The sequence below is a fragment of the Bubalus kerabau genome, chromosome 15 (assembly GCF_029407905.1).
Source record: "Bubalus kerabau isolate K-KA32 ecotype Philippines breed swamp buffalo chromosome 15, PCC_UOA_SB_1v2, whole genome shotgun sequence".
Classification (NCBI taxonomy): Eukaryota; Metazoa; Chordata; class Mammalia; order Artiodactyla; family Bovidae; genus Bubalus; species Bubalus kerabau.
In genome coordinates this window covers 85,031,425-85,102,265 of record NC_073638.1, presented here as the reverse complement: position 1 = coordinate 85,102,265, position 70,841 = coordinate 85,031,425, and the positions used below count along the sequence as shown (strand labels likewise).

Here is a 70,841-nt window from a genome sequence, read left to right as displayed (position 1 = left end):
AGGGAGGGAGGAAGCTAACTGCAGGAGGAGGCCTTCTAGACAGGTGCCGGTTGCAAAACGCCGTGCTAATCATACATTTCCAATGGGCGGATTCAACGGTGTATAAATTGTTCTTCAATAAAACTGCTTTTAAAGGAACGAGAGGAAAACAACAACAAGGGAGGCGCTGCCCTCAGCACAGCTCCCTGCTTCCAAGGAGGCCGGAGATGCAGAAACCAGTGAGCAAAGGGGCTAAAACCGAGGGGACGCCCCTGGCGGGCCAGTGGTCAACGCCTGGCTTCCTGACGCAGGGGGTGTGGGTGGGATCCCTGGCCAGGGAACTAGGGACCACATGTCTCTTGGCCAAAAAACAGAAACAGAAAACAGAAGCAATACTGTGACAAATTCAATAAAGACTTTAGAAATGGTCCACTTCAAAACATCTTAAAAAAAAAAAAGAAAAGACTGTGGAGGAGGATGGAGGCTGAGGGGAGGGCGCTATGGCCACAACAGGGGTGTTTGCGCCTGGAAGGGGGCGCAGGCAGGGTGCGTCTGCAGGCGCAGGGAGCCTGCAGAGTTCTGGCGAAGCAGAGCTGATCCTGAGCACCGGGCCCCGCTGAGCCGGGAGAGGGGCCGCCGGCCCGGCGCTGTGTCCGTCCACGGCGCAGCTCATGGGGCCAAGGGGCAGAGCTGTCCAGCGCACCTCTGGGGAGACTTCTTAGCCACGGCCCCACGCCAGGCATCCACGTTCACCCCGCTCTGTCCCTTGGGGCCTCCTGGGAGGCACTCCCTGCTCTGCCCGAGACAAGCAGCACCGGTCCGGAAGCTGGGCCCAAGGCCCGTCCTCGAGCAGCTCTGCCTGGGCCCGCGTCCGCCACCTACCTGCAGCTTGTACAGATGCTTGAATGAGTCCACCTTGAACCTCTTCATGGTGATGCTGGCCAGCACTGCAGAGACAGAGAGGACGGGGGGCTGCTGGGCTCGCCACCCGTGACGTGGTGGGGGCGGCCCGGAGGGAGGGGCAGCAGCGGCTCCTCCCTTTGCAGCTGCAAAGGCCGCCACGCGCCCCACGGCCCTGGCACTTCAGGGACAGGCGAGGGAAGAAGGGCACTTCAAAGCAGCCTGCTGTGTGCAGAGAAGTGGACTAGATCAAGGTCACACGACTCACGTAGACCTGGGACCCCCAGACCCGTGGTGAGCACCGTGTCCACGGTCAGCACAGGATCCACGGCCCGCAGAGGGTCCACGGTCAGCACACTCCACGGTCAGCACAGAGTCCAGGGTCAGCAGTAACAGAGTGGGCATGCCACCGAGAAGGGGCCCTGGACACATGCTGCCTGGTCACTGCCCCTGTGGCCGTAGCCTTTTGATTCTGCCCTCCACTGCTCGGCGACATCCCCCCACCACCTGCAGCCTGGGGGCACTGCACACCCGCGGTGACCGCAGCCGGGGTCCCAGCTGGCTCTGGAGGCCGGGCCCCACTCAGCGCCGCCTCCTGCTGCCACACAGCTCCTAGGCCAGGCAACGCTTGACTCTGAGCATCTCCAGCTCCAGCCCAGACTCTAAGCCACAGAAAAACTGGGACAGAGGGAAAGGTGCGAGGAAGAGGCTCCAGGGAGACATCAGGAGTGAGGACCCGGGAGCCCGCCCGCGGGCACGCCACCCCCAAGCCCAAGTCCTCACCAGGGCGACATCACGCCCGTGTCCACCGCCGACCCCAAGACCTCACCCGGAGACATCACACCCAGGTCCACCCCCGACCCCAAGACCTCACCAGGGTGACATCATGCCCAGGTCCACCCCCGACCCCAAGACCTCACCAGGCGACATCACACCCGGGTCCACCCCCGACCCTGAGTCCTCGCCAGGGCAACATCACGCCCAGGTCCACCCCCGACCCCAAGACCTCACCAGGCGACATCACACCCGGGTCCACCCCCGACCCCAAGACCTCACCAGGCAACATCACGCCCAGGTCCACCCCTGACCCCAAGACCTCACCAGGCAACATCACGCCCAGGTCCACCCCCGACCCCGAGTCCTCACCAGGGCGACATCACCCCCGGCCTGACATCCGGGCACTTGGGGTCGGGCGTGGGTGTGCGCTTGGACCTGCTGAGGCTCCATCAGGAGTTAGCGGTCTTGCCGCAGCCTCGCATCTCCCCTAAAACAAGTCTGGGTTCCTACCTCCCTTTATATGTCCTCTCATCACTTGCTCTGTGTTGTCCGCGGTCAGGAGCAGCCCTCCAATGCCCCTCTGCTGCAGGGCCTGTGGAGAGAGTCGGACAGGATGAAATCACCCCCTTGTTTTCCTTGAAAGAGGGAAATACAAGGCAAATAGGAGGCAGATATGCCGGGGCTCAGACAGCAGCATGGGTGCTAGACAGGAAGGCCTGCGTTGGCACTCTGCACAGGGCCGCTCCGCAGCTGGGGGCTGGGGGCTCCGGCCAGCCTGCCGTCTTCCCAGGGGTGGGCACACGGTGGGGGTGAGCCCTGGTACCCTGTGGCCGTGGCTCAAATGAAGAGGTCAGAGCTGAGTCCACAAGGGAATGGGGGTTCCTACATTGGGGGAGAGACAGAGAGATGTGGAGAGAGAGATACATGGATGAGACATACAGAGATGGAGCGATAGACAACAGATAAACAATAGATGTAAAGACAGATGACATACAGGCAGGTAGATAATAGATAAATTATAAGATTTATAGATAGCTGACATACAGGCAGAAAGACAACAGACACACAGACAGATGACGGACAGACGGCTGACAGCGGCAGGGGCAGACAGGAAGTGAGCGATCACTGGACACGCACGTAGACTGAGAGACAGGGGAGGACAGGGGAGCCTTGGGGAGGGAGGGACTGCGGGCCGAGAGAGGTGAGCGTCGCAAAGCCGGGTCCTGTCGGACTCAGGGACGCACACCCTCCCGGGGAGGTGGGCCAGGCCGGTCCTATCTGGAAGCCACGTGTACTCAGGGAACACACAGCAGACAGACGCCCGGGCGGAGGACCCTGTCTGTGAGTCCTGTGCTCACCAAGCCAGCCTGGGCCCACAGTGAGTCTACGGGCACAGTCTACAGATCGAGGAATCAGAATCTTGCTGAATGAGACAGACGTGGGGGGCCGGGGGTGACATTGGCTGCAGGGCCCCCCCACTGCGCCCGCCTGAGGTGGGCAAGACACGTGGGACCCCCGCTTTACACTCACGCCCTGGTTGCTTCCTGCGGGCTGGGGGCCGAGGGTCTCACCCCGGGGAAGAGCACCAGGACCGCGGGTGCCCCCCGACCTGAGACGCCCCCCAGACGGCAAAGACGGTGGAAGAGAGGGTGCCCACGTCACAGGCCGCAGCAGCACGGTCACTGGCCCAGGACTCGGCACCACCCCCCCCACCCCCGCCCTCCTGGCTCCGACGGGAAGCGTGAGACAGCAGGGAAGGAGCCGCACATTCACCCCATGCCAGCGCCGCCCTGACCGCAGGCGGATTCACAGGGACGCTGAGCCTCCGCCCCGCGGCCCGGAGGGTGGGCGCCCGGCTGGAGGGCGGCAGACGGCTCACCTGCAGCAGATAGGGCATGTAGGCCTCGTCCTTGTAGAAGAAGCCGTATTCGTTCTCTACCTGCACCGCGATGATGGGGCCTCCCTGGCGGTACTGGGACAGGACGGCAGGCCAGCGGGTGAGCCCCCCAAGCCCGGTCCGGGAGCCGATCACTCACGGGCCCCAAACCCGCAGCACGCGGGCATCCGCCCCCCGCCGCCCACCTGCTCGGGAGGCGGGGTTCCGTCCTGGCCCCTCCGCTCCCGCTCCCCATCCTCCCCCACCAGACCCGCTGATTCCCATCACCATGGAAACCACCCCGCGAGCGGGAGGGGGCACTGGCTCCGCCCGCAAGCCCCCTCCAGGGGCCCCAGCCCCTGAGCGGCCCGGCCGCCCTCACGGCCTGTTTCTCCCTTGCACCCACTCCTCAGAGCACCCCGTCGGCTGCTGTGCACCGAAGGGGCCCCGGACGTGCGAGCAGACCTCCTTCAAGGCTAAAGGTGATCTCACCCACCGCCGTCCACTTTAAGTCTCTGCTCCCTGAAGCCCAGCCCACAGCGGGAAGAGTGGCAGCCGCCCCCCTCCAGCCCTGCAGCTCTGCCAGGCGACCCCGGCCGCCCCTGTGAGGGGCACGTGCTCAACTCTTGAGCTGGAGCTGGGACGCTGGCTCTAGAAAAGGCGCCGCAGGGCGGGGGTCTGGAGTTCCCGCCGCGGGCTGTCAGCTCCCTTCTCTGCGGACACGAGCCGGGACGGCTGTGGTCCTGCAGCAGAGGATCACGGGATGCAGCCGTCCGTCTTCACCTGGAGCGGAGCCACCCTGGGAATCAGGTGGTCGAAGTACTTGTTCACAGCGTTCACAAAGCTGCGGTTGGTGGTCCTCAGCTGCGACATGGGGTCCTGCAGTAACCAGCTGGGGTGTGGGGTGGCAAGCTCAGCAGACCGGGCGGAGTCCCGGGCCCACCCTCTTGTCCAGGGCCCCGGGAGCTTTCGGACCGTCCCAGGAGGAGCTGCACGCCCGCGTCCTAAGGACAGGCGTTGTGAGGGTCTGTGAACACTCTCCTGCCTTCTCTGTCAATTCATGAAAAACCTGGGCTGTGAGCAGAGCACAGGCTTAGGGACAGAGTTAGCGCTCCTCTGAGGCGGAGGAGTTCGACAGAGAGGAGCCGACAGCAGGAATGAAGCAGCCCCAGGTCACCTGCAGGGTGTGGGTCCTGCTCCTCAAACGGACTACAGACACGCCTGTCCCGGAGGGCAAAGCCTCCACTGACCAGGAGGCGGACTGTCCACTGGGGGGAGCGTGGACCCACGGGGAGCCACCAGCTCCAGGGATAACGGAAGAGCATCACCACCCGCCTTGCTGTGGTGACAGCAAGACCCAAAACAGGCGCCGTTGTCCTCGGACTGGACCAAAGGGTCAGCAGAGCCCCACCAGGGCCACAGCTCCTGGCCGGCCCTGCTCACCTGGGCAGGCCCCCGAGGTCCATCTCGCTGCAGATGTAGGGGCCTGGACGCAGGATCACCCACAGCCCCACCTCCTCCGCCAGCAGGATGAAGGCCCTAGGGGGTTGGGGTCACCAACTCTCAGGGCTCGGAGCACAAGGGCCCCTCGCCCAGTGCCCCCTCCCCTTGCCAGCCCAGCCCTCCTTGGGGGGCTGGGGACGCTGAGGTCAGGACACGCCCCCTGCAGAGCAGAGACGCCTCCCAGGGTCACCGCCAAGCCCCCAGCCTGGGACATTGGTGTGGCTGCTCTGGGGCATGAGCAGAAGGAAGTGCCTCACCTGGGGCACAAAGTCCTGACTGAGGGCCTGACCCGAGTCACCCAGCCCAGCGGGGACCACCCTGCGAGCCGGGCACGTGGGGACGGCCGCGGGGCTGGACTCGGGGTGGGGCAGGCACGCCCCAGGGGTGGCGGGATCATGATGGAGGGCGTGGGGCCAGCACAGGCTCCCCCTGCAGCCCCCTCTGCCCCGTGGGATGCCCCGTGGGTCCCCGCCCCTCAGACCCCCCCGGCCCCGCCTGGCCGGGTCACAGAGCCTACTCCAGGTCCAGGTTCCCGGAGAAGTCGAATGTGCCTCTCTCCGGCTCGTGGAGGTTCCACGGGACGTAGCTGTGGCAGGGAAGAGGGAAGTACAAACAGCATGCTTTTATTTCTTTCCTCCAAACTGCCAGGTCGGTCCCAAGCCCTGAGAGAGCTCTATTGTGGAAAAAGCTGAAGTTTCCACTGGTACTTAAACCTTGTCACACACACAGTGGTTATTTTCAGCAGTTCCTTTCTAGTCATCCACTTGTATTCTAAGCTGCCAATAATCCTATGATTCTAAATTCCTTGAATTTATCCATAAATTATCCCACTCACCATCCTATCCTTTGTCATTTCCATTAGAAATTCAAAGAAAAGGTAAAAACCATAAATGTCTATATATATCTACCAAATATTGCTAAAAATTAATCAAAATAACAACAGACGTGGGATTTCTGGGAGCAGGAGGGCCCAGAGGAGCTACTCCATGTTCAAGGTCAGGAGGGGCAGCCATGAGGAGGTACCCCTTGTCCAAGGTAAGAGAAACCCAAGTAAGATGGTAGGTGTTGCGAGAGGGCATCAAGAGGGCAGACACACTGAAACCATAATCACAGAAAACTAGTCAATCTGATCACATGGACCACAGCCTTGTCTAATTCAATGAAACTAAGCCATGCCGTGTGGGGCCGCCCAAGACGGACGGGTCATGGTGGAGAGGTCTGACAGAATGTGGTCCACTGGAGAAGGGAATGGCAAACCACTTCAGTGTTCTTGCCTTGAGAACCCCATGAACAGTATGAAAAGGCAAAAAGATAGGACACTGAAAGATGAACTCTCCAGGTTGGTAGGTGCCCAATATACTACTGGAGATAGTGGAGAAATAATTCCAGAAAGAATGAAGGGATGGAGCCAAAGCAAAAATAACACCCAGCTGTGGATGTGACTGGTGATAGAAGCAAGGTCCGATGCTGTAAAGAGCAATATTGCATAGGAACCTGGAATGTCAGGTCCATGAATCAAGGCAAATTGGAAGTGGTCAAACAGGAGTTGGCAAGAGTGACATTTTAGGAATCAGTGAACTGAAATGGACTGGAATGGGTGAATTTAACTCAGATGACCATTATATCTACTACTGTGGGCAGGAATCCCTTAGAAGAAATGGAGTAGCCATCATGGTCAACAAAAGAGTCCGAAATGCAGTACTTGGATGCAATCTCAAAAACGACAGAATGATCTCTGTTCGTTTCCAAGGCAAACCATTCAATATCACAGTAATCCAAGTCTATGTCCCAACCAGTAATGCTGAAGAAGCTGAAGTTGAACGGTTCTATGAAGATGTACAAGACCTTTTAGAACCAACACCCAAAAAAGATGTCCTTTTCATTATAGGGGACTGGAATGCAAAAGTAGGAAGTCAAGAGACACCTGGAGTAACAGGCAAATTTGGCCTTGGACTACAGAATGAAGCAAGGCAAAGGCTAATAGAGTTTTGCCAATAAAATGCACTGGTCATAACAAACACCCTCTTCCAACAACACAAGAGAAGACTCTACACATGGACATCACCAGATGGTCAACACTGAAATCAGATTGATTATATTCTCTGCAGCCAAAGATGGAGAAGCTCTATACAGTCAGCAAAAACAAGACTGGGGGCTGACTGTGGCTCAGATCATGAACTCCTTATTGCCAAATTCAGACTTAAATTGAAGAAAGTAGGGAAAACCACTAGACCATTCGGGTATGACCTAAATCAAATCCCTTATGATTATACAGTGAAAGTGAGAAATAGATTTAAGGGACTAGATCTGATAGATAGAGTGCCTGATGAACTATGGACGGAGGTTCATTACATTGTACAGGAGACAGGGATCAAGACCATCCCCAAGAAAAAGAAATGCAAAAAAGCAAAATGGCTGTCTGAGGAGGCCTTACAAATAGCTGTGAAAAGAAGAAAAGCGAAAAGCAAAGGAGAAAAGGAAAGATATAAGCATCTGAATGCAGAGTTCCAAAGAATAGCAAGACGAGATAAGAAAGCCTTCTTTAGTGATCAATGCAAAGAAATAGAGGAAAACAACAGAATGGGAAAGACTAGAGATCTCTTCAAGAAAATTAGAGATACCAAGGGAACATTTCATGCAAAGATGGGCTCGATAAAGGACAGAAATGGTATGGACCTAACAGAAGCAGAAGATATTAAGAAGAGGTGGCAAGAATACACAGAAGAACTGTACAAAAAAGAGCTTCATGACCCAGATAATCATGATGGTGTGACCACTCACCTAGAGCCAGACATCCTGGAATGTGAAGTCAAGTGGGCCTTAGGAAGCATCACTACAAACAAAGCTAGTGTAGGTGATGGAATCCCAGTTCAACTATTTCAAATCCTAAACGATGATGCTGTGAAAGTGCTGCACTTAATATGCCAGCAAATTTGGAAAACTCAGCAGTGGCCACAGGACTGGAAAAGGGCAGTTTTCATTCTAATCCCAAAGAAAGGCAATGCCAAAGAATGCTCAAACTACTGCACAGTTGCATTCATCTCACACACAAGCAAAGTAATCCTCAAAATTCTCCAAGCCAGGCTTCAATATTAGGTGAACTGTGAACTTCCACATGTTCAAGCTGGATTAAGAAAAGGCAGAGGAACCAGAGATCAAATTTCCAACATGCACTGGATCATCGAAAAAGCAAGAGTTCCAGAAAAACATCTACTTCTGCTCTATTGACTATGCCAAAGCCTTTGACTGTGTGGATCACAACAAACTGTGGAAAATTCTTAGAGAGATGGGAATACCAGACCTGAGAAATCTGCATGCAGGTCAGGAAGCAACTGTTAGAACTGGACATGAAACAACAGACTGGATCCAAATCGGAAAAGGAGTACGTCAAGGCTGTATATTGTCTCCCTGCTTATTTAACTTATATGCAGAGTACATCATGAGAAATGCTGGGCTGGATGAAGCACAGGCTGGAATCAAGATTGCTGGGAGAAATATCAATAACCCCAGATATGCAGATGATACCACCCTTATGGCAGAGAGTGAAGAACTAAGGAACCTCTTGATGAAAGTGAAAGAGGAGAGTGAAAAAGTTGGCTTAAAGCTCAACATTCAGAAAATGAAGATCATGGCATCCAGTCCCATCACTTCATGGCAAATAGATGGGGAAACAGTGGAAACAGTGTCAGAGTTTATTTTGGGGGGCTCCAAAATCACCACAGATGGTGACTACAACCATGAAATTAAAAGACGCTTGCTCCTGGGAAGAAAAGTTATGACCAACCTAGATAGCATATTCAAAAGCAGAGACATTACTTTGCCAACAAAGGTCTGTCTAGTCAAAGCTATGGTTTTTCCAGTAGTCATGTGTGGGTGTGAGAGTTGGACTATAAAGAAAGCTGAGCGCCGAAGAATTGATGCTTTTGAACTGTGGTGTTGGAGAAGACTCTTGAGAGTCCCTTGGACTGCAAGGAGATCCAACCAGTCCATTCTATAGGAAATTAGTCCTGAATAGTCATTGGAAGGACTGATGCTGAAGCTGAAACTCCAATACTTTGGCCACCTTATTCGAAGAGCTGACTCATTTGAAAAGAGTCTGATGCTGGGAATGATGGAAGGCAGGAGGAGAAGGGGACGACAGAGGATGAGATGACTGGATGGCATCACTGACAGGATGGACATGAGTTTGGGTAAACTCCAGAAGTTGGTGATGGACAGGGAAGCCTGGCATACTGCAGTCCATGGGGTCACAAAGAGTCGGACACGACTGAGCGACTGAACTGAACTCCATCATTACCCGGCTGACTTGAGTGGCCCTACCTGGCAGGGCTCATGGTTTCATTGAGTTGGACAAGGCTGTGGTCCATGTGATCACTTTGGTTAGTTTTCTGTGATTGTGGTTTTCATTCTCTCTGCCCTCTGATGGAAGAGAAAAAGAGGCTTATGGAAGCTTCCTGATGGGAAAGACTGACTGAGGGAAAAACTGGGTCTTGTTCTGATGGGCGGGGCCATGCTCAGTAAATTCTTAGTCCAATTTTCTGTTGATGGGCAGGGCTGTGTTCCTTCCCTGTTGGTGGCCTGAGGCCGGAGCCCCTGGGACGCTCACAGCCAAGTCTGGCTCAGTATCCTGTGGGGTCACTGCTCCTTCCTCCTGGGTCCTGGTGGGCACAAGGTTTTGTTCGTGCCCTCAGAGAGTCTGTTTCCTGTCCTGTGGGAGTTCTGTAATCAAATCCCACTGGCCTCCAAAGTCAGATTCCCTGGGGAGTCTCAGTCCCTTTGCCGGATCCCCAGGTTGGGAAGTCTGTTGTGGGCCCTAGAACTTTCTTAACAGCGTGAGAACTTCTTTGGTGCAATTGTTCTGTATAATTGAATTTCTTTGGTGTAATTGGGCTTCCCTGGTAGCTCAGCTGGTGAGGAATCCGCCTGCAATGTGGGAGACCTGGGTTCCATCTCTGGGTTTGGAAGATGCCCTGGAAAAGGGAACAGCTACCCACTCCAGTATTCTGGCCTGGAGAATCCCATGGACTGTACAGTCCGTGGGGTCACAAAGAGTTGGACAGACTGAGTGCCTTTCACTCGCACAATTGCTCTGCTGTGTGTGAGGCAGGTGTATGCTTGGTGGCTTTATGGTGGGTGGGGCTAACGGCAAAAGAGGGGGTCCTCCATGGGGAAGGTCCTCCAAGAACTGAACTGAAGTGATGGCAGAACTGACTAAGCATTTCAAGATCTCCTGTTGTGAGAAGGAATGAAAAATTGGTTTGCTCAAGACTAAATATGCCTGGAAAAGTTTATACCTAGACATTGAGAGAACAGAATGAAAAGGTTTTGCTAAATGATGCTTACAAGTGATTTAAAAAAAACTTCTAAAAAATAGTTGAAACAGAAATATGGAAAAAGATATACACAAGGAAGAATTAGTCTAGCACTCTTAAATAGCAGGCAAAATGGATTTTAAGGCAAAGAAAACCCCTCACAAATAGAGGTTGAGAGGCATCAAGTAGTAATAAAAGGAATGAAGCCTCAAGAGGATGTGATAATCACGGCGTTGCAGGCTCTGAATACACAGCTTCAGGGAGAAGGTTACTGAACAAGAGGGGGAAAGGGTCCATCCACAGCCACAGTGGAAAGAGTTAAAATACTTCTCTACAAGACAAAGACAACAAGAGCAAAAAAAAAAAAAAAAAGGCAAGAGCATAGATTTGAACAAGACAGGTGAAAGACTGAATCTAATTAACACACAGAGAGCGCGGTGGCTGACCGTGCAGAACACGCCCTTAACAGGCAAACGCAAGGTGCAGCTGTAAAACACAAGGTAAGTCTCAGCCAGCGCCCAAGTCCCACCTCCTAGTCTGTGGTCCCAGGCAAACGCAACTAAATTAGAAGTTTATATAGACAAGATTCATAAATCTACAAGCTAGTTCTTTGAAAAGACTTAAAGTTTACACAAGATTCAGGAAAAAAAGTCCCCAAACTCTGGATGATGTATAACTTCCAAGAAAGGATTTTTTAAGTCCCAGTCAATCTGAAATAGGAAAGGAAAAAAGAGTATAGAATAAAATAGGAAACATGTTTGAATAGGAAAGTGAAAGTCGCTCAGTGCTGGCCGACTCTTTGTCACCCCATGGACTATACCATCCATAGAATTCTCCAGGCCAGAATACAGGAGTGGGTAGCTGTTCCCTTCTCCAGGGGATCTTCCAAAACCAGGGATCGAACCCAGGCCTCCCGCATTGCAGATTCTTTACCAGCTGAGCCACAAGGGAAGCCCAAGAATACTGGAGTGGGTAGCCTGTCCCTTCTCCAGGGGATCTTCCCGACCCAGGAATCGAACTGGGGTCTCCTGCACTGCAGGTGGATTCTTTACCAGCTGAGCTATGAGGGAAGCCCTTTAGAAACATGAACTAAATAATAACTATTCAAGAGAGTTATACTGTCCCTAAAACCTTTACCACACAACCACAAAAGATAGTAGTCACAGAGTTTTACAAGTGAACTTTAAGAAACATTCAAGGTAAAAATACTTCTTTTGCAAAATATTTTCAGTGAATAAAAAAAGAAGATAAAGTCAGGTCACAAGTGTATTGTAAGATTGATTTAGAAACTGAGCAAGACACTCAGAAATAAAATTTTAAGTAAAGTTTAGTTACCATCATAAAGGTACATCTCTGAAATAAAACACTAGCAAATCCAATTCAGCAATCTGCATGTGTGTGCCCACAGCTGCATGTCTCATAACCAAGCAGAATTCATCCCAGAGCCGTGGATGCGCTAAATATCAGGAAATAAACTTTTCAATGTAACTTACTGTTTTAACGCACTTCCCTGGTGGCTCAGACACTAAAGCGTCTGGCTGCATTGCAGGAGATTGGGAAAATCCCTGGAGAAGGGAATGGCAACCCACTCCAGTATTCTTGCCTGGAGAAGCCCATGGACAGAGGAGCCTGGCAAGCTACAGTCCATGGGGTCGCATAGAGTCGGACATGACTGAGCGACTGATACTACTGCTTTAACAGAAGAGTGAAGAAAAACCGTATCATCCCTTCAGTACATGCAGGAAGACCTCAGTAGAACTCAGCAATACTTTGTGATTAAAGTATTTGCACATGAGATGAGCCAGTTATCAATTTACTGCTCCCAGCCTCTAGTCCACGGTGCTGGTCAGGTTGGTGCTGACCAGCCCTGGCCCCTCAGTGAGTGCGATGCTTAGCTCTGCCACAAGGGGGCGGTGGGGACACTCGGGTGCAAAGGGCTTCTGCTCTGGGTCCAGCTGGGACCGGTCAGTGGTATGGGAACATCCAGTGGTCCCTGCTTCATCCAAACTTCCATGTGGTATAAGAATCATCCGAAACGACTGGTGGAGGCTTAACCCGGGAACGCAAGCGTATGGAAATCTTTTGGAATGGATGTAACGAATGCAGTTACCAATGTGGACATTAAATTACGGCACCCCAGGGTGTCTGCTACCACGTTTCTGCTCTTTCCTTCTATATATGGGAAGTCCTAGATTCTCGGGACTGCTCTTACTTTTTCTTGACGTTACCAAACAAAACCCCAAAGCCTGACCATGAAAAAAACAGACCTTTCGAATTGCTGGTGACATATGTCTCAACAAGAAACAGAAAAATAAAGTTTAGCACTGGGGCTCCAGTGGTTAAGACTGGGCTTCTGATGCAGGGAGCACAGGCTCAGGCCTGGCTGGGGCGCTAAGGTCCCACATGCCGCAGAGCACGGCCAAGAAAAGATATTTTTAATTAAATAAGTAAAAATAAAGTTGAATAGCTATTTAGGGATCGCTGACCTAAATAACCTACAATAACTCATTCAGTTAGTCCCTGTTCCAACAATTAGAAGATTTTAGGTCAAGGGTAATGATGTTTAAGAAGATAATATAGGAAATAAATTTAGGTTACTGTCACTTTGAAGAGATAAGAAAACCAGAAAACTACACTCTGCATCATAAAATGATGAAATACCCTGCCAAGGGCACTTGGACTTATGAGGACAAAACCTCACAGGAAGGGGTGCCAAGCTCCAGGCAGGTAACCCCACTGCCTAAGCCGAGTCCAGTCCTGAGGAGCTGCAGGGCCTGGGGCCTGCCTGACCCTCCAGGAGGCCCTCCGCGGCCACCGACAACGCTCCCCGCCCTGGGCCCCTCTTCCCAGGGTGGGGGACACGGGCCCGTGTCCTGGGGCAGGGGGCTCTGGGCTCTGGGCAGGTCGCTCCACAGGAGGGCGTCCCTGCCTGCCGGACCCTCGGCGCATGTTCCCGGAGCTCCTGCCAGTCCGTTCCGGCCACGTCCACAGACTTTCCCTCTGGACTCACTGTCACCCCATCATCATCAGCTCCTGCTTTTCTCAGCTTCAAGACATCTGTGGAAATGGTCCCTTATGAAGGGACCACCACTGTTCCTCTTTCAAATATGGCTTTTACTTGGGATGTGGTTTTTTTCTCCACCAGCCAGATGATTGCAGGCAGGAACCTCTGCTCCACTTCCTCGGAGGCAGCCTCGCTCCCCCGAGGGCTGTGGCAGGTCTCTGGGCAAAACTGACCCCGGAACCCGGCTGGCAGAGCCCTCAGGGTGGGGACCGTGCACCCACAGTTGTCAGGACCACGTAAGGCCACAAAGATGCTTGGAAATCCCACCGTCGTCAGTACACCTTAACCACATCACCTCTCGACACGCAGTCAAGTTAGCACCACACTGACTAAGCCGGGCTTGCATTTCTTTATGACACCACCATTGGGTACCTATATGCTCTGGCACTAAGACAGGCCTTTTTCTAACATGCGATCTTAAGAGGCACACTTCCCTGGGTTGGGAAGATCCCCTGGAGAAGGAAATGGCAACCCTCTCCAGGATTCTTGCCTGGAGAATCCCGTGGACAGAGGAGCCTGGTGGGCTACAGTCCATGGGGTCGCAAGAGCGGGACACGAGTGAGCGACTGAGCATGCACACTCATTCCTCTAAGCGCTCATCTCATAGACATAAAAATTGTTGTTAAAACAACATGCATTTAGAGGGGAAGGGATAGTTAAGGACCTTGGGAAGGTCACATACAGACTGCTGTATTTAGAATGGATAACCAACAGGGACCTGCTGTACAGCACAGGGAACTCTGCCAACTGTCCTGCGGCCGGCTGGATGGGAGGAGAGTTTGGGGGAGAATGGACACACAGATACGTATGGCCGAGTCCCTTCACGGAAACTATCACAACGTTGTTAATCAGCCATACCCCGATGCAAAATGTTTTTGGTGTTTAAAAAAAACAAGCCTTTACCTAGAAGTCTACTTTGAGCATCTGTCATAAAGCAGCTCTCCTAGAGGGCCCGGGAAGGCTCCTGAGCGAAGCCGCCTCTTTCCTGTTCCCCGTGACCCCCACCCGCGGACGGACCCCGGCAACCTAAGCAGGACGGCTGAGCCGCACGAGCCGTGAACGGCACACACGGGACCCCGCATCGGAGGCTCCGGCCCCGCATGAGGCCCCGCGCCGCGCTCACGTGGTGACGGTGTTGAAGCCGCAGGCCCGCAGCTTGAGCAGCCGGTCTCTCCAGGAGGCCCGTGGCACTCGGAAGTAGTGTATGGAGCCCCCAAGGATGAGGAACTCGTGGCCCTCCAGCGTGAAGTAGGGGTTGCGCCCGGCTCGCTCCTCAGTCTGTATCCCCTGTGAGCGGTTCTTCAGCTCGCGGGGCGTCAGGTGCGACCAGTCAAACCTGTTGGGGGCCCAGAGGAAGAGGTGGGGGCGGGCAGAGCGAGGCTTCGGGGCCCCGCCCGAAGGCGCTACGGACTCAGGCGCTGCAGCATTTCAGCCCAGAAAGAAGAAGGGGCCTCCCCCGCGCCCTCCCCACCGCCCCGCTCAGGCAGACCTGCGCGGGTTTGGATGCAGCTTTCTGTGTTCGAATATGAAGTTATTTCTGTATTTCGCCGGAGGAGCAAAACCCGATGAGACAAATGGCAGGAAAAGGACGCACAGGACTCTTCTCCAGGAGAGACGGGGCCTGAAAGGACAAGGAAACCGCCCGTGACCCCGGCAGGCGGGGGAGGCGCCGGAGGGACCCGGGAGCGCCCCGGGCGGCCGGGCGGCGGGAGCGGAGCTCCGTGCTGCCCCGCCGCCCGCCTCATTCTGCGCAGAGGGCTGCCTGTGGACTTTGCCTCCTAGAGGCCTGCGGCCCCCAACAGGGCAGGAGGGGCACCGGGCCGCCCTTCTTCCCGGGGTGCTGGGCCGAGGCGGGCTCGGGCCGGGGCAGACGCCGCGCTGGGGGACTGCCGCCCCGGGCAGGTCTGGGGACCCTCGACGCCGCCCGCCCCGGGCGAGGGCCCCAGGCTGACCGCGACAGACGGCTCGGAGGCTCCGGGGCGAGGACGGGGAGCGGCGAGGGGGCCTCAGGGAGTCCGTGCCTGGAGGGCCCATGAGCTGCGGGGATGAGGGGCCTTCACCTGGAGCGCGGCGGGGAGCCCATCCCAGCGAGAGGAGGCGCCCAGGTCCCCCGACACCGGGCAGAGGCGGAGGGAACAGCGGGTCGGACGCCTCTGCACGCAGACGCCTCTCAGCTGCGGGGAGGAACCGGAGGGTTAGGGTCATCGCCCTGAGCTTGAGTTCCAGCAGCACCCACCCGAGGGCGGCCGCTCAGGGCAGGCGGTCAGCACGCCCCATGGCTCCAGGTCCACTGCGGAGACGCTCAGCAAGGAGGCCACCGGCGCGAGGGTGCCGGACGTGCGCCCCTGGGGGAGGCGTCTCCCCAACACGCCGCAGGAGACGGGGAGAGTCATTGGGGGGGGGGGGGGCGTTGAGACAGAGGGACGCCGGTGGACGGAGAGTCCGTCCAGTGTCTGCAGCGAAGGCGGGGGCACCGCGGAGGCCTCGTTGCTGGGCACCAGGGGCGCCGCGGAGTCTTCTGCCCGAGGCTGCAGGCGGACCGTCAAGGCGGGTATCCGATCTGCGGAGACTGCCTGGTGCAAGGCGGAGGCGAGGTGAGAAACAGGTCATCGAGGAGCCGGGGATCCCAGGAGGAGCACCCGAGCTGTTCTCCTGGTCCCTACACTCCGCGAGGACGCGGAGGGATTTTAGGAGAATTTCCAGGTGAAATGGAAACTTCTGGTAATTGACTGATGAAGCAGGTGCTTCGAGAGAGGAGGCGGACGGCCCCTGTGCTGGCGGTCCAGGAGAGCAGGGTAGACAATGGGGACGTCTCCTGAGACCAGAAACGCAGGTCCAGGTAGAGATTTGAACGCGCTGAGCCCTGTCTGGAACACCTGGATTTGAAGTCCCTGGATGAAAATCTCTTTTCAGAGACTGGAAAATCCGACAGTCCTCTGGCCTTTTCTCCCTGAAGCCCTTTGCTTTTCCTCTGCCATCGGAAGAGCAGAGCCCATGACACCAGATGGAAATCAATACTAGAGTTTTCTGGGAGCTTGTGGGTGTTTGTTATTCTTGTCTCCCTCATCACGGGTACATGTCCATCCTTGAGACCCGACCTCCCTGAGAATTTTGTACAATGTCCCTCTTTCTCTCCTTGTTAGGTTAGATGCTAGGGGCTGCCTTGACTTCCCACTGATTAAACACAGAAGCGCAATGTTTCTTTGAATATACCTTGTTTTATAAATCTGGTTTAACAGCCACAAAACTGTATTCTTTTTTATCAAGATTGTTAAAACTATTCTAGGGCCTGTGCCTTTCCATATACAATTTAGAAAAAGCTTGTCTATTTCTACCAAAAGCCATGCTGACATTTTGATGGGAATTGCATTAGACTTTCCCCCTCCATTAGGAAGATTTAGCATCTTCACTGTGTTGAGTCTTCAAATCTATAACATGCTGTGTTTCTGTATTCATTTCGGTCTTCTTTCACTTTTGGGGGGCTTCCCTCATAGCTCAGATGGTAAAGAATCTGCCCACAATGTGGGAGACCTGGGTTCGATCCCCAGGTTGGGGAGATTCCAGTATTCTGGCCTGGAGAATTCCATGGACTGTATGTATAGTCCATGGGGTCAAAAAGAGACATGACTAAGCAAGTTTCACTTTTTGATCAGAATTTTGTGTTTTTTCAACGTACAGAGCCTATGCATAGTTTTTAGTTGTATACCTCGGTGTTTCATTTTCTTTTGAGCTATTTTAAAATCACTTATTTATTTTTGGTGGTGCTGGGCCTTTGTTGCTGCACAGACTCTCCTCTATTTGCAGCGCGAGGGGGCTGCTCTCCAGCCGTGCTGTGCAGACTTCTCATTGCCGTGGGTTCTCTTGTTGTAGCACATGGGCCCTGGGGTCTTCGGGCTTCAGGACTTGTGGCTCCTGGGTATAGTTGCTTCAGGGCATGTGGGATCTTCCCTGACCTGGGCCTGAACCCGGATCCTCTGCATTGGCAGGCGGATTCTTTAGCACTGAGCCCCCAGGGAAGCCCCTCTTTTGAGCTATTTTAAATGGCATGGCATTTTCAAGTTCAGTTTCAGCAAGTTCATTGTTAGCATAGAGAAAGGCAGCCGGGCTTCTTGTGTAGATCTGGTATTCGTTACCTTGGTATTCTCTCCCATTAATTGTACACGGTTGTTTTGAAAACCCAGTTCCACGGGACTGTCTAAAGAAGCAGTTATGTTGGGAATTCCCTGGTGGTCCGGTGGTCAGGACCCGGTGCTGTCACTGCCAAGGGCCTGGGTACAATCCCTGGTCACGTATATAATTTATTTTATAATTAAATAAATAGAAGAATCTGGGATAGAAGAAGCAGAGCTGAAAATTGAGGGAAAAAAAATCTTTTAAAATAGAAAGTCATGTTATCTGCAAATACAGTTTTTTTTTTCTTTCCAATCTCTCCAATGTCTTTTATTAATTCTTCTTATCCCATTGTGGTAGCTGGGGTTCCCAGTACTATCTTGAATAAAAGTGGTGAGAACCATCCTTACCTGTTTCCAGGTTTCTGGTAGCAAGCAGTTACCACTAAGTGTAATGTTAAGTGTGGCTGGGTTTGTATACACTGTTAATCAATTTGAAGTGGTTTCCTTATAGCCCTCTGTTATAGGACACTCTAACAGAGCAAGTCTGTGACACTCGTGGAAAATACAGCACCGCTCCTGCTCGGAAACATCCGACCTTCAGAGTAAGAGGGGTAAACAGGTGTAGCCAGGGGTCAACCAGGGAAGTGGCTGAGCACCTGCCTGCCAGTGCGGGAGACACAGGCTGGCTCCCTGGTCCAGGAAGACGCCACACGCTTAGAACAACTAAGCCCATGTTCTGGAGCGCAAGCACCCTTGAGCCCGCGCTTTGCAACAACAGAAGCCAGGGCCCCACAGCTAGGGGCAGACGCTGCTCCCTGCAACCAGAGGAAAGCCCGTGAGCTGCAGCAAAGGCCCAGCACAGCCAAAACAAAAATACAAGATGATTCTTAAAAAAAAGGGGGGGGGGGAGGGCGGTAAATAAAAATAATTAAAATGTGTCAGGTCAATGCCTGAGAGGTTTTGTTTCCAAATTCACTCACACTGGTCAAGCTTTGCTGCCAAATAATTTTAGAAGACACTTCAGGCTTTAGTGTTTTGTGGGCGTAGAGATTACGGATAAGGGATTGTATGCATGAAAGTGTTAGCTCTGTTCCTGGAACGTTCATAGGGCTCTAGTTTCAAGAGGCCAAATGGACAGATCCTTCAATCTTGTCCCCTGAGCCAAGCAATGGGAATAATCTAGGACAGACTCCACGTTCAGCAGCTAAGTACAGAACTAAACTCAAAAGCAAGAGGAAGCAATGCCCAGCAGCCCAGAGATCAGGACCCCTGACAGACGGAAGAGCGTGGATCATACTCAAGGGGAGGCCGCTTGGAACGGCTGCGGGGAGGGCCTCGGCCTCTAACGAAGGAGAGAGCCGTGGAGAAAGGGCGGAGCCCCGGGCCGGGGGTCAGAAGGGGTGACGGGCCGGTCGCAGCCTCTGGGAGGGGGGGGCATTGGGCCCGGGGTGGGGTGGGGGCCGCCGGCCGTGGCCTCCCTGTTGCGCTGGCCCGCAGGGGATTCCTGCACTGGTTCTCTGTATTAGACAGTAAGTCCCCGACCGACGCACCTTCCAGCTTTGGGTTTTCGCAGGTGGAAACCTGCGTGTGCACGTCCAGCCCCGTGAGTGAGTCCACGTGTCTGGTGTATATCGTCCGTGCGTGCGCCCTCTACACGTGGCTGTGCTTTACCGCCCAGCGCCCTGTAGAGGGCGGTAGCACACACCACGTGGGCCATTCGGTACTGATGCACAGTAGGGGTTAAAGGGAACAAACTTACAAGAGGGAAGTAGCAGATTTACACAACCCCCCAAACGCTGATCACCCTGGGGATTCAGCCAGAGGGTCAGTGTGCGCTCTTGCCTAACCCGGCAGGAGCCGTGTACTTACAGGGCCCCGGGTCGGAAGCAGCTCCGCATCCACCTACCGTTTGAAGAAGTGACCGTCTCAGGAAAAGCTCGGCTGGCTCTCAGCTGAGCTGAACCGACCGGACGCGCGGAGGCCGTCTGTGCTCAGCCCTCCAAGGCGAGGCGGCTGGAGCCTGCGGGCCACCCAGTCCCCCGCATCAGGGCACTGCCAGGCCCCGGGGCTCACCCATCGTGCTAGCTCTGCCCTCCTGTCCTGACTGATGTGCAGGACAGAGATCCCGCCGAGAGTCAGGCGTCTGGTCTGGGACATGTGGACCTGACGAGGAGTTCTCGGGATGCATCACCGCCTGGGATGTTGGTGGAGGCCGCCTGGGGCTGTCTGGCCCAGACGTACTGGAGGAGGGAGCATTTCTCAGTCCACATTGGCCCCCTCCCACCTTCCAACCTCTGCCTTCGTTTGCTCAACCGCCTGGGACTGATGGTCCCCCGGGGCTGCACCAGTCCACCTACCTGTGTGTGTATGCACCACCCACCCGCCTGTGTGTGTATGCACCACCCACGCGCCTGTGTCTGTATGCACCACCCACCCGCCTGTGTCTGTATGCACCACCCACCCGCCTGTGTCTGTATGCACCACCCACCCGCCTGTGTCTGTATGCACCACCCGCCTGTCTTCCAGAGCGGTGAGCTCCACAGTCGCTATACTGTCATTACAAGGCACCTCCAGGGCAGCAAGGGTGGCTGGGGGCTGCCCAAGGCAGTCAGCGCCCAAGGCGTTCCAGGTGTCTTGGCTCTGCCAAAGCACCAGCCGAGGCCTTCAGTGTCGGGTGGGTGAGATGCAGGTGCCGGTCCCCTGGGCTGGGTAAGTGTGCCAGTCTGTGCTCTTTGGCAGGAGCAGCCTGGGGGTCAGCCCGCTGTGAAGGCTGGCAGCATAGCTGCCACGCCCCAGTGGGCCCACCCACCTCCACTCGAGCTGTTTCCCCTGTGAACCAGGCATCTTTTCAGGTGCTAAGTCTCATAGGCAAGACCCCAGCCCAGTAATTTACTGCATGTGTGTGTGCTCGGTTGCTCAGTCGTGTCCAACTCTTTATGATCCCACGGACCGTGGCCCTCCAGGCTCCTCTGTCCATGGGATTCTCCAGGCCAGAATACTGGAGTGGGTCTCCATTTCCTTCTTCAGGGGATCTTCCCGACCCAGGGACTGAACTCAGGTCTCCTGCATTGGCAGATGGGTTCTTTACCACTGAGCCACCAGTGAAGCCCCAGTGATATCTTAGGCAAAGGTATTAATAATCTGAGAGTGGGGAGAAAGCCCGCTGTGTGTGAAGTGATGCTGGTCTTTGCAGCCTGGCAGAGCTCAGAGCAGGAGGCATCATTTTCATGTCATGATGGAACTCTTTGGAATTTCTCTCATAACATTGAAATTTGATTACAAGAGGACCTTTATCAGGATGAGGATGCTGGATCAGATACTCATGACTTTCCTCACCTGTCTCTCAGAAAAAAGACAGTCTTCACACCTAAACTCATGGGGACAATGACCAGAGGAGTGCATGGCCAGAGTGCAACAGGCCCTGAAGTGGAAATGTTAATCGCTGAGTCATACCTGACTCTTTGGGACCCCAAGGACTGTAACCTGCCAGACTCCTCTGTCCATGGGATTCTCCCATCAAGAATACTGGAGTGGGTTGCTATTTCCTTCTCCAGGGGATCTTCCCGACCCAGGGATTGAACTTGGGTTTCCTGCACTGCAGGCGGGTTCTTGACCATCTGAGCCACCAAGGAAGCCCCAGCAGGCCCTGATGTGGCCGGAAATAGTAATTCTGTGAGATCGGTCTACTCTCTTCGGGATGACTTCCAAGGCTGCTGGTTGCAGGAGTCCGTTGAGAGTTTGCATCTGTCTAGCTAGCTGGCTGATAGTGGGTTTATTGTTTTTAAATGAATTAAGCAACGGATATTTACAATTTTTTTTAAAACTTCACACCTCTATGATGCTGCATGCCTATCAAAACACCCTAGATGATTCCAAGGCTGACCTGTGCCCTAGGGCCTGAGATGGTTCTTGGGTTTTGGTGTTTACATTCGGCACGCTGGTGTGTAAAGTCCGAGTTGCCGTGAAAGCGTGGCCGGCTGTGTGTCCTGTCGGCTCCGCGGGTGACCTGCTGCACCAGCGGTGGAGAGCCCCTGCCTGCACGGGCAGCAGCAACAGATGCTCTGCAGGCTCTGGACACGCCTGGGCCTGTTGTTGGACATCATCCCTCCTTCCCAGAAGGTCCCGGTTCCCTCTTCCTTTCCACGGGTTTCAGGAACAGCATAACAAGAGGAAACGCCCTGCTTTGAGCTGAGGGACCTTTTGCACACGGCCGTGAGGGAATCCGCACACATCCAGCAGCTCCCGGAAGCCAGCGGTCTGTCCCGGGTCCCTAACCAGTCTGCTCTCTGCCCTCTGCTGCTCTGTGCAGAGCTGTCTGCTCACCCCCGGGAACAGACATGAATGTGATTTCAGAGGGCGGTGCTCCGACGGTTGGGGGACAAATGGACCCACCAGCCCCGTCCCCGGAATGCGCTCTCAGCCCAGTTCCAAGGTCTCTTTAGCGTCGGCAGGCAGCCACACAGGGGTCCTGCTCCCGCGGGGCCGTGGGCGCGCTGGGGACCCCGGCCGAGCCACCGACGGGGCTTTGGGAGGCGGGGAGCCCGCTGTCACCCTGTGCACCCGCAAGGGCAGTCACGGGCCGGAGTGGAGACCCGGGCCTCCCCGAAGGACGCAGGTCCCACGGGTCACGCGCGCCGAGCCCTCGGCCCGCCCCCAAGCTGATGAGAGTTCTCTTCCCCCAGGCGGGCCGCGGAAATGAGCGCAAGTCCATCTGCGGTCTGCATCCGAGTAGGTAAACTTGTTTCAAAGCGGGGAGCCAGGGGAAGGGCTCCCACTGATAGAAACCGGCTGAGCTTCTCAAGTTGCAGAGGGGCCTCCCCTCCCTCCCCCCCGGGCTTGTCTGGCAGGGGCTGGGGCGGGCAGCCCCCTGTGAACGCGCCCTGGAGACGCAGGGACCTGCGCGTGGGCCTGCGGAGGCCACATTCCCCTGCCAGGGCCCGCCTCCCGGCCTGCCCCGGAGGCCCGGAAACCAGGCCCCCTGAGATACAAGCAGCGTCCAGTCCCCTTGCCGAGGTTTCCGGCACAATCTAGGTGGGAATGTTGGACGCCACTCCGTTCTGCTCACTGCAGTGACTCCGCCACGCCTAACTCTGAGAGGGATCCCAAAGACCCAACAATCGAAGAAAGCCGCCTGCCAACCCTACGACTCACACGGGCAGAGGACAGCCGCTCGTGTGTTTTGTTCACAAGTTACCGGTTTTCCGTGTAAGGCGCTGCCCTCGGTTATGGGGGGAAACAGCACTAAAGGGGCCCAAAGCTCTCTTCCTGCAGGTCCCAGGCTTGGGGAGAGGTCTCGGCCAGCCGGAACGCGGCCACTGTGCCCGGAAGGGCCCGTGACGAGGGAAGCGGGACCGACGCCGATGGCGGTGTCCACGCCGGCTGTCACCCCGGGGGTGGGGTGCTCCTGGCACCCGGTGAGCAGACGCCAAGCCTGCAACCCGACCGCCTGGGGGGCACAGGGCGCCCACCCTGCAGCCAGGAGGCCGGGAGGAGGGCTGTGCGGGCTGAGGTTGTGCACGCGGAGGGCTGGGGGTGGGGGGCGGCCTCGGTCCAGCAACGCCCGAGGACCTGGGAGGCGCCCGCATTATGGGGGTGCCGCCCAGCGCCCACCCGGGGCCTCTGGGGGTCTGTGCTGTACACCTCTGGGGGTGCCCACGGCGGGGAGAGCGGCGGGAGCGGCACGTCTGACCGTCTCGTGGGGGTCTCACGCCTGCATTTCCCAAGAGCATGGGCGATGAGGGCAGCCTTGGGTGGCAGGAGGCCTGGTCCGCACCGGGCCGCTGCCTGGACACAGGGCGGGGGTGCAGGCCGAGCACTTGTGACCCCGACTCTGGTCGACTGGGGCGGCAAGTGTAGCCCCCCACCCGGCCCAACCGCGGCCACTTGGTCCGTGGCTTGGAACTCCTCAGCCGCCCGCCGCACGGTGCCCATGCACCTCGTGGGGACCCCCTTTCCCCAGGGCCCGTCTGCACGGGAATCTGCAGGCCTGCTCTGCCGGGGCACCAGGCTGCCCCACCCAACTGTGGAGACGGCCCTGGTGCTCCCCGCTGTGGCTCAGAGCAGGGCGTGCGCCCCAGGGGAACCCCGAGCAGGAGAGGAATCCACGGGCGCTGGAAGTCAGGGGCCGGGGGAGGGGCGTGGAGTGGGGGGGGGGGACGGGGAGGGGCGCTGGGGGCGGGGGCGGGGAGGGGCTAGGGGCCAGGCCGCTTGGAGTCTTGAGTCTCCAGAAAGCAAGGTTTCCACAGGAGTGTGGAAAGCAGTGATGTATGGAATGAGACTTGGCGAGTCAAAGGAAAAGCCTTTCTTAACACTGAAAATATAATACATGTATGAACTGCCTGCCAATCCCTCACTTAGTGTTCATATTTTATTTGATTTCTTGGGAAGACACCTTTTGTTCCGGATTCACATTTGTGGGGTCAAGTGTGCCGAGCATCTCTTCACCACTGTCCTCAGGGGTCAACTGCTTTTATTACAGAAGCGTGACCGAGGGTTAGCTTTGGTCAGTTAGCTGTGTTTATTGTGTTGCTGTAACAGGGAAGCTGACTTATGCCAAAGGAGGAACGGGCCGGCTGGTGGGGAAGTAGACGGCAGACCCGGCGTAAGATTGGGCCTCACGGAGCCTCTGGGGTGGTCCCGGTGACTGGGCGGGCCTGGAGGACTGGCAGGCACTCAGGGCTCTGAGACGGCTCAGCTCAGCCACGCCTCAGTTAATGTCAGTCTCAGTACCCTGAGGAGGAGGGGTGGGCAGTGTGACTTAGCTCTCAGTACCCTGAGGAGGAGGGGCGGGTGGTATGACCCAGTCTCAGCACCCTGAGAGGGAGGGGCGAGCGGTGTGACTTAGTTCTCAGTACCCTGAGGAGGAGGGGCAGCCGATGTTACTTAGCTCTCAGTATCCTGAGGAGGAGGGGCGGGCAGTCTGACCTCAGTCTCAGTACCCTGAGTGAGGGGCGAGCAGTGTGACTTAGCTCTCAGTACCCTGAGGAGGAGGGGCGTGGTCTCCCTTGGCCCCGCCCCGCCCTGGGGAAGCAGGTGGAGGAAGCAGCCTGCCTCACAGGCCCCCAGGAGGAGGCCGCTTCGCACTGGAGTCCGGCCTGCTCCCACCGAAGCCGCGAGGCGGGCGGGGTCAGCTCGGGCAGTCCTGGCTGGGCCGCGCATCCCCCGCCCGGTGATCGCCAGGAAGGGCCCAGGGGCCACGGCAGCAGGAGACACAGCAGACGCGGCCGTGAGAACCTCCATGAGAACCTCGAAGAGGCCGGCAAGGGTGGTGCTGGGGCGGGTAGTGCGTGACCGGGACCCGGGAAGCGCGCGCAGACGCCTCGGGAGGCGGGGAGCTGCCGGAGCCGCTTACGGGGAGGAAGCCCCTTACCCAGTTGGGAAGTGTTGGTGAAGTAGATCAGCAGGGTGGACTTGAACTCCTCAAACACGATGATCTGCGGAGAGGCAAGGGTGCCCCTGAGACACACGCTTGGCCGAGGCCGGGCGGGGTGGGGCGAGCACGTCCCGGGGCGGGGAGAGGTGCAGAGCGGGAGGTCACCTCATTTAACCCGGGCTTGAGCCAGGGTCCCGGGACGTAAAGCGTTTCCTGGGGCCCGAGGTTCCAGTAGCGCCCCAGGTTCTGTCCGTTGATGAAGACCACTCCTTTCGTCCAGCCCTGGAAGACATTGAAGCAGAGCTGCAAGACACACACACACACACACACACACACACACACACACACACACACCCCGGACGCACAGTGCGGCCACGGCCACACTCAGCGCGCAGGCCCAGCTGCAGCCCTTGGGGGGCAGTGACCTGGAGACTCTGCGCTACTGCCCTCGGCCCTGGCTCCCGCTCCGGGCCCCCAGGAGGGAGGCCCTGGGTCCCCACTCACCTTCCATGTGCACCCACCTCAGGGACAGGTACTGCCGTGTCCCCACTGCCGTTCCCACCCCCCCCCAACCCCAGACACAGGGCAGCAGGCAGCTTGGGCACATTTCTTTGGCCTCCCTCCCCACCCTGAGTCAACACCGGGAAGGGGCAGCCCCCCGGACGGCCGTGGGGTGGCAGTCTCCTGGGAAGGAAGCTTGGCTGGGGACACAGCCAGGAAGAACACCATTCACCTGCAGGCTCATGAAGGTGTCCTTGGGTTGACTGCCGACTCTCAGGAAGGCAAGGAAGAACGCAGGGCCCACAGCGTGGAGAAAGCTGGGCTTCCAGATGTTGGGAAGTTTCCTAGGGAGAGTCAGCCCAGTGGACAGGTTACACGCTCCTTCACAGCATGTCAGCTGTGCCTTCGGAGGGCTGTCTCCTCTCTGCTGAGCCCAGTGTCCCCTCCCATGGCCCATTTGGGGTCCACAATGCAGTAATGAAACAGCAGACCACCTGGACAACTAGGAGACTTGGGGTCACTTCCTTCAGTGTTCTGGGTCTCTGCCTCTTGTGTGAACACAAACAGGTCTGGCTGGCTGGCCTCTGGTCTCCCCATCTGCGATCAGGCACCTAGAGCCAGTGGTTGGGCACCCACCTCTGTATGAATTTATTCTGCATCTCCAGGCTGTAGATTTTAAATTTTCTCAGTGGAGAACCGTTTAGATAAATGTTTCCAGTAAGACCTGCAGAAGAGGGAGAGAGGACACTGAGGCAGGGAAGCTGCAGAGAAGTGCCCCGAACCCCTGAAGGAGGATGGAGGAGGCCAGGGAGGATGGAGGAGGCCAGGGAGGACAAAGGAGGCCAGGGAGGACAGAGGAGGCCAGGGGAGGAAGAAGGCCAGAGAGGATGGGGAGGACGGAGGAGGTCAGGGGAGGACAGAGGAGGCCGGGGAGGATGGAGGAGGCCAGGGGAGGACGGAGGAGGCCAGGGGAGGATGGGGAGGACGGAGGAGGTCAGGGAGGATGGGGAGGACGGAGGAGGTCAGGGAGGATGGGGAGGACGGAGGAGGCCAGGGGAGCATGGAGGAGGCCAGAGGAGGATGGGGAGGAGGCCAGGACACAGGCATGGGCCCCAGGGAGGGACTATCAGTGCTCCCAGGGCAGCACTCAGCCCACTCTGCTCTCCGAGGGCCTTTCTGCAGCCTCCTCCGGGAAGAGGTAGGGCAGTGCACGTGCTCAGTGCTGGGAGAGCACCTTAGGGGGAGCCTGGAGCAGGACATGGCCCTCCTCCCCTTGAAGCCCATTCCATCGTGCTCCCAGGCTGGGCCTCTCACTGACCGGGAGCCCCCGCCGCCTCCAAACCATGACCCGGGCCATGGCTGCGTGGGCCAGGGAAGTAACCTAGGTCGCCCTGGCACCCCATGGTCCTGGGCCCACCTTTCCTCTCCTGGTTCATGCTGGTCCCGGAGGCAAGCCGGCCTTGGTTCTCCACCAGGATCCGCAGCATCAGGAACTCCTTGTAACGCTGCCCAACACACACCAGCTGGAGGGAGCCACTCAGGCCTCTTCTGGAGACCACTGGAGCCCCCCCAAGACTGGGATGATCTCGGAAACTGGGGGCTGTCAGAGGGTGGTGCTTGGCACCCTAGACCTCAGCTCTGGGCCAGGAAAACCCTGCAGCTCTTCCTCCACCCTCCTCCCACACTGGGCCTGTCGAGAAATGAAGAGTCCTTGAACATTCTACTGGAGACACTTCTGAGGCTGGTGCTCAACCCAGGGCTTTCTGAGCAGCAAACACCCAGGGTGGGACCATCCTGCCACCCTGGGAGAAGCGCACAGCTTAGCCCTGCGGAGCCTCTGTGAGGGGCGAGCCCAGGGCCCCAGGGGGATGGAACCATGGGGTATGTACGTCGCTGGGAAGAGTCAGCTTTTGATGCGCGTCATCCAGGACTCCTATATACTTGTCATCCAAAAACACCTGCCAAAGAGAGCGGGGAAGACTGTAGGGTGTGGACAAGGCAGGAAGGGGTGAGGCACCAGGGTCCCAGGGAAGGACTAAGTCTGCCTCTGGGAAGGCGACACGCTGACACCGGTCCACAGAGAGGAACCCTGAAGGCGGCTGGGCCCAGGGGTGTGAGGAGAGCCCTGAGCGCCTGCGGGGGCCATGGGCACTGGGGAGGGGGGCGGAGGGGGGCAGGCACCATGACAGACACCACGATGCACATGCCTACGAAGGGCCGGCAGGGGCTCCAGGGCAGAGACGCCGTGACTGTGTCCCCACCCCACCCCCACTGCCCACCATGCTCTGTCCACCCCCGACGCCCCTGCAAGGCTGCTCGAGCCCCACAGGACAGAGAAGGGCACACGAAGGGCACCGCAGAGGGTCTGAGTTAGGTCACAACTTTCCAAAAGGAGTCTGACTAGGAGACCGTAAAAATCAAAATCCACGAGTATCCAAGATGTCCGCACGCAGAACAGAGGATTCACATTTACGCGTACTAGGGTCCCAAGACGAGAGCTGCAGGCTCCAGTCACTGCTTGAGTGAGCACCGCTGAGTGACTGAAGATTATCCTGCAGCAGCGGCAGCCGCGGTGCACACACAGTCCCAGCCCAGGGTTGAGGAGGACACAGCCCGCCCTGCACTCGCGGGCGGGAGGAGCTGTTCCCAGACCCAGGACCACGACGGGAGAGCGGCGGGGAGGGCCTGGGAGGGGGCAGTCAGGATGGGACTCGCCCTGGGGAAGGGACTCGGGGGACCCCACGAGATGGGGACACAGTGAGTCCTCTGAGACAGGAAGGTCAGGAACGGGGTCCGATGGCTGTGCCACAGAATTCTAAGACCGTGCGCGACGGCCTGGGTTTGCAAAGAGCAGCCAAGTGACGCGGCTCCACCAGGGACCCAGCAGACAAGGTGAGGTGGAGGCCTGGGCTGGGTGGGGTGGCCACGGCTTGGGTGCGGGGCTGGGGCTGTCATTCCTCTAAGGAGCTCATGACGGGTTTGGACGTGTTGAGTCTGAGAAGTCACAGGAACGTACATCCAAGTGAAGACACGCATTCAGCAAACAGCAGGGAATGAGGGTCTGTGGCTAAGAGCTCACGATGAGTGCAGGGGGACACAGATCTTGGGATGACGGGACCACAGGGGCAGGAAGAGCCTGCAACAGCCCCTGCACAGAGTGAGCAGGAGGGGACCCAGCGCCCAGTGCCCCTGTTTTCTGGGCAAGGTCACTACACGTCTCTGCAGCTTCCTTGTTGGTAACAGGTACCTTAGATGGGTGTTTTGAGAACTAAACGCGCAGATCCGACCATGACGTGCCAAGGAAACATCTGGGGCCTCTGCCCGAGGCATAGGGGGGCATCCGCGGCCCCTCCCAGGTATCCTCCAAGAGCGGCATCAAGTGCACTCAGGCTTTGGCGGGCAGCCTGCCGGGACACCCAGTGCCTTAGACCCGCGGCAGCAGTGGCTGACATGTGAACACCAAGCGTTTCACCGAAGGGACCAGGGGTAAGAAACAAGGGCAGTTTCCCATAGGTCAGGAAGAGGCCAGCCTGCTGTTCAGACGTTCAGCCACACAGCGTGGTCTCGCCAGAAGAGAAGGGCACCCTCCGCCCGCCCCTGCCCCCTACCTGGCCCCGATCCTTCACATGCCCATCCGAGTTTAGGACGCCTCCTCTGGTGATGACGGTCTCGTAAAGTATATACCCAGCAGACTGGCCGCTACCTTCGTTCACGGACAGCTGTTCCATGGAGAGCGGCCCCGTGGACCTCACGGGCTCCTGCAGAGCCGGGAGTGGAAACCAGGCTGAGCGGCGGCCTCATCACAGGCCAGGAAGCTCAGGGAGCACGGGGCCAAGTGATCACCCTGCGATGACGAATCTGCAGCAGCCACTCAGTGCTTGGCAGTGACCAAGAGGGGTGGGGAGGGGGGGTCCCCTAAGGAGGGGACGGATGTATCGGGCTGCCAGGTAGCTCAGCGGTAAAGAACCCGCCGGCAGTATGGAGACTCAGGAGGTTCCATCTCTGGGTCCGGGAGACCTCCTGGAGGAGGAAATGGCAACCCACTCCACTACTCTTGCCTGGACAGTCCACGGGGTCGCAGAGTCGGACACAGCTGAGCAACTCTGCAGTAATCTAGGTCTCCTAATCTGAACTGTAGAAGGGACTGAAACCGCGAAGACTGCTTTCTGCCCTCATATTCATTCCCTCCCCCGCCGAGTCCTGAGCTCATGTCCATGAGCAGGGGACTCACGTCGTCCTGGTGAATCAGGGTGTCCCACAGGGATATGAAGTGACCTGCGGCCAGGGGAGCGTACATGTCCTTAGGTCTGCGGTCTTGATGCTGGTAGCTGGGAACCTCTGCAAACCACAAGCAGAAGGCTGGCTCCTTCCCCAGCCCTGTCCAAGGGTGCAGCACCCTCTGCTACCCCTAGCCAGCCTGCCCAGCACCACGGATGGTCCATGGGGGCAGGGACCAAAGGGAGGGAGTCCTCCTGCACCCAGAGGCCTGGCCCGGGTGCCCTGTTGGTCAGAATCTCCTGAAAGCCAGCAGGGGAACATGCGTGCTCAGATTCTGCCCCCTCTCCTGACTTCCACCTGACACGCGCATCTTGTGGCTCTGGGGAGGTCCTGGACCCTCTGGTTTCCACCGATGGCGGGGCTGGACTCGTGCAGCCCGAGTCCCCAGCCCCTGAGGATAAAACGCGCTGGGGCGAGCTGGACTCCCCCAAGGACCACATCTGCACCCTGCCCCCCACAGCCCAGAGCCCTCTGGAGGGCGGGGCGGGTACCTGCGTCAGGGCGAAAAAACTCTTGAAATACGAGATACTCAGGTGTATAGTCTCCGTCCTCTGTCAGCAGCGCCCCGTAGTCTGAGAAATAGAAACACATTCGTCACCTTCCCTAAAGAGGCCCAACTTCAGGGGGACTTTGGCACCTGGTGCTGAGTCAAAGGGCCCTTCATGCAGCAGCTCTGGGAGGAAGGCCTTGAGGCAGGAAAGTGCCCAATGCTGGCTCCCCACACTCCCCCAGGAGGGACAGATGGCAACCCCAGGGGGTCAGGAGCCCAGGCTGGAGCGCCGGGACCCACTGGTTTCCAACCAGACCCCTTCCCCTCTCTCACCCTCGCTGCCTGCTTGGTCTCTGAGCAGAGTCGCAGACTGGGGGAGACCTAGTCATCAACACCCAGCACCCGGGATAGGGGGATCAAAGGAATGGCTTTCACAGTGAGCCCCGAAGAACAAAGGCTTGTGGAGGGAATCTGAGTCAGTTGAGCTAAGGTGGAACCTAGAGCCTGTTACAGAGAGTGAAGTCAGTCAGAAGGAGAAAAATAGATGTCATATGTTGACGCACACACGTGGAACCTAGAGAAATGGTACCGATGAGCCTAGCCGAGGGAGGAACAGAGATGCTAGACACAGAGAATGGCCGTGCGGGTGTCCAGGCGGGCTGAGAGCCGAGTCTCCACAGACCCACGAGCGTGGGTAGGGCTATGGCTCATGGGAAGGTGTGTCTCGCACCGGGAGCTCAGGCAGCACCGTGTGCCCACCTGGAGGGTGGGCTGGGATGTAAGGATACCTGTGGCTGATTCATGCTGATGGATGGGGGAAACCAACACAACACTGGAAAGCAGTCATCTGCCGATTAAAACTAAGATTTTTACAAGCTGCACAGTGGACGGACAGAGCTAAGCCACTAGCTTCTCTGCTTGCAAAGGACCCGACCCGAGACTGCAGAGGCGGGGCAGCTGTGGGCAGACGGCGCGGGACCGAGCGGGACTTGCCGTAGCTGGTGACCATAGGGAGGCGATGGCCGGGGAACGCGGCCCCGCCCATGAAGCCGAAGTTGGTGCCGCCGTGGAACATGTAGAAGTTGAGGGAGAACCTGAGCTTCAGCATCTCCCGGACACTCTCCATCAGCACTGCAGGGGGCGGGGAGGGGGGAGCGGAGCCTCGGTGACTTCAGGACCGCAGTGGGGCGTGGGGGTGGGGAGGGGTGAGGGGGAGGGAGGGGCCAGGCTAGAAGGGAGCTGACCCTCGGTGACGTCAGAACTGTTACCGGTGGGGGGCGGGGGAGGCGGGAAGGAGAGGGGGGAGGGGGGAGGGGAGCGGAGCCTCCCTGACTTCAGAACTGCACGTGGGGGGCGGGGGAGGGAGGGGGAGGGGGAGAGGGGGAGGGGGAGGGAGGGGGAGAGGGAGCGGGGGAGGGGGAGAGGGGGCGGGGGAGGGAGGGGGAGAGGGAGCGGGGGAGGGGGAGGGGGGGCGGGGGGCGCCCCGCAGTGCCATCAGGGCCCCCCGGATCTGATCTCCCCAACGTCTCTGTCTCCGGGTGTCCAGCTCGTGCCTCTGAAGCACGGAGCGACCTGTCCGTATTAGTCTGAAGTCACCGCCCCAGGAGCACCGACCCTCCAACCGCCTCCGCCTGTGGCTCCTCCCGGAAGGCGGGGCTGGCAGAGGATCTGGGGCCCACAGCGCCCGCTCCCGGGTGGAGCCCCACTAGCTGTCCCTGAACTGCCTCCCAGAACAGCTGGCTCTCTTGACTTTAGAGCTTCAGTCCAACAAAGTCACTCCAGACAGAATAATCACCAGATCACACTGACATGCGGGGAGACCCTCCCGTGTGGCTCAGACACAGCACGCTGACACAGCCCACAGACACGGACACGGACACAGATACAGAGACAAAGACAGACACACAGACACACAGCACACAGATACAGACACAGAAACACAGAAACACAGACACAGATACAGACAGACACACAGACACAGACACAGACACAGAGAGAGACACAGACACAGACACGGACACTGCACACAGGATCCGCCCGCCCTGTCAACCTCAGGGACCCTAATCAGCGGGCAGGAGAGTCCCGCCGACACCCACACTCAGAGACGAACAGGGGCGACATGCGACTCACTGTGCAAGTCCAGAGTGTTCCGAGAAGTGCCCCACCCGTCCAGAGACCTGGCGGTGTACACCATCATCATGACCGGGCCAGGGCCCTGCGGAGGCAGAGAGCGTACGCGTTCAAGCCGGCCATCACGCAGCCCGCCTCACCCGGACGCATCCTCACGGCCCCCGACTGCTCTCAGCACACACCCAGCCTGGCCTGCCTCTCATGGTCTCACTGTTCCAGCTTTGGAGAAATCTCTTCATCCCCCTGACCAACCCCCGGAGAGGTCTCGTAGGGAAGCACCTGACCCAGAGGAGGCACTGGAGATGTCAAGAACCAAGCGCCAGCAATGCAAGCCCAGCGAGAATCCCACACAGTCCCCGGCTCCCACTCTGCCCTTGCCCAGCCCGAGCCATCCCGAGACCCTCCACCGCCCCAGCCCGAGCCATCCCGAGACCCTCCACCATCCCAGCCCGAGCCATCCCGAGGCCCGAGGCCCTCCAGCATCCTAGCCCCGAGCCATCCCGAGGCCCGCTGCCAACAATGCAAGCCCAGCAAGAACCCCACACAGTCCCCGGCTCCTGCTCTGCCCTTGCCCAACCCGAGCCATCCCAAGGCCCGAGGCCCTCCACCATCCCAGCCCAAGCCATCCTGAGGCCTTCCAGTGCCCCAGCCCGAGCCATCCCAAGGCCTGAGGCCCTCTGCCGTCCCAGCCTGAGCCATACCAAGGCCCTCAATCGTCCCAGCCCTGAGCCATCCCAAGGCCCGAGGCCTTCCAGCGCCCCAGCCTGAGCCATCCTGAGGCCGGAAGCCCTCCTCCATTCCAGGCCTTCAGGACCTACACGCTCCGCATTCAGGCTCACACACTCCACAGTTAAAGTCAATACTGCTCTTTCGAGCTCTGAAAGTTAATGCAGGCTTGGAATGTCTGCTTTCAGCTAGGGGACCCTAGCCCCCAGCCCCCCGCAGCATTCACATTCCTGCCTAAGCTGATAAATGCTTCAAAGAAAGTAAGACAAAAATAAGTAAACTAACAAAACCACTGCCAACTTTGTGCACCACAAAATTACGTGACCTTTTCATTCACTTCTGCCTGGCATCCTGTAATTTAACATTTTAAAAATATTCTACTGAATTCCAAAGATAATGTGCTCACTCCTGTAAGACTGATTCAAGCCTCCCAGGTGTGCTAGAGGAAAAGAACCCGCCTGCCAATGCTGGAGACACAAAAGTCATGGGTTCAATCCCTGGGTCAGGAGGATCCATTGGAGGAGGGCATGGCAACCCACTCCAGTGTTCTTGCCTGGAGAACCCCACGGACAGAGTAGCCTGGTAGGCCACAGAGTTGGGCACGACTGAGCACACGCACACAAATGGAAGCTGTGTATCTTAAGTCCCTGCAGCTTCCTTCCTCCCAGCCCCACAGGACCCCCACATTATAGATCTTCACGTCGGGAAGGATCTGTTACATGAGGGCTCTGGCCATTGCCCCATCCTCAGGTGGGCACTGATCCCTGCAGGCACCCTGCCTTTTCAAGTGATGGCGAATTCATCATGAGACAGTATATTCCATTTCTGGAGAATTCAGATTGCAAGAAAGTACAACCCCTACATACAGCCAATAAAGGTTTTGTTATTCCTTTTACCCACTGAAAATAATTCTGTTCCCTAGTACCAGAAAGAATTTCCCCTTTTTCGTGAAAATGCTCCCAAATTTTGAAGATGCCACCAAAGGAATCTTCCCCTAATGTGAGATTCACTCCCAATTCCTTCTTTCACTTGTTTTTTTTTTTTTATTTGGTAGGAACATCTATATCATATTCTTTCAACAAACGTCAATCCAGCGATTCAGGGCTGTTACCGCCGGCCTCAGCTGTGCATCCCAGACCGTGTTTGCCCTGTCGGTGTTTCTGCCCCTCCTCCAGCTTCTCCCCGTTTCCCTGGCGCCCCGCGGCCGCTGGCCGCCACTCTGCGGCCACCGTGGTAGCCTGCTGCTTTCTGCCGGGGACTCCACACCAAAGTGCCGCCACGGTCGTTATTCGTCTCTCACTGTCTGGCGTATCTGCCAGGCTCAGCGCTGTCCAGGCCCATCCATGGGGTCACAAATGACAGATTTCCTCCTTTTTAAAAGCTGAATGTTTCCCACTCGATACACGTATCACTGTCTTCATCCATTCATCCCTCCTTATACAACGGGCTTGCCTGCACACCATGGCTGCCATGAGGCGTGGTGCTGTGCACAGGCAGCACACGCAGCTCTTCAGGATGATAACTCTGTTTCCTCCCTAAACACCTACAGGCGAGCCCGCTGCATCAGAGCTGGTCCTATTCCCCACGAACCTTCACACGGACTTCCACAGTGGCTCTGAGGAGGTGCTTCTTTGCTACGGTTGGTCTAGCAGGTCTTAGGGGCACAGTCCCCGTGAGCCTTCAGAGCCGGGTGTTCGAGAGCCCACTGTTCGGGTAGGAGTCCAGGAGTTAGGCATCAGGGGTGGCAAAGGCTGAGCTGGGGGTCACCTCTGGTGGCCCGGCACTGTGTCGGGGTGGAGTTCTCGGCAAGAGTGCGTCTCAGCCTTTCCAAACCACTCTGATGCATGTTCTCGTTCTTCCGCCCTGACCCTCTCCTCACAGGAGGAATTCAGAGGGCAGGGAAAGAGCACGGGATCTGGAGGCAGGAGGACTGGGTTTGAACCTGGGTTATTCTGTTACATGACTGACCACAGATGACCTCAAAGCAGAAATTTTACCTTTCTGAATCATGGTTTCCTCACAGGCAAGATAAGGATAGGGCCAATAGCTTCTTACATGGTAATGTAAGAAACAAACATTAAAAATGGGGAGGGGGGAGTATGTAAACTAAAACTTGTATATATAAATATTACCATAGAATGTTTTCTTAGCTTGTGTTACAAGCTTTCTCCATATTTGACTTGTTTACCACCTGTCTCTTACCACTAAAATATAAGTTCCAAAAGTGGTGACTTTGTAGGGTTCCTTCCCTGCTTTATCTGCAATGCCTTGACAGATAAACACCTAACTGGCACATTTGCTGTCCTTGTTTAGTTGCTAAGTCCTGTCCAACTCTTCTGACTTCACGGACTATAATCTCACCAGGAGTCTCCAGGCAAGAAACTGGAGCGGGCAGCCATTTCCTTCCCCAGGGGATCTTCCTGACCCAGGGATGGAACCTGGATCTTCCGCATTGCAGGCAGATGCTTTAGCATCTGAGCCACCAGGGAGGTCACAACCACCAGGGAAGAACTGGCACTTAGCAAGTGCTAAAAACATTTACTGGCTGATTTATTTGATGAATAAATGAACTCAGTTTTAGGACTTTATTATAGTTAGGATATCATTTTTAGCTGCTGAATCCCCACTTACTGTCCCGTATTCTTCCTCCACCACCACCACCAGCATCATCACCATCATCACCACCATCACCATCATCACCATCACCATCATCACCACCATCACCATCACCATCACCATCATCACCATCACCATCATCACTATCACCACCATCACCATCACCATCATCACCACCATCACCATCATCACCATCACCATCATCACCATCACCATCATCACCACCATCACCATCACCATCATCACCATCATCACCACCACCATCATCACCATTACCATCACCACCATCACCACCATCACCATCACCACCATCACCACCATCACCATCATCACCATCACCATCACCATCATCACCATCACCACCATCACCATCACCATCACCACCATCACCACCATCAACATCACCATCACCACCATCACCATCATCACCATCACCATCATCATCACCATCACCATCATCACCATCATCACCATCTCCATCCTCACCATCACCATCACCACCATCACCACCATCACCACCATCACCATCACCACCATCACCATCATCACCACCATCACCATCACCATCACCACCATCACCATCATCATCACCATCATCACCATCACCATCATCACCATCATCACCATCACCACCATCACCATCACCATCACCATCACCACCATCACCATCACCATCATCATCACCATCACCATCATCACCATCACCATCACCATCATCACCATCATCACCACCATCACCATCACCATCATCACCATCATCACCACCATCACCATCACCATCACCACCATCATATTCTGAGTGTCTGCTCTGCCCCAGGAGTTACATTCCCTCTCCATATTTTCTCGGGATGCACTGACTCAAGTCCTTGCAAATCTCTGTACTACTTGTACCATTTCCCTTGTACGGACTAACAGCCCTTGGTGTTGGTCCAGTTGTTAAGTGGCTGGATACTCAGCCCTTTGTATCTCTGCACTCTCCTCTAAATCTTAGTTCTATCTTAGACTGAAGAAGGACATAATCAGGGAGATAACTATTTTTTTAGAATTCCAGGCATTGTCTTGTCTTGATGGAAATTAGGAGAGTGTTCCCTTCATTCTAATACTGCAGAGCTCGGACAGGCGCAGAGTGAAGCATTCAGCCACTGATTTCTTTTGGTGGTAGAGATTTGTGCACCCTCTGATTCCCCCTAATGCTTCTATTGGAACCAGCACTTCCTACTGAGTTCTGTTTATTTTTGTTTCTTGTCTTTCTCATTGGACCACAGGTAAATGTGAATGAGGCTATTCAAAGGGTAAAAACTTTTGCAAACTGACTTTAGGTCCATTTTGGTTTAGAAATCTCAATAAAGGTAGAATGTTACCCATATTATCAGGCAGATTGCTATCGCAAAAAGTTACATCTGCTTAGCAAATTGCACCTGGAGTGGGGAACAATGAGTGATGTATAGACTCCTAGTGGGTGTCATGGCTTCCTGTGCACAGGGTATCCTGAAACCAGAGGCTCTGTTGGCAGAGCCAGAAGCTCAGGCTATGGAGCCATGACCTGGGGCCCCAGCTGTTTCCTAGCGTTGCTCCCAAACTGGGGGTTGGGGGATGGTGGAGAGGGCATAGCGCCTGGACTGTGGGGGGAGAGGGCAGAGACTTTGGGCTGTGGGGGGAGAGTGTAGCCCCTGGACTGTGGGGGAAGAGAGAGTGGAGCCCCTGGACTGTGGAGAGAGCAGGGCCTCTGGACTGTGGAGAGAGTGGAGCCCCTGGACTGTGGGGGGAGCGGAGCCCCTGGATGGTGAGGGGAGAGTGTAGCCCCTGGACTATGGAGAGAGTGTTGCCCCTGGACTGTGGGGGGAGCAGAGCCCCGCCCTTAGTGAGGACACTCAGCGCTGCCGTGCGCTCGCTCTGCCATCCTGAACCCTCCTCGGGGCTGTGGGCCAGGCTTTGTGGGCACTTTGATGCAATTGCACCTCAAACCACCCTCAGCAGGCATTTCCGGCGAGTAACAGATCCAAGTTTTAACTGAGCGAATCAGAGCTGAGAAGTTCCTGAACATCTGAGCCAAGTCTTCACCTGAGATGAAGGAAAACACCCCGCGCCTCTGAGCTGTCCTCACCTGAGCTGAGGAGAGGTGTTCGTACGTTTTCTGCCTTATGCTCTTCATGTGGAGGGTGGCAAACACTGTGGAGGGAAGGGGAGACCGAGCCGGGGTCAGCAGCTGGTGCGGTGCCGCCGCCGCCCGCAGACGCTGCCCGCAGACGCTGCCCGCGACGCCCCAGACGCTGCTGGTGAAGACGTGGCCGCGTGTGTCCACACGGGCTCGAGCAGCAACGCTCAGGCACACTGCGCCTCTGCTCAGCCTTCACCGCGAGTGACCCGGAGGACAAGAAGGGCGGAGTCACCCCGTGTGCTGGTGGATAAAGAGCCGAGCCCGGGACAGGGCGGCCGGAGACCTCGGGCCTGACTCCCGGTCTCCCGGGCCCAGCGCGGGACGCTCTGTCTCTGCCACTGCGAGGTGAGCGCCGCCACCGCGCCGGGAAGAGCGGGCGGAGGGCAAGGCCCGGGCCAGGCCAGCTAGAGAACCCCGCAGCACCGCTCTCCAGCTCGTTCGCGTGACCCTTCCTCCGTCCTGTGCGCCCACCCATGTTTCCCCCTGTAACTCTCCTGCACGTTTCCTCGTGGCTTTTCCTCCGGACTCTTCGCCCCACGCGCTCCCAGGGAAGGTCTAGGGCAGGACTTTCTCTGGAACCCTGCTCTCTCCCAGAGGTTCGGGCCTGGCCCAGAACAGCGGCAGAGATGCCTCCGCTGCGCCCAGGGGCCGGAGGCCAGCAGGGAGATGCGGGGCCGCGAGGAGGGCCCTGGTTCCTTATGTCAGGGCCGCGGGCGTCTGGACACGGCCTGGCCCAGGAAATGGGGCAACGGAGCCTCAGACAGACCCTCAGACTCAGCGGGCGGCAGAGGCGGGCAAAGCCGCCGTGCATACCGGTCGGTGTGTGCCCCTTCAGGAGTCCCTGGCCCGTGTCCGCCGTCATGAGCATCGTCTTGATCCCTCTGCTCAGCAGTGCCTGTGGGACAGTCGGGAAGATGAACTGTGGTCCACGGCCCTGGGGGGCGCGTCCCAAGGAGAAGGCGAGGGTCGGGGCACCAGAATGAGCTGAGGGGCGGGAAGGAGGCCTCACCACCCCCACTCCTATTGCTGGTAAGCTGTTCAATGAGAACAGCCAAAAGGGACTTAAATGCAACCATCAGCAACGACCTGGAATGGACACCAACCACATTCCAAAGACAAGAATTTTCATAATGGATTAAGGAAAACAAATTCTTCTAATTATATACAGAGTATGTACCTGAAGTACGTGGATACAGAAAAATCAAAGATGAAAGGGTGGGAAAGCCTGTACTATACAAACACCAACCAAAAAAGATCTGTGATATCCACAGAAGGAAAAATTATTGTGAGTCACTCTGTGCTTACGTCAGAGTCATGCAGGTGTCCCAGGCCCCTGTCTGGGGGGAAAGCGTGGAAACACCAGCTGCACTTCCGTTGCCTCATCCAGGGCGGAAGAGCAGCACAATAGTGTGCGACTGCAACCGAGGCATTCTCTGATTTCTCTTTGGTTTTCAAAAACTAAAACTCTGTTCTGTTCGGAAGTCAACACTACAAACTCTTTAGAATAAATAACTTTTCTCTGTCCTATATGTTGAAAAAAAAAAAAAAAGACAAAGGGAAGCCCCCAGCTGGGCACAGCATTGATTCATGAACTTCAAGGGCGCAGATTTACAGAGTACTCAGTGTAAGACTTTGACACTTGAAAGTTCTTCATCCGTTGCTAACAAACACTGCATCCCAAACAGTACCTTGCGAGCTTAGCTGCTCAGGATGTTTGCTCCATGAATCAGCAAAGTGAGAAAAGTATGTAAAGACGGAGGAAAATGATGGGGCACTTACGTTTTTAATATACGGCATGTATCTTTTATCCAGATTATAGGAACCGTACTCATTCTCCATCTGCACGGCAATAATGGGGCCCTCTTCTTGGAACTGGGGGTCAAGGAGACGAGAGTCTGAGGATGAGTCAGCCGGTGGGGAAAGGCTGGACTGACTTTCTCAATTCGTTGCTGCACACGCATGTTCAGAATGGCATAGAAAATAACCCGCTCCTAAACTCGGCCCCGGGGACATGGCGGTGGGGGCAGTCTCCGTCACTGTCAGCAGCCGCCTCGTGGAGTCAAAGCCTCCAGCACCCTGCATTCCCCAGTGCCCCCAGGGAGCAGTGCCCGCCGACTCCCCTAGCCCAACACCTTAAGCACAGGCTTAGGCCTCCGGCCAGCCTTCCTCCGGGGCACCAGGGAAGCAGGGGTGCGGCCCTCTCCCACACGGGCACGCGTCACCTCCCCTCAGGGACCCGCTCTGCTTCCGTCCCTGCACCCCGTCTTCACTTGCCCAGTCACCACCACAGGGCCCCATCCCCCCTCCCGCACGGTCTCCCTTCATGGGCAAACAGCGCAGCAGCTCTGCACGCCCCGCGGCAGCCCACTGCTCGTGACCCTGTCCTCTACTGTGGTCTCGCGGCCGCCCTTTGCATTCCACCCTGACCTGCTCTTTGCTAAATGCATGCAATGCCTTTTCATCCTGGTCCGATTTCTCTCCACCGACAGTCTCTCCTCTTCTGGGAAGCCCTCCCTCCTGCAGCAGCCCTCCTGGATTCTGCACGCGCCAGTCTCCTCGAGCTCCTCGAGGAGCTCCTCCTGGATTCTGCACTCGCCAGCCTCCTCGAGCTCCTCTCCCCCTGCTGCCTCTTCCCCAGTCCCAGGATCGTGTGGGATGGCCTCCCTTCTGCCCTCTCAGTTAAGCCCTCACGCCCAGCCTCCTCCTCCCGCTTCCCCGCGGACCCCCTTCTGCGCTGTTCACAGGCTCGGTCAGCCCTGTCTTTGCAGCTCTCGCCAGCCCGGCAGTCGTGTTTTCTCTCTGCCACTCGCACCTGCCAAGTCCTACCCTAGTCAGTTTCATACACTCAGCTCTGCCCTTTGCAATCTGCCCTTGGAGACATGTGGCCACCAGAAGATCTCCTCCTGGCACGCAAGACTAAGAAAAAGAGTTGCACCCTCAGAATTAGACAACACACCAACAATGAAAGGAAGAAGCCAGATAGCTCCCAGGACTGTGTGCCAGTGGGTGGAAGCGTCTACACACCAACGCCTGTGCCTGTGGCCCGGGAGGACCTGGGCAGGGAGAGCTGAACCGGGACAGACTCGGCAAGCAGAGCGCAACCAGCTGCACTAGAGCTGAGTGGGCAGAAAAGAGCCTAAAAGTTTCCCAAACCTGTGTGCTTCCCAGGGGCTCAGTGGTAAAGAGTCTGCCTGCCAGTGCAAGAGACGTGGATTCGATCCCTGGGTTGGGAGGATCCCCTGCAGTAGGAAATGGCAACCCACCCTAATGTTCTTGCCTGGAAGAGCCCATGAATAGAGGCGCCCGGTGGGCTGCGATCAACAGGATTGCAAGCGATCGGACATGACTCAGTGACGGAGCAGCACACACAGGAACAAAGTCGCGATACTGGGAGTTGCCCGGCAGCCTATCGGTTAGGATTCCAGGCTTTCCTTACTGTGGCCCAGGTTCTACCCCTTGGTTCCCCTTGGTGGGGAACCAAGACCCCATAAGCTGTGTGGCACAGCAAAAAATAAGTAAAAACTTTTTAGGTGGCTTCCCTGGTGGCTCAAAGGGTAAGACCCCCAACTTCTGCGGCTCCGGGTTTTGTGCTCACCAGGCAACCTTCTGATTACTGATTTTGTCTTGCAAGCGCTCCAAGATGGGGAATGTCCTGATCTGGGGTGCTGAGAGTGTGCTAATTTGTGCTAGAACTTTCTTTGATGATGAAAATGTTCTCTGTTCTCACCGTCCAATGTGGTAGTGACCATCCACAGGCGGCTGCCTAGCACTTGAACTGTGTATGGTGTGAATAAAGAACTAAATTCTTTATTTAGTTTTAATAGATTTTAACTGAAATAGCCACTGGTGGCCGAGGCTACCACCCTGCCCAGCACAGCTCCAGGGCCGCAAAGGACCGCCCCCGCGTCTCCGTCCCCAGCTGCACACGGACTGGCCCTGCAGCCACCGGCACCTCATCTGCTGGCCCTGGGGCACGCTCAGAGTCAGAAGCCAGCTCTGCCCCGAGAAGACCCACACCACCTGAAGCCTTGCTGGCCATTTCCAGGCCTGTCACTACCCCTACAGTAGCATCCCTTTCCAGGGATTGCTGTGACGATAAAATACGCTCCGTAAACACCAAATGCACCTGTGCCAAGTCACTTCAGTCGTGTCTGACTCTTTGTGACCTCATGGACTGTAGCCCGCCAGGCTCCTCTGTCCAGGGGATTCTCCAGGCAAGAAGACTGGAGTGGGTTGTCATTTCCTCCTCCAGGGATCAAATCCAAGTCTCCTATGGCTTCTGCATTGCATGGGGATTCTTTACCACTCAGCCACCAGGGAAGCCCAATATAAAGCTCATACCTAATAGATACCTTTTGTTCCTTCCCTCTGCTCATTTGCTACCTACTTATACAGCCCTTCATGTAGTTTCCAAACCTTGCAGCAATACGGTGGCACACTATGTCTACTGAAATAATGAATGTGTATGACACCATGGTTTTGTTGCAGAGGGAGAGATATTAAAAAAAAAAACAACCAAACTGCAGTTTCTACAAAATCACTGACCTAAGGTCATCTGCATTATCTATCACTTGTTAAAGACTGACACGTAGCTATCTTTAGCAGGTAAGTTAAGACATTCTAGGGCTGTCGTTAAATTCCCATTTGTGGTGTTGGAGAGCAAACAAATAATGCAGAAGACATAAAAATATACAGAGCATGGTTCCCAGCATCCTGCCAGGAAACGGCATCCCAGTAAGACAGTAGGTGAGGAACAGGCATAAAAGGAGAAGAAGCATATTTCTTAAATAAGGAACTGGAATTAGCTGCTATACATGCTTCCTGCTTATGAGTGAAAGAAAGTAGGCTGAGCCCTGCCCAGGAAGGCAATTCAGGCAAGTACTTCCCTTGGTCACAGAGATGGGGAATCAGGTTTTACCTGGAATCCTCTAATCCTGGGAATCAGGTCATCAAAATAGTGATTCACTGCTGCTGTGAAGCCCTTGTGAGTTGTTCTCAGCTTCATATGAGAATCCTTGAGTAACCAGCTAGGAGGGAGAAGGCGAGACTCAGCCTTGGGATGGGAGACAGCAGACAGAAACGTTCATGCATCTGAGGCTGGAGAACGTGAACAGCCCAGATTCACGTGGCCAGACTGGAGCAGCACAGAGGTGCTAACCCATCTCTAAGAAAAAGTCATCTGTGTCCTGTCCCACACATCTCAACACCTCAACTGCCACCTCTGGCCCCCAAATGCAGCTGAGGCTTGTAGATGTGGAAGCAACCAGGGAAGAGTTGCTGAGCTGCAGCCCACAGGCCAGGTCAGAGCTGCTGACTGTTCCTGTCAATAAAGTTTTATTGGCACGTGGCCCACCCTTCACTTACACATCATCACAGCTGTGCTCCTGAGGCAGCGGCAGAGATGAGCTTCACAACAGACACTGTCTGTGCTCCCTGAAAGCTGAAAATATTGATCATCTGGCCTTTTTCAAAAAAAAAGCTCTCCAAACCTTAGTCTGGTATGAGATTTTTTATAAAAATGTTTCAGAGTTTTTTAAAAAATGTTTTTAATGGAATATTATTTGGTCATTTAAAAAATGAGGAATTGTTCATGTTAAAGCGTGTATAGACTTTGACAACATTATGCCAAGGGAGGGGCTTCCCTGGCAGCCCAGTGGTTAGGGCTCTGTGCTGGGCTCAGTCACTAAAATCCCATAAGCTGCATGGCACAGCAGGGAAAAAAAACTTATGCCAAGAGAAAGAAACCAGGCACAAAAGTCACATAAGGTATAATTCCACTTATATGAAGTATGTAGACTAGGCAAATCCACAGAAACTGAAAGGAAAGGAACGGTTGCCAGGGGCTAGGGCTGAGCAGGATGGGGGTGACCGGGCAAGGGCTTTCTCTCCGAGTGGCAAAAAGCGTTCGGGAACAAGATAGTGGTGACGGTTGTTCAACATTTTGACACACTCGATTGCCACAAAATTGCGTAGTTTACATGGTAAATTTCATATAATGTACATTGTACTACCATTTAAACATGATGAGAAAAAAGACCCTCTTTGAAAAGAGTTCATCCAATTGTGCCATTATGAGTATTATCACAAAAGTTAGAGCTTGTAAAGACACGGCTTACACGGCACTGATCAGCCAGTAGCTTTCATTAAGGAAAAGAAGGATTCTACCTCTGCACCACAAGGATGAGATGGAGAGTTATAAAAAACAAACAAACAAACACTGCATCATTCCCGGTATTTTAAAGTGCATTTTCTAGGTCCTGAAACGGGGAAGGGGCGAGAGGCATGGATCTAGGAAATCTAGAAAACCTAGGAAACTAAGCAAAACCCTCTGCTCCGACTTGCTGGCGAACAGGCTTGGGGCGCGCGCATGGCTCACCTGGGCAAGCCTCCGAGGTCCAAGTCGCTCCCGATGTAGGGGCCGACACACAGGATGACCCACAGGTCCACCTCTGACGCCAAGGAAATGAAAGCGCTGAGGAGGGGAGCGACAGTGGCAGTCACCAAGAGCGGAGCCTGGAACCGCCGCCCTGTGTCTCCCCGAGGCCTCTTCTCCTGCCGTTAGGACAGGTGGAACCAACTCCCAGCCTGCTCACAGAAGTCCCTGCCGGAGACAGAACCCTGGGACGGGGCCTTCTTCCACACAAAGGCCTCAGTCCAGAGGCCCCAAGGGCAGCTCACAGGAATTCCGGCCAGACGCTGGCTGCCCCCTGGACCAGCGCTGAGCCTCCTGTCCCCACGAGGGCATCACCAGGACCCGCCCTCACGAACCACGCTGGCTCCTCCTTCCTTATCTCCCACTTTCAGTCTGCCTCTAATCAGGTTTATTCCTTGCAATTAATATTTCTGAACGTGAGATTCCTCTTAATTTTCACCGCTACCACCCTGCGTAAAGAACTCGCATCCACCTGAGTTATTCCAACTGCTTCCTCCCTCCCTCCTTCCCGCCTCTCTTCCGATGCCGCTCCAGGCACTGTCGCAGAACAGAATCATGCACGACGAACACGGGAGTAATGTGTACCGAGTATCAGCATCAGCACTCAATACACTCAGCTCTGCAAGTGTATTATTTTCTTTGTCAATTCTATCACATAGGTATCAATATCACCTCCATTTTACAGATAAGAAAATAGGCACTTAAGGAGTCAGAGGTCACATTCTTGGGAAACTGGAAGAGTTAAAAGACAATCTGCGTCCAGAAAAGAAACCTTAACTATGTTATTCTGCCTCTTAAAAATACCACCAGCGTGCAAACATGAACTTCCTGAATTTCCCGACTTAAAATTCTCCCAGTGACTTACTTCATAGCCCCTTCGGAACAGATTTCAAATTTTGCAGCACAGCACACAAAATGGGCCAAGATAAGCTTGACTATCTCCCCAGATCTATTTTCTGACGTTTCCTCGACTCAGAACCAGCAGGAGAGTCAGATGGCGTTACTGCCATTCCAGGAAAATATGAAGTTAGTCCCAGGGCCCGCTCCTTTCCTCCCTGGCACGCGCTCACCTACGCATCCTGCCGCCTTGCATTGAGCCGGGCTGATCCCAAGCCACCAGGACAGAAGCAGAAGCGAGTGATCCTGTTGCCAGAACCCCCCTCCGCCTGCTTCCTGCTGCGGGCGCGGTGCGGGCGGGCGCGGTGCGGGCAGGCGCAGGGCGCCGTGGCTTGAAAGCTAGGCGCTGGAGACGTTTAAGCTATGAAAGGGAAAGACCCAGAAGCCCTGGTTCTCTCTTGGAAGAGCAAGGCACACTCCCTGTGAATATCTATTTTAAACCTTCCCTAATGAAAACAGATCTTTATTGACAGATGATGTCGGGGTTCCCTCGCTGCAGCAGGAACGTCAGTCTAACTCATGTCATGTCCTCCCGCACCTCTGACTGCTCCGATTGTGGCCTTGCTGCACCTTATGCCTGAAATCACGGCCGACCCTCTAACAAACTCCTGCTCAGGGTCTTAATGTACTAGAGCTATCCCTCTGCTGTTACCAGCTCTGGGCTATTCCCCTAGTTTGGGTTACGAGTCCTCAGCTGCTATTTGCCTCCCTCTAATGTCTGAGGAGGTCTTACAAATAGCTATGAAAAGAAGAGAAGCAAAAAGCAAAGGAGAAAAGGAAAGATATAAGCATCTGAATGCAGAGTTCCAAAGAATAGCAAGGAGAGATAAGAAAGCCTTCTCAGCGATCAATGCAAAGAAATAGAGGAAAACAACAGAATGGGAAAGACGAGAGATCTCTTCAAGAAAATCAGAGATACCAAGGGAACATTTCATGCAAAGATGGGCTCGATAAAGGTCAGAAATGGTATGGACCTAACGGAAGCAGAAGATATCAAGAAGAGGTGGCAAGAATACACAGATCTGTACAAAAAAGAGCTTCATGACTCAGATAATCACGATGGTGTGATCACTCACCTAGAGCCAGACATCCTGGAATGTGAAGTCAAGTGGGCCTTAGAAAGCATCATTATGAACAAAGCTAGTGGAGATGATAGAATTCCAGTTGAGCTATTTCAAATCCTAAAAGATGATGCTGTGAAAGTGCTACACTCAATATGCCAGCAAATTTGGAAAACTCAGCAGTGGCCACAGGACTGGAAAAGGTCAGTTTTCATTCCAATCCTAAAGAAAGGCAATCCCAGGAATGCTCAAACTACCACACAATTACACTCATCTCACACGCTAGTAAAGTAATGCTTAAAATTCTCCAAGCCAGGCTTCAGCAATATGTGAACCGTGAACTTCCAGATGTTCAAGCTGGTTTTAGAAAAGGCAGAGGAACCAGAGATCAAATTGCCGACATCCACTGAATCATCGAAAAAGCAAGAGAGTTCCAGAAAAACAGCTATTTCTGCTTTCTTGACTATGCCAAAGCCTTTGACTGTGTGGATCACAATAAACTGTGGAAAATTCTGAGACAGATGGGCATACCAGACCACCTGACCTGCCTCTTGAGAAACCTATATGCAGGTCAGGAAGCAGCAGTTAGAACTGGACATGGAACAACAGACTGGTTCTAAATAGGAAAAGGAGTACGTCAAGGCTGTATATTGTCACCCTGCTTATTTAACTTATATGCAGAGTACATCATGAGAAACGCTGGGTTGGATGAAGCACAAACTGGAATCAAGATTGCTGGGAGACATATCAGTAACCTCAGATATGCAGATGATACCACCCTTATGGCAGAAAGTGAAGAGGAACTAAAAAGCCTCTTGATGAAAGTGAAAGAGGAGAGTGAAAAAGTTGGCTTAAATCTCAACATTCAGAAAACTAAGATTATGGCATCTGGTCCCATCACTTCACGGGAAATAGATGGAGAAACAGTGGAAATAGTGTCAGACTTTATTTTTTTGGGCTCCATAATCACTGCAGATGGTGACCGAAGGCATGAAATTAAAAGACGCTTACTCCTTGGAAGAAAAGTTGTGACCAACCTAGATAGCATATTCAAAAGCAGAGACATTACTTTGCCAACAAAGGTCTGTCTGGTCAAGGCTATGGTTTTTCCAGTGGTCATGTATGGATGTGAGAGTTGGACTATAAATAAAGCTAAGTGCTGAAGAGCTGAAGAGTTGACTCACTGGAAAAGACTCTGATGCTGGGAGGGATTGGAGGCAGGAGGAGAAGGGGACGACAGAGGATGAGATGGTAGGATGGCATCACTGACTCAATGGACGTGAATCTGAGTGAACTCTGGGAGTTGGTGATGAATAGGGAGGTCTGGCGTGCTGCGATTCATGGGGTCGCCAAGAGTCGGACACGACTGAGCAACTGAGCTGAGCTGCCTGATAGACAGTCTCCTTCCACAGCACATAGTCTATGTGTCTCCAGCGTCAAAGACAGCTATGAACACAGCGGGTGGGAGATACGTGGTTTTGAACAATTACTCTTACTGTCTTACGTCTCAAAACTCCTACAAACTATAGTTCAGAAATTTCCTCTTATAAGTGGAACAGCGGGGTCCCCGCGGTAGATTAGAGCTGCAGGGATGCTCTGCGAGCCACACGTGGGGGAAATGCACAGCGGACACTGAGGTCTGGCTCCACCCCTGACGACAGCCTCCCTGCTCAAGGGGCTGCCATCTGGGGGATGGAATGATCAGAGCTTCTGGGGGATGCTCAAAGGGAAAGCAAGGTGACTCTTGCTTCATCTGACCCTACAGAGTCAAACTTCTGTCTCTGAGCCAGAGAAACAGCAACTTAAAGAGGAAACATACATCAAATCCAGGTTTCCACTATAGTGAAACTGGCCTCTTCTTGGTTCATGGAGGTTCCAAGGAACATGCCTGAAACAGAAAAAAGAGAGAAATGTAAAAACTTTGTATTTTACTATTATATAATATTAGATTATACAATATTATTTAAATGAATACAAAATGAAATCCAGCAACCAATAATACAGCATTCACAATACCCAGTATATCCATTTAAAGTTAACTAGGTGTGCCAAACTCACTCTCCAGAACAAACAAACAAAGGAATCCAGAAAAAAAAAAATTGAGCAACAGACATAAAGCCAGAAATGACATATAGGTTGAAACTGGCAAAAAAAATATTAAAAAGGTATAACAAACATATACCATATCTTTAATAAGTAAATAAAAGCATGACCATAATGAAGAAAATGGAAGATATAAAAAGGATTCCAAAGAACTTCTAAATTTTAAAAAATATAATATCTGAAATCAAAAATACTCTAGATGCAATGAAGAGCAGGAAATTAAAAATATACCACTGATACTAACAACAGAACAGAAATAGGAATAGAATCCCAGGATGTTTTAAGATAGAGCAAAAGAAATTACCTAAACTGGAAAACAGGAAAAAACACTAAAAGTTAAAATGAACAAAACATCAGTAATATGTGGGATCTTATCAAGAAGTCCAAGTCCCAGGGGAAAAGGGGAGATAAAATTATTGGAAGAAACAGGAAGTTTTATCAAATTTTGGTAAATTGATGGAAACTATAAACCTACAGTCCCAAGAATTTCAGTGAACCACAAGTTGGAGGGCGGGGGGATCGACACCGTAATGCATCAGAAGCAAATAGCTGAAAAGCAACGACAAAGAAAAAGTCTTAAAAGCAACCAGAGAGAGGAAAACAAGAAATTACACAAATAATTTTTTAAAAAATATAAGAACTACAGAAGACTTGTCATCAGATAATGTGTAAGTCAGATGGTAACAAGGAAACATATTTAAAGTGCTGAAAATGAAGCACCAAACAACAAAAAAATCAGTCTAAAATGCTATACCCAGTGACATTATCCCTCAAAATTTAAGATGAAAGAGAAATATTCTTCAAAGAAATGAAATCCAAGATAATTCATGATCAGCTGACTTGGGGAAGTCTCTCAGCAGAAAGAAATGACACCCGGTAGGAAAAGTCATCTGTACAAAGGAATGAAGAGTATCAAAAAGAGGTAAACATACGGGTAAATGAAAAAGATACTTTTGTCACCTTAAATTTATCTCAAGTATAAATAGATGTTGAAACCAGGAAAAGAATGTATCACGAATTTCATAGTTTGTAACAGTAAGACGCGTGACATGGCACGGCACAAAGAAAGTGAGATGTAGATATATGAGGGTAAGATTCTGTGGGACCAGCGTGTTATTGTTAGAAAAGAGGACAAGTTAGAATTTAGGTAAAGAACTTTCTATAAGAACTTAGGGAACAAATCCAAGATCCTTAAAAAAATGATTCAATATCCCACTTTTAACAGTGGACACATCATCCAGACAGAAAATCAATAAGGAAAACTAGACCCGAACTACACATGAGACCATGTGGTTTTTGATGGAATTACACACAGTGATGGGGATGAACAAGCTAAAATATGGCGGATCATGGAGGACTCTCACAAACAAGATCTTGAGCAGAAAATCAGACACAGGAGTAAAGGCTGTACGACTCCAGGTGCATGAAGTTCAAAAGAGGCCAAAGTGATGTATGTGTTGTAACACAAGGTCCGCCACTGCTCTGCTGGGCGGTCCTGACCGCAGGCGATGGGAAAGCTTCTGAGGCCTGACATGGCCAGGCTACAGGGGCACGTTCATGTGACCGAGCTCAGGGAGCGCAGCGCTTATGCATTGGACACATGCCAAACTTCAATAAAGTGCGGCTGTGAAAGTGAAGACAGCGATGAAGCCAGGCTTCAGCAGGACGTGGACCGTGAACTTCCAGATGTTCAAGCTGGATTTAGAAATGGCAGAGGAACCAGAGACCAAATTGCCAACATCTGCTGGATCATCAAAACAGCAAGAGACTTCCAAAAAAACATCTACTGCTTTATTGACTCCGCCACAGCCTTTGACTGTATGGATCACAACAAACTGTGGAAAATTCTTCCAGGAGGAGGCAGGAGGAGAAGGGGACAACAGAGGACGAGATGGTTGGATGGCATCACTGACTCAATGGACATGAGTTTGGGTAAACTCCGGGAGTTGGTGATGGGCAGGGAGACCTGGTGTGCTGCAGTTCATGGGGTCGCAAAGAGCCGGACACGACTGAGTGACTGAACTGAACATTACCAGTGAGGGTGTGCTAGGTAACTTGGACCAAACATTCTGCACCCTGTGCCCCCCACCCCAACAACACCTGACTGCTGAGCTTGCATCAGGGCTCACCACCCCTCCCCCAACACCTGCTATCCTCGGGCTGCAGTCTCACCATTCTAGCTCTGGGGCTCCAGTTCGCCAACTGCAGATCCTGGGATTTCTCATTGCACACCCACATACACCGCCCACACCCCCACTCCACCCGCTGGCCCTGCTTCTCTGAGAAGGCTCCTAACACAGCTGATGACATTCATTCAGAGCAGATGGCCAGGGCTGAAGCTGGCTGCCGGAGCCGGGGTTGGTAGCAGCACTCTCTGTGAGTGAGGGCTCAGCGGAGGCTCTGTACTGATGAGCTTGAGAGTCAAAACCTGCAGGAGCCCCAGGGTTCCCGCTGTGCAGGTCTAAGACAAATCCCTCTCGCTTCCCACGGGGTTAGGGGAGAGTGGGTGTTCTAAAGCATGTCCAGGCTCTTCTGTCCTTGACAAATGCCCGCCCTCAGCCGAGAGTACCGTTGCCAGAGCTGCAGGGGACGCTCCCGAGACGACCACCAGGAGGAAGAGAAGCACGCAGAGCCGGCCTTGCGCGGTCAGCTTGGGGCAGAGACCCACCGAGGCCGACGGCACTCGGCCTCCGCCCTCCCCTCGCAGCGCGTCTACAGGCTCCCATAGACAGAAGGGGTTCCAGCCAGAGGCACTCTAGGATTCAGGCCCTGCTTAGGGGGAATCTCCAGGGAAAGCCAAAGGTGGTGGGGAGACAGCAGCAAGGACGCAAGAGTTCTGCTGAAACCAGGTACAGCAGCAGCCCCGCATGCCAGACAGACGTAACGGCTCACACACAGGCCTGCTGTGCCAGGCCCTCTCGCCCGCGCCAGCGTGCCTGGCTTTCGACAGAAAGCTGTAAGACTGGCAGAAACAAAGACCACCGCTAAGGAGGCAAAGCAGATGAGAACCAGGCTTCGACATGGGAGACACCGTGGAATTACCAGACCAGGAACTTAAAACAACTCTGCCTCAGGTGCCAAAGGAGGAAGTGGACAGCGGGCACGGTGGGCAACATGAGCAGAGACGGAAACGGAGAATAACAAGGAAGCAGTGGCACACAAGGGGCTAGCGCCCGGATGGGCTCGGCTGTCGCAGAGCTACGGGAAGAAGGCGTGAGCACGAGACAGGGCAGGAACACCCTGAAACGGAACTGCAAAGAGGGAGGAACACGGGAGGAAGGAGGAGTGCCGGGAGCCGGCGAGAGACATTCCACTCGTGACAAAGGTCATGAGGAAGGGGGCTCGGCATACACAAAGGCGGGATCGAGCCTCGGGAGTGCCCCCGGATATTCTCGAGCATCTACCCCCCAAAAACCAGAGTCTGCCTACTTTATTGCTTTGTGCTCTCACCTCTGACTTTACTGGGGGCTGTCCCCCACCACCATCTCGCTCTCTCTGTCAAAGAGTTAACTTACAGCTCCAATTAATAAAGTTCCTGGGCAATTAGGAGTGTTTAAATCCAAACCCCTCAGATGGCTCTCTAACTCGCCTGACAAGTTTACCCGGACACCTACAGCTATGCATACGATTGTTTACAGTCTCCCAGCCTCGAGAGGCAGGGGAAGCCTAAGATATTCAAATAGCTTAGAGCCTCTCAGAGAGTTAGAAACTGTCAGAATAAAACTAGTAAAAGATTTCATTGATGAGCCAATGCTTGTTGCTAAGTTTTCACATCCCCTGAATTGTATCCTTGAATGTGCATTAATTAATATAGTTGGTATGTAGAAAAAATAAGTAGTGGCCTTGGTGTTAGTAACTTTAGACCCTTAAGGTAGTAAATTCTTTCCTTTGTAAACCCATTACACATCCACCCTATAGGAACGTAATCTTATCTTCGGAAGATGGCGCCAAACCTTAAAATAATTACTCTTAGAGAAAATAAGTCTTTGTTGATAAGTCCTTGTCAAGAGTCATAAAATGTTAATAGGCCTCTGGCCAGAAGATGATGTAAATCACCTAAACCATTTGTATACGATAAATCTGCAGGAAAGAAACCCTGGTTTTTGATAAGCATCAAAGACTGCTGATTTTGCATCCCCTATTATCCTCTATGTGTAACTTAGGGTATAAAAGCCCCTGTTGAAAATAAAGCTATGGGCCTTGCTCACCAACGCTTGGTCTCCCCATGTCATTCTTCCCTTTAACTTCCAGCTGAGTGTCCATCTGGAGCGTGGATATCCTCTGCGACCATTTATTTGCCTGGGCTTCTAAGACCCACTCGAGAAGGTGTCTAAGGTGGGGCACCTTCCGCTATTCGAGAAGGCGCCTGCGGCCTCCGTGGTCAGAGCTAACCTGGTGTCACGGGTTATATTGATTTTCCGCGTAAACCAAGCCACTCAGCTTCTTTTCTCCACTGAATTTTCCTACTGAGCTATCCTCATTCTATTCCTCTTTATTATCTCTAATTAACATTTGAATAGGTCGCCTAGCCGTCTCTCCTTCGAATACCCTGGATCAGCCGGGGCTGGACCCCGGCAGAGGAGAGTATCCGAGTCCTGTGGGACAGCACCGGTGTGACAGAAGCACCAGAGGAGCTTCCAGGGAGAAAGGAAAGAAGAAACAGCCTAAGAAGTAACATTCCAACAACTCCCCAAGGGAAGCTGCTGCTGCTGCTGCTGCTAAGTCGCTTCAGTCGTGTCCGACTCTGTGCGACCCCAGAGACGGCAACCCACCAGGCTCCGCTGTCCCTGGGATTCTCCAGGCAAGAACACTGGAGTGGGTTGCCATTTCCTTCTCCAGTGCATGAAAGTGAAAAGTGAACGTGAAGTCGCTCAGTCGTCTCCGACTCTTAGCGACCCCATGGAAGGGCAGTTGTCAAACCACAGATCCAGGAAGCTCGGTGAACACAAAGCAGGGCAAACACATTTAGAGACCTGTATGAAGGCATCATAAACCACAAATGCTGGGATGGTACGAGAAGGAGTGGTTGTCAGTGTCTGTCGCACAGAGTGAGAAAGTCAAGAGAGAAAAATCAGTATGGTCTATTAACACACACATATGGAATCTAGAAAACTGTAACTGCGGGGCAGGAACAGAGACACAGATGGTAGAAGGGCCTCATGGGCACGGGCTGCATGGGGGGAAGGAGAGGGTGGGACGGACTGAGAGGCTGGAACTGACATACTACAGTGAAGAGAGTGAAAGTGTTAGTCGCTCAGTCGAGACCCCGTGGACTGTAGCCCGCCAGGCTCCTCCGTCCATGGAATTCTCTAGGTGAGAATACTGGAGGGGGTTGCCATTTCCTTCTCCAGGGGATCTTCCTGACCCAGGGATGGAACCCAGGTCTCCCACATTGCAGGGAGATACTTTACCATCTGAGCCACAAGAGAAACCCCAATATATACATGACTATGTGTTAAACAGAGAGCTAGTGGAAAGCTGCGGTATAGCACAGGGAGCTCAGCTTGGGGCTTTGTGATGACTGAGAGGCTGAGATGGAGGGTGGGAGGGAGGCTCAGGAGGGAGGGATAAGTGTATACATATAGCTGATTCACGCTGCTGTACAGCAAAAACTGACACAACATCGTAAAGCAAATATAACGGGGGACGGAGGGAGAGGGATGAACTGGGACTTTGGGGTTAGTAGATGCAAACTATCACATTTAGAATAGATAAAAATAAGGTCGTGCTCGATAGCACAGGGCAACCCTGGTAGCTCAGTTGGTAAAGAATCTGCCTGCAATGCAGGAGACCCCAGTTTGATTCCTGGGTCGGGAAGATCCCCTGGAGAAGGGATAGGCTACCCACTCCAGTGTTCTTGGGCTTCCCTTGTGGCTCAGCTGGTAAAGAATCTGCCTGCAATGTGGGAGACCTGGGTTTGATCCCTGGGTTGGGAAGATCCCCTGGAGAACGGACAGGCTGCCTGCTCCAGGATTCTGGCCTGGAGAATTCCACGGACAGTCCATGGGGTCACAAAGGGTCGGACATGACTGAGCAATTATAGCGCAGGGAACTTTACCGAATCTCCTAGGATAAACTATAGTGGAAATGGCTTTACAATGTGTGTGTGCGTAACTGAGCCAGTCTGCCGTAGAGTAGCGGTTAGCACAACCTTGTGGTTTAGAAAATGAAGCATCTACTGCAATCTGGGAGACCTAGGTTGAATCCCTGGGTGGGGAAGAGCGCCTGGAAAACGGAAAGGCAACCCACTCCAGTATTCTTGCCTGGAGAATCCCATGGACAGAGCATCCTGGCAGGTTACAGTCCGTGGGGTCGCAGAGAGTCGGACATGACTGAGCGACTAACACTTTCCACAAAAACTTTTGTAGATCAACCATACTTCAATTTAAAAAGTGTATGTATATATATATATATATATATATGTAAAGAGTGCAATCTTTTCTACAAAACGCAAGCACTGTGCTGCTGCTTTGTTCTGAGATAATGTTCTGCTTTGAGTGACTCAGAGGGTCTTATAGTTCATGAAACAATGGTGATAATTTTTATATTTCTAAACAAGGATACTAAAACAGACAAAACTTGGCAGTCTTATTTCAGCCACAAATGTTTTAAGAGTTTTACTAGTTCATGACATTTTTAATGGAAGTCTCATTGATTTCAGTAGTATATTATTTTCAGGGGCGTAGCATAGTGATTCCCTGTTTTTACAGAATGTAACAGTTCATGAAGTTTCAGTGTCTGAATCACTGCTATACAAAAGCAACAGCACAATGAGGAAACAAAGAAGGAAAGTGACGGGTAAACGGTTTTATGACAATCTGGGGGGAAATGCTTTGAAACCTCATTCCCCATCATTTGCCAAATTAAAATCCAAATATTTAAAATACAGGTTTTTTTTTTCTTTCCTAACCTCACACTTTAAAAATCAAGTCACTGGAAAGGACACAAATGGAGCACTCCAAACAGTAAGGGCCGGGCACTTTCTAAGCTTGGAAGGCGGAAAAGAAGTCCGCCGTGTTTGTTCTTTCTTCGCTTCAGTGAACACAGTGAGAACAATCCCAGGATTCTCCAGGCCCCATTCTCAGTGAGATGGGATTTCCCTGGCACTCATCACTGGGCCGACTTTGCCCACAGGGCAGCTCTCCAAGGAGGGTGGGGCCCGCTGCCTAGACCCCCGGGACCGAGGGGACGCTGGGCTGCAGCCGCCCGGGACAGGAGACCGCGGCGTGCAGGCCGGAGCAAGCCTGCTGAGACGCACGGCCCAGGAGCGGGCTCCACTCACGGCGGGGCCGGGGAGCCCGCGACGCCCAGCGGAGGCCGGTGCAAGGGCCGCGGCAGCCCGCACTCACGTGGTGACGGTGTTGAAGCCGCAGGCCTTCAGCTTCAGGAGGCTGTCCTTCCAGTAGTCCCGGGGCACGCGGAAGTAGTGGATGGTGCCCGACAGGATGAGGAAAGGCATGTTCCCCAGTGTGAAGTTGGAGCCCCTCACCTGCAGACCCGCAAGCCGCTCACGGACGTGTGAGGGCCTCAGGAGAGCCTCCACCACGCTGCAGGGACACAGGAGGCGTGTGAGTCCCACAGAGGCGGGCTGTCGCGAGGGTCTCTCCTGCAGGGCCCTGCCCTCAGACTCACCTCTCTGGGAGGCCTTCTTGCAACGCCGACGTTGCCAGGAACCTGGAAGTCAGGCTCAGGAGGCCCACCAGCCTCACCAGGAACAAGAAGGCCTGCATCCTAGACAGACAGGAAGGGCAGAGGTCAGGGCCCCGGGCCGGGAAGGAGTGGCTGCGGGGAGAGGCCAGGCCTTGGAGGCCAGGGGGCTGGGGGCGGGCAGGCCTGCATAGCTATCCTGGGTTCCAGACACTCCAAGGCCAGGTCTCCTGCCGGGAGGGAGGTGGGCTGCACAGACAGGCTCCTGCTGAACCATGGGGTCTTCAGACACCCCTGACTTTTTAGACACGACCAAGCCTCCCTCAAGGAAGCCTTATAAACAAAATCATCTTGGGTAATTTGCCAGAGACATTTTCCGGCTGAGTGACTCTCAGGGGTCAGTGTTCAGCAGAGAACACCGGCTGGCTGGGCCTCTGGGCCCCGGTCATCTCTGCCCACCGCCCCCAACCCCTCCCCCACACCACGGCCCATGACTTTCTTCAGGGAATAGGAGCCGCCGTGGGGGCCCACCTAGCAATGAAGGGTGTCAGGGAGGTCATGGAGAGGGTGGACCCAGCTCCAAGTGACAGGCCCCAGACTCACAGTGCACACGACCCCCACCCTAGACCCGCTCCCCCAACAGGACGTCCCAGGGGAGCGCATAAGGAGAGGGACCCCCAAAACCGCCAGGACCCCGCCCTGGGCTTCCTCTGGAGCTCCCTGTAGACCAATGGCCCACTGAGGCCTCTCTCAGGACCCAAGTGGTGCCCAACCTGATGTGGACTCTGGGCAGCCTGCACCCACCCATCTCCCTCCGAGACCCACCCCCACCGCCAGAACCCCTGCCCCTTCCTGCACCCCTCCCCTTCCTGCACCTGTCTCCCCTCCTGCACCCCTCCCCCTCCCGCACCTGTCTCCTCTCCTGCACCTGTCTCCCCTCCTGCACCCCTCCCCTCCTGCACCTGTCTCCCCTCCTGCACCCCTCCCCTCCTGCACCTGTCTCCCCCTCTTGCACGTGTCTCCCCCTCCTGCACCTGTCTCCCCTCCTGCACCTGTCTCCCTTCCTGCACCTGTCTCCCCTCCTGCACCCCTCCCCCTCCCGCACTCCTCCTGCATCTGTCTCCCCTCTCCTGCACCCTCTCCTCCGTCTGCACCATTCCCCCAGGACCCCGCGCGGTAGCGGCCATCCCCTTGGCACGGTCGCCGCACATCCCTGCGCGAGGCTCTGAGAGCAGGATGGTCCTTTCCTGGACTTCGGGTCCAGCCGGAGCGCCTCTCAGGCCCGGCGACATCCCCGGGGCAGGTCAGGCTCTTGCCAGACCGACCCTGAAACCGCCAAGTCCCAGGCCGCGCCGGCGAACCTCAAGCGCAGAGCTCTTCTGGCTCCAGACCAGCCGGACCTGCAAGGCGGACGCCAGAGTGGAGTCGGGAGTGGGGCCAGCGGGGCGGGGCGAGGCCGTGGGGGCGGGGCTGAGGGCTCGCTTGGGCGGACACGCCCCTCCCCCCGCGGGGCGACCGGCTTGGCTACAGCCCTCCAGACTGGTCTGTGCTAATCCGGATTCAGGCTCTGAGAGCAGCTTTGTTATTCAGTCGCTCAGCGTGCCCCTGCCGACTCTTTGGGACCCCGTGGACTGCAGCACGCCAGGCCTCCCTGTCCATCACCAACTCCCACAGTTTACTCAAACTCATGTCCATCGAGTCGGTGATGCCATCCAACCATCTCATCCTGTGTCGTCCCCTTCTCCTCCTGCCCTCAATCTTTCCCAGCGTCAGGGTCTTTTCCAATGAGTCAGCTCTCCGCATCAGGTGGCCAAAGTATTGAAGTTTCAGCTTCAGCATCAGTCCTTCCAATGAATATTCAGGACTGATTTCCTTTAGGACAGACTGGTTGGATCTCCTTGCAGTCCAAGGGACTCTCAAGAGTCTTCTCCAACACCACAGTTCAAAAGCATCAATTCTTCGGAGCTCAGCTTTCTTTATAGTCCAACTCTCACATCCATACATGACTACTGGAAAAACCATACATTGCTTTCTCTAGACGGACCTTTGTTGGCAAAGTGATGTCTCTGCTTTTTAAAATGTTGTCTAGGTTGGTCATAGCTTTTTTTCCAAGGAGCAAGCATCTTTTAATTTCATGGCTGCAGTCACCATCTGCAGTGATTTTGGAGTCCAAGAAAATAAACTCATGTTTTCATTTCCCCCCCATCTATTTGCCATGAACTCGTGGGACCAGATGCCATGATCTTAGTTTTCTGAATGTTGAGTTTTAAGCCAGGTTTTTCATTCTCCTCTTTCACTTCCATCAAGAGGCTTTTTAGTTCTTCATTTTCTGCTATAAGGGTGGTGTCATCTGCAAATCTGAGACTACTGATATTTCTCCCAGGAATCTTGATTCCAGCCTGTGCTTCATCCAGCCCAGGGTTTCTCATGATGTACTCTGCATATGAGTTAAATAAGCAGGGTGACAGTACACAGTCTTGTTTCCAATTTGGAACCAGTCTGTTGTTCCATGTCCAGTTCTAACTGTTGCTTCTTGACCTGCATACAGATTTCTCAAGAGGCAGGTCAGGTGGTCTGGTATTCCCGTCTCTTTAAGAATGTTCCACAGTTTCTTGTGATTCACATAGTCAAAGGCTTTAGTCAATGAAGCAGAAGTAGATATTTTTCTGGAATTCTCTTGCTTTTTATATGATCCAGTGGATGTTGGCAATTTGATCTCTGGTTTTTCTGCCTTTTCTAAATCCACTTGTATATCTGGAATTTCTTAGTTCACATACTGTTGAAGCCTGACTGGAAGGATTTTGACCATTACCTTGCTAGCAAGTGAAATGAGCACAATTGTACGGTAGTTGGAATATTCTTTGGCATTGCCTTTCTTTGGGATTGGAATGAAAACTGACCTTTTCCAATCCTGTGGCCACTGCTGAGTTTTCCAAATGTGCTGGCATATTGAGTGCAGCACTTTAACCCATCATCTTTTAGGATTTGAAATAATTCAGCTGGAATTCCATCACCTCCACTAGCTTTGTTGGTAGTCAGGCTTCGCTAACCCCCTTACATGTCGCACATTGCTCTGGAAGTGAAAGCGAATAAGCAGCTGTGAGCTCCGTGCAGGCTGCCTACAGAGTGGACGCAGCTGTTTGCCCAGCTGTGTTCTTCCTGTGTCTTGGTGCACATTTCATGCCCATCACTTCACAGTCTGACTGCGAGTTCCACATCTGGGGATACAGAGGACTGATGGTAAGGGCCCTGAGCACCTGTGGGCTTGGATGTCTTAGGAGGTTCTAGAATCAGTCCCCCGGGTTCTGAAGGATGTGTATCATTTTGTATGTGCTCCTGCAAAACGTCTATTGTTGCTTGTCTGGATATATTAAATGTTAATATTTACTCACTTGATATTGATTTTAGCTCTTATTATATAGTTCTGCCATTTAAGATCTAAACATCTTCTATGGCAGTAATTCTGTAGATTACTCCACGGTGCCTATGTTTTCTTCTAATGTTTCTGCAGCTTGTTTCTTCATTTAAATCTCTGGTTCATCAAAAATTGATGTTAATATAAGATGTTAATTTATATTAACATAATTAAATTTATGTTAATATAATATGTTAATATAAGTTATCCCAAAGGCCAAGGAACAGAAAGGCTTACAGATCAAATTGAAAGGTAGATGAACCTTTCATTTTTTTCCAAATGGCTAACAGATTTCTCCCAAATGTAATTCTTCCCTCATTAGTTTGCAAAGACCTTTATCATATACTAAATTCTCATATACTTTTATCTGCTTTTGATTCTGTATTTTATTCCATTTATTCCACTGGGTCTGTCTGACCAGATCCAACTTGCAAAAAGAACTTACCCGGGGCCAGACACAGTTCTAAACTCACTACCTGTGAACTCATCTATCAGTTTTATCAGCTAATGCTCTTTTTATTCCTATTTCACAGATTTAGGAACTCAGGCAGGAAATTCCCTGGCAGCCCAGTGGTTAGGACTGCTCGCTATCACTGCCAAAGGTGAGGGTTTGATCCCTGGTTAAGGAACAAAGATCCCAAAAGATGTGCAGCACAATTGAAACAAAAAAGGAGCTGACGCAGAGTGAGCTGAGGTAACTGGCCCACGGTAATGCAGCGGTCAGCGGCAGACCCAGGTCTCGGTCCCTGAGACAGAGTTCCAAAGCCTGTGCTACTAACCTCTGGGCCAGGCGGCGTGTACCTTAACATTTCAACGAGTTTTATTCGGGAACTTCCTTTGATGCAATATTGGCATCTAAGGGTGCTACCAACAAATTATCCCAAAGGCTTACAGATCAAATTGACTCAGAACACACGGCTTAGGAAACAAATTTAAAACATAGAGTGAGAAGTGAGCAATGGAGTGGTAACGCTCTTAGGATAGAGTGCCAGTGGACAGACGGGCCACGCCGGAGCCCTGTAAAGGTGTGGTTGGGAGCACGCAGCGCGCCCTCCCCGAGAGACGGCTGATGGCTGCAGCTGTCTGTTCAGTCTGCAGGGTGGCCGTGGGACTCATCTGTGCTCTGCAGTCAAGGACCCCGTGGGCGGCATGAGTATCCCCGGTGGGTACAGGAATTAGACCTCGTGAGTCCCAAGGGCCTCGCAGGGTTCACGGACACTTAGTATGTTGCGGACTGCACAGGGCTGGGACTAGAGTGGGGTGAGCAGGGCAGAAGTTAAGGAGGGATCATAAATGTTCAGTCCAAGCTTGGTCCTTCCGTCCCTCTCTGTGTTCACAAGCAGGTGATCTACCTACATCATCCAAGTCCAACACATCCTGCAGGGGCTTGTCTATGCCTCACACATCTTATGAGTCTTATCCTCTCTATTTGCTTCCTACAGATCTGCGTATTATTACACAACACAGCATATTTCATAGCTTGAGTCTGTGACTTTGTTATTCTCTTTAAGGAGGCTTCCTGTTTATTCATGTGCTACTCCAGATTAATTTTAGAATCATTTCATCAAGTTCATCAAGTTATAATTAGATCCCACGTAAACACAAGGTATTTCAATTATTGTTCACTCTCTCTCTTCGGGGGCCTGAAAAAACTAGAGAATTTTCCTTTCTGGACAATACTGTACTTTCATTTTTATTTATTCATTAAGTTAAAGAATATTTATTGAGAACCCACTGCATTCCAATATAGTAGCTTCCCCTATAGTGGCTCAGATGGTGAAGAGACTGCCTGCAATGCAGGAGATCTGGGTTCAGTCCCTGGATTGGGAAGATCCCCTGGAGAAGGGAATGGCAACTCACTCCAATATTCTTGCCTGGAGAATTCCAGGGACAGAGGAGCCTGGTGGGCTACAGTCCATGGGGTCACATAGAGTTGGACAGAACTGAGCGACTAACACACACTCACTGTATTCCAAACACTGTCCTGTGTTACATAAGTAACTCCCGTAAGATAAAAGCTATTTTTTTTAACGTGCACCCCCACGTCCACTGCAGCACTATTGACAACAGAACATGGAAGCAACCTAGACGCCCACGGACGTGATGGGCAGAGAGGATGTGGGACATATAGACAGAGGAATATGACTTGGCCATGTAAAGAACGAAGCTGCGTCATTTGCAGAGATGTGTACAGACCTGGAATCTGACACAGGGTGGTCAGAAGGAGAAAAACACACATCATATATTAACATCATATATTAACATCATATCCATATATGTGGACTCTAGAAAACAAATGGTACAGATGAACTCCCGGGGTCCAGCCCCGGTGGATCCAGGGAATTCGAAGCGGGGACAGTCTCGGCGAGGATCAGGAAACAACTGCTTAATTAAACGTTAATTAAGGATATAAAGATTAATAGAATGAGGATAGCTCAGTGAGGAAATTCAGTGAAGAAAAGAGGCTGAATAAAATTCCAAAGCAGGGAATTTACGTCACCTACAAAGGCCGTAGGCGCCCTCCCGTTCTCCCGAAGGAGAGGAGACACTAAGGCCTCCCCAGTCAGATCTTAGAAGCCCAGGCAAAATTAGTAGGCTTGACGAGCTTCCCCACCTCAGAGGAAAAATTCAGCCAGAAGGTGAAAGAAAGAACGACATGGGGAGACCAAGTTTCGGTGAACAAGGCCCGCACTTTATTTTCCAAAGTAGTTTTTATACCTTAAGTTATGCATAGAGGATAATGGGGGAAGGGGTAGAGTCATGCAGTAAGCCAGGCTTTCTTCCTGCAAACTTATCATATGCAAAAGTTTAGGTGATTTGCATCATCTTCTGGCCCGGAGGCCTGTTAACATTTTAAGAAACTTCAGAAAACTTATTTTTCTGTAAAGGTGATTGGTCAGGAGCCACCCTCCAAAAGCATTAGATAAAGTTGCATTCCTATAGGGCAAAGGTGTGGTGGGCTATAACAAGAAAAAGAATTAACTCAAGGGTCCCAGGTTACAAACATTAAAGCTACTACTTACACCAATTATATTAATCAATACACTGCCAGGGACACAGCAGGTAAGGGATATGGAGACTTAGCAGCAAACATTGGCCCAACATGTGAAAAACCCTTCACCAATACAATTTCTAATCAATCTTTTAACTACTCAAAGGAATCTGTGTTTAGACAGTTTAGAACATCTCCTGCCTCTCACAGTTGGGAGGCTCTGAACAATCACATGTTGCCGGAAAAACCTGTTCAGGCAGGCTAGAGGATTTCCAAAGGAGTTTGTAGGTTGAAACACTGTCACACCCAGGAATTATTAACTGGAGCTGTAGGCTAACTCTTTTTTCAGAGAGAGGTAGTGGGGGACAGCCCCCCGTAAAGTCAGAGGGGTAGGTGAAAGCACAAAGCAGAAAGTAGGCAGACTCTGGTTTTGGGGGTAGATGCTCCAGGATTTCCAGGGGGACTCCTGAGGCTCGATCCCGGCTTTGCGTATGCCGAGCCTCCTTCCTCATGACCTTTGTCATGGGCGGAGTTCCTCATGCTGGCTCCCGGCAGTGATAGAATTCCAGTTGAGCTATTCCAGATCCTGAAAGATGATGCTGTGGAAAGTGCTGCACTCAATATGCAATATGCACTCAATATGCGATATGCCGGCTCCCTGCAATGAACCTATCTGCAGGGCAGGAATAGAGACACAGACGTAGAGAGTGGGCACGTGGACACGGGAGGGAGGGGACAGTGGGGTGAGCTGGGAGGCTGGGACTGACACACACACGTGACTGTGTGTTGAATGGCGGCGAGGGGGAGCTGCTGCACAGCTCGGGGAGCTTGGAGCTCCGAGACGCGCTGCGGCTGGGACGGGGCTGGGGGAGGAAGACTCGAGGGAGGGGTGTGTGCACACCTACAGCTGATTCACTTTGTCTTGCAGCAGAAACTAGCACAAGCTTGGAAAGCAATTATACTCCAATAGAAACATTATGTTTTTAAAAAGGTAACCAGTTGCCACAGGCAGTTCTAAACCATCTGTCCTCGGGACACTGATGTGAAGGACAGTGGCTACTCAAGCTGTTTTCTCAGGGACATGGACTGGGACTTCAAAGTGGCTACCAGACCGAGGAAGGCTCAGCTCCCACAGCAGTGACCGCCCCCCACCCCCCGCAGGCCTGGAGCCCAGACCCGGACAGGTGGAGGCCCCCACACAGTGGCACCGGTGTCAGGCCTGGCTGGAGGGGCAAGCGGCCACCACAGGCCTGGTGACGCTAGAAAAGGCCCGGGGCGGGGCGGGCTGTCAGATCTGCTCACGAGGAGCGGGCAAAGCTTCACACGGCCGTACTCATGTTTAGAGGGAATGGACTCAGTTACCGCCGAGGCTGACATGGGTTCTGAGAGCCGCTGGGCTGAGGGGTTGGCTCCGGCAGGGATGCCTGCTGCCATTCAGAAAGGGGTGGGAGCTGGGCCGGCTCAGGGAGGGCAGGTGATGGGGGGCATCTCTGCTGGGGGACGGCTCCCCCCGGAGCCCGTGGTCCTCCCGGCGGGGCCCCGTGGGCGGCAGGCCAGGCGGGCCTCTGGGCCAGTACACGGCACTCACACCGGAGGCTCCCGTCTCAGCCCGACGAGCTGACCCTCAGTGGAGGCAGGTGATTGATAAGCGAGTGCTTTCCCGCAGGAACAGTCATTTGACTGAACCTGTGTCCCGGGCCCAGCTCTTGGCCACGCCATGACCAGTGCACCCAGCACTTGTTCAACCATCAGCAAGGGACTAGACTTAGTTGAAGATGCAAGCATTAGTCTCCCTGAACAACAGTTTGTATGTGACAGAAAACTCTATTCTCAATCAACTTGCCATCGGTGGAAAATAAGTGCTTGTAATGAAGTAATTGTTAGGTCAGGAGGAGTCTATATAAAAACCCTTTTTTCTTTTTCTTACAAAGACCCTCATTTTATGACAGGCACTTAGTGTTTGTTGAGCGGACACATAATTTAGGGAGCCATCTGATGAAGGAGAGTCCTCCTGAATCAAGGGAAACAGCAGCATCAGTGATGAAGACGAGGAGAATCCAGGGTGTCTGGAGCATGGGTGCAGCCTGGGGACCAGGGAGTGGCCAGGGGCTGTCTTCAATGCCTTAAAGAAATTAGTCATTTACAAAGACAAACTTTGATCCTTGTGAAATGAATCCTCTTCCCTTAGGCGAAATGAGCAGAACTGCTTTAATGGGACGTTGATGTCAACTGCATTCAGCTTAGCCATGCCCTTTTCTTGTCGAAATGCTCCCAAGACAGGTCAGTTCAGTTCAGTCGCTCAGTTGTGTCCAACATTGCAACCAGACGGACCTTAGTTGGCAAAGCAATGTCTCTTTTTAATCTGCTGTCTAGGTTGGTCATAACTTTCCTTCCAAGGAGCAAGCGCCTTTTAATTTCATGGCTGCTGTCATCATCTGCAGTGATTTTGGAGCCCCTCAAAATAAAGTCTCACTGTTTCCTCATTTGCCATAAAGGGATGGGATCAGATGCCATGATCTTTGTTTTCTGAATATTGAATTTTAAGCCAGCTTTTTCACACTCCTCTTTCACTTTCATCAAGAAGCTCTTTAGTTCCTCTTCACTCTCTGTCATAAGGGTGGTATCATCTGCATATATGAGGTTATTGATATTTCTCCTGGCAATCTTGATTCCAGCTTGTGCTTCATCCAGCCCAGCGATTCTCATGATGTACTCTGCATATAAGTTAAATAAGCAGGGTGACAATATACAGCCTTGATGTACTCCTTTCCCAATTTGGAACCAGTCTGTTGTTCCATTGGAGAAGGCAATGGCAACCCACTCCAGTACTCTTGCCTGGAAAATCCCATGGACGGAGGGGCCTGGTAGGCTGCAGTCCATGGGGTCGCTAGGAGTCGGACACGACTGAGCGACTTCACTTTATTTTTTCACTTTCATGCATTGGAGAAGGAAATGGCAACCCACTCCAGTGTTCTTGCCTGGAGAATCCCAGGGACGGGGGAGCCTGGTGGGCTGCCATCTATGGGGTCGCACAGAGTCGGACACGACTGAGTGACTTAGCAGCAGCAGCTGTTGTTCCATGTCCAGTTCTAACTGTTGCTTCTTGACCTGCATACAGATTTCTCAGGAGGCAGGATTTCCATCTCTCTAAAAATTTTCCACAGTTTGTTGTGATCCACACAATCAAAGACTTGGGCATAGTCAATAGAGTACAGAAGTAGATGTTTTTCTGAAACTCTCTTGCTTTTTCGATGATCCAACAGATGTTGGCAATTTGATCTCTGGTTCCTCTGCCTTTTCTAAATCTGGCTTGAACATCTGGAAGTTCACAGTTCAGTGAACTTGAATATCTGCAAGTTTAGTTACTGTTGAAGGCTGGCGTGGAGAATTTTGAGCATTACTTTGCCAGTGTGCGAGATAAGTGCAATTGTGTGGTACTTTGAGCATTCTTTGGCATTGCCTTTCTTTGGGATTGGAATGAAAACTGACCTTTTCCAGTCCTGTGGCCACTGCTGAGTTTTCCAAATTTGCTGGCATATTGAGTGCAGCACTTCCATAGCATCATCTTTTAGGATTTGAAATAGCTCAACTGGAATTCCATCACCTCCACTAGCTTTGTTTGTAGTGGTGGTTCCTAAGGCCCATTTGACTTTGCATTCCAGGATGTCTGGCTCCAGGTGAGTGATCACACCATCATGGTTATCTGGGTCACGAAGTTCTTTTTTGTACAGTTTTCTGTGTATTCTTGCCACTTTTTCTTAATAGCTTCTGTTAGGTCCATACCATTTCTGTCCTTTATTGTTCCCATCTTTGCATGAAATATTCCCTTGGTATCTCTAATTTTTTTGATGAGATCTCTAGTCTTTCCCATTCTATTGTTTTCCTCTTTCTTTGCACTGATCACTGAGGAAGGCTTTCTTGTCTCTCCTTGCTATTCTCTGGAACTCTGCATTCAAATGAGTATATCTTTCCTTTTTTCCTTTGCCTTTCGCATCTCTTCTTTCCTCAGCTATTTGTAAGACCTCCTCAGACAGCCATGTTTCCTTTTTGCATTTTTTTTCTTGGGGATGGTCTTGATCACTGGCTCCTGTACAATGTCACAAACCTCTGTCCATAGCTCTTCAGGCACTCTATCAGGTCTAATCCCTTGCATCTATTTCTCACTTCCACTGTATAATTATCATGGATTTGATTTAGGTCATACCTGAATGGTCTAGTGGTTTTTCCTACTTTCTTCAATGTAAGTTTGAATTTAGCAATATGGAATTCATGATCTGAGCCACAGTCAGCTCCCGGTCTTGTTTTTTCTGACTGTATAGAGCTTCTCCATCTTTGGCTGCAAAGAATATAATCACTCTGATTTCAGTACTGACCATCTGGTGATGTCCATCTGTAGAGTCTTCTCTTGTGTTGTTGGAAGAGGGTGTTTGCTATGACCAGTATGTTCTCTTGGGAAAACTATTAGCCTTTGCCCTGATTCATTCTGTACTCCAAGGCCAAATCTACCTGTTACTCCAGGAAAATTATTATGTATTTTTTGACTTCCTACTTTTGCATTCAAGTCCCCTATACTGAAAAGGACATCTTTTTTGGGTGTCAGTTCTAGAAGGTCTTGTAGGTCTTCATAGAACCATTCAACTTCAGCTTCTTCAGCATTACTGGTTGGGGCACAGACTTAGACTACTGTGATATTGAATGGTTTGCCTTGGAAACAAACAGAGATCATTCTGTCATTTTTGAGATTACATCTAACTACTGCATTTTGGACTCTTTTGTTGCCTATGATGGCTACTCCATTTCTTCTAAGGGATTCTTGCCCACAGTGGTAGATATAATGGTCATCTAAGTTAAATTTACCCATTCCAGTCCATTTTAGTTCACAGATTCCTAAAATGTCGATTTTCACTCTTGCCATCTCCTGTTTGACCACTTCCAATTTGCCTTGATTGATGGACCTAACATTCCAGGTTCCTATGCACTATTGCTCTTTACAGCATCAGACTTTACTTCCATCACCCGTCACATCCACAACTGGGTGTTGTTTTTGCTTTGGCTCCATCTCTTTATTCTTCATGGAGCTATTTTTCCACTGATCTCCAGTAGCATATTGGGCACCTACCAACCTGGGCAGTTCATCTTTCAGGGTTCTATCTTTTGCCTTTTCATACTGTTTATGGGGTTCTCAAAGCAAGAATACTGAAGTGGTTTGCCATTCCCTTCTCCAGTGGACCATGTTTTGTCAGAACTCTCCACCATGACCCATCTGTCTTGGGTGGCCTTACACGGCATGGCTCATAGTTTCATTGAGTTAGACAAGGCTGTGTGGTCCGTGTGATCAGATTGGTTAGTTTTCTGTGATTGTGGTTTTCATTCTGTCTGCCCTCTGATGGAGAAGGATAAGAGGCTCATGGAAGCTTCCTGATGGGAGAAGACCAGGGGGAAACTGGGTCTTGTTCTGATGGGCGGGGCCACGCTCAGTAAATCTTTAACCCAATTTTCTGTTGATGGCTGGGGCTCTTTCCCTCCCTGTTATTTACCTGGGGCCAAACTGTGGTGGAGATAATGAGGACAATGGCAACCTCCTTCAAAAGGCTCCACGCACGCACTGCTGCACTCAGCGTCCCCAGCCCTGCAGCAGGCCACCACCAACCCACACCTCCACCGGAGTCTCCTGGACACTCATGGGCAAGTCTGGGTCAGTCTCTTGTGGGGTCACTGCTCCTTTCCCCTGGATCCTGGTGCACACAAGGTTCTGTTTGTGCCCTCCAACAGTCTGTTTTCCAATCCTGTGTAAGTTCTGGCAGCTCTATGGCGGGGTTAATGGCGACCTCCTCCAAGAGGGCTTATACCCGGAGACCCCAGAGACTGAGACAGAACTGTGGTTGAGTGTCTCCTGTGGAGGTGCGAGTCAGCAGTGGACTGCAGCAGAGGCAGGGGCCCTGGGTGCAGCAGCCTTGGGCGTGGCAGGGTTTTAGATTCATCTAATCTATCAAGGAGGCCTTGTCAACAGGTGGCCGAAACCTTCCTCTGCATAAACATCCACATACGGGAGTGGCTGGGCTTCCTTCCCTTGGGACAGGGGCTCAGAGGGCCAGAGGGGGGCAGCCTGAGGGGGCGTGGAAGGGCTCAGACCACTGGGAGAGGCGGCTGTGACTGAAGCCACTGTGTCATCTGCTAAGGAACCCAAAGGCCGGGTGCTGCATGCAGGCTTCAGTGCCCCAGCCACAGCCCGAGCGCCTCCCAGCCTGGCAGGTCTGGCCAAGGTGGGGCGTGTGGTCCCCATGCGCCTCGCGCACCACCCACCCCCGAGCCCATGGCAGCGCAGATCCTCAGGACCTGTCCGTTCTGCCCTGCTGGTTTCACTTACGGACCAGATGAAAGGACACTGGCAGAGGCGAGCTCCCAGTTCACTGTGTTCTCGCCACAGAGCCCAGAGCCAGGCTGCTGGGAGGCTGACAGTGAGAGTCAAAGTTGCTCAGTCGTGTCCAACTCTTTGTCACGCCATGGACTATACAGTCCATGAGGATTCTCTAGGCCAGAATACTGGAGTGGGTAGCCTTTCCCTTCTCCAGGCTATCTTTCCAACCCAGGGATCGAGCCCAGGTCTCCCACATTGCAGGTGGATTCTTCACCAGCTGAGCCACCAGGGAAGCCCTGGTGGGAGGCTGGGCTCCAGAAAACAACAGGAGGGAAAGCACAAGTTACATGTGAGACCCCAGCAGCTTGCCCCCACGCAAAAACTGCCAGATCCTCACAACACCTCTTCTGGCCTTGGGTCAGAACTGAGTGCCAGCAAGCAATGCACCACCCACGAGGCTGTCTAAGCCCCATGGCGGCAGCACACTCTGTCTCCATCTGCCAAGTTCAGCCTCAGCACCGCTTGGATGGCTTCAAGAGCCCAGACTGCCATGCCCCATGCCCCCATCTTGCCCCACTTGAATTCCTTCCCAGAATATTCCTCTAATGGGTCAATCTCATCAGATCTTCCCCGATAAAACCCTCCTTCACTCTCCACTGCTTGCAAAATAAAACCTACCCTGGGCCTTCCCTTGTGGCTCAACTGGTAAGGAATCCGCCTGCAGTGTGGGAGACCTGGGTTCCATCCCTGGGTTGGGAAGATCCACTGGACAAGGGAAAGGCAACCCACTCCAGTACTCTGGCCTGGAGAATTCCACGGAGTGTATAGTCCACGGGGTCACAGAGAGTCGCACACGACTGAACCACTTTCACTTGGCTTACATAACGCTGCATCCAAATTCAACTTACACCTTCTTTCCCTCCGGCTGAAACAAGTATAAACAGCTCCCACACAAAGCCCACACCTTTCCTGCCTGAAGCTAACTTCCTTGGCTATCTTTAAGTACCACACACATCACCCGAGTTTAATTTGAATTCCTACCTTCTCCACAAATTCTGAAGCACTTGTGGCAGACTGCTCTCTCTTCCGCAGCCCAGCTACAGTTGCAGAACCAGGCTTCTGGAGGCTGAAGCTTCAACTCTGCAGACCACCTACACTCTGCTCCGCAGCTGTGCTCAGCGCAGCCTCAGAGGACACATTCAAAACTCGGCGTAGCTGACGGTACATATATTGGTTTCTCGAAATGCTGACATGCAGTTAAAAAATATTCTGGCTATTTTTTTATGTAGGGATGAGATGAATTAATATGATGTTATAACAGCATGCTCTAAAAAGCCTACATCTTTAGGAATTTAAATCTGCTGTCATAAGTCATAAACAGTACTTAGTTTACAAAGCTGTTAGAAATTTAAGGGACCTTTTTGTAAAGTTTTTTGTTTTTCAATATTTGCTTGGCTGCACCTGGTCCTAGCTGTGGTGTGCAGGCTCTTCAGCTGGAGCATGTGGGGCCTAGCTCCCTGACCAGGGACTGAAACCAGGGCCCCTGCACTGGGAGCAGACAGTCTTAGCCACTGGACCACCAGGGAAGTCCCAAGTAACCTATTTTTAAAAAGTCAACTTGGTCAAGGAGTGTTTTTGTTTATAATCCCCAAGTCTAAATAAATGTTTAATTACATATAATAAAATTATAAAAAATAGTTGTGAAGGATTTGTTTGAAAGAAAAAACCAACAGACCCAGAAAAGGTAGACAGTGGTAGATTTATCAATGTAGTGATTAAAAACATTTAAAAAGAGTGAAAAAGAGAAACAAAAACTCAGAAAAGAAACCTACTCAAAGCATTTATCAGGAAAGGTTGTAGGAGCTTTGAGGACCATTCCCAGACCACGTGCTTCTAAACAACCAGTCCCAGACCACCTGAGCCCATGACACTTGAGTGGCGGAGGTACAGGCGCACCCCACTTGTGGCTCGGGAGGAGGCCTCGCACATCCCTCTCATCGTGACTTGCATTCAGAGGAGCTGCCCGAGAGTGGCTGCGGGACGGTCTCGTCTTCAGGGGGCTGGCGGAGCAGAACCGACAGGAACTATCTCAGCCCCACTCCTTCCCCACACCTCTGCTGCGGTTGGGAAGCCCTCCTCGG

The 70,841-nt window shown here is 53.2% G+C and overlaps 1 protein-coding gene across 1 annotated transcript; it reads right to left on the bottom strand.

Moving 5' to 3' along the window:
• Positions 1–24,287: 24,287 nt before the first annotated feature.
• Positions 24,288–57,227, bottom strand: LOC129627971 (beta-galactosidase-1-like protein 2). Its single transcript, XM_055547393.1, has 24 exons — positions 57,072–57,227; positions 56,405–56,466; positions 55,921–56,019; positions 55,638–55,835; positions 48,005–48,073; positions 44,171–44,266; positions 42,713–42,821; positions 39,574–39,666; positions 38,608–38,689; positions 37,741–37,805; positions 32,295–32,379; positions 31,158–31,295; positions 30,166–30,246; positions 29,977–30,065; positions 29,793–29,913; positions 29,628–29,734; positions 29,005–29,154; positions 27,286–27,354; positions 26,814–26,901; positions 26,033–26,120; positions 25,629–25,740; positions 25,061–25,177; positions 24,893–24,956; positions 24,288–24,295 (listed from the first exon to the last, which is right to left on the bottom strand). Exons 1-24 carry the CDS (start codon positions 57,225–57,227, stop codon positions 24,288–24,290), a joined length of 2,346 nt encoding a protein of 781 aa, XP_055403368.1.
• Between the last annotated feature and the right edge of the window lie 13,614 nt (positions 57,228–70,841).

Coding starts and splice junctions, on each gene's coding strand:
- LOC129627971 (XM_055547393.1), bottom strand. CDS start 57,227: ATGTCGCCGGGCCTGAGAGGCGCTCCGGCTGGACCCGAAGTCCAGGAA. Junction 32,380..37,740: donor AACACCTCTCCTCAGCTCAG/GTGAGGACAGCT, acceptor CTGCCTCCGCAG/GGCCCTGGCCCGGTCATGAT. Junction 31,296..32,294: donor GAACACTCTGGACTTGCACA/GTGAGTCGCATG, acceptor CGCCCCCTGCAG/TGCTGATGGAGAGTGTCCGG.